We start from the raw sequence: 72,089 nt of genomic DNA, 5'->3' as shown, positions 1-72,089 counted from the left end.
TGAAAAATATCTGTAAGTCCCCTTATGAGACTCCCAATTCCTTTTAATATCTAGCCTTTTTTTAAAAAAAAAAAAAAAAAAAAAAGCATTGAAGGAACCCACCGCAACACTATACTTTATGTTTTACATAACATGTTTAAACAAAATCTTTGGAAAAGATTAAACAAAAATTATATTTGGGAGTCATGGCTGATCTGTTGAAAAGAAAAAAAAAAGGGAATAAAAAGAGTTCCCATATGGTGTTGGTGTTCAGAACAGACATGCCACCTCTCAGAGCACAGCTTCCCTAACCTTCTAACAGAATTGACAGTGACATTTTCACCTTCTCACACTTTCTCCTTTCTCATTAACTTTGGACCAGATGGCTGGTCCCTTCTCTCAGTGTGAGTGTGACTGACAGGAGCCTGTGATAAACCTCAGAAGAATGAAGTCATCTGCAGGTCAGCTCCTCTTCCTGGCCTCCCCATCCCACACATAGCGTTATTATCAGCTGAAAGGGAGACAAAGGAAATTAACTCACTCTCGCTATCAACTCTATTATTTCTTTGCTGACCTCCAGGACCCATAAAAGGAAATGCCCTTTCGCCCACCCACCGTCCCAAGCACATATCGGTGTCAGCTACAAAAAAGCACGCAGCTTGTTTTCAGTGACTGTACAGTCTGATGTAGTGCCACCTGTTGAACACTTAAGGGGAACTGCACCTTACTGTTCTATGTGTAAAATCCTGATACAGACTAATACATTTTTAATACATCTTAAATGGTTTTTACATGGGGCCTTAGATGTAAATCAATGTGGTATGGTCTTATTATTTTAGAAATGTTGAAATACAGAAATATAAAATATCCATTTTTTAGATGTATAATGCTGTAGGATATATAAACTTCGTTCTTTTTTGCTTTGTCTTCATTTTTTAACATTGGAATTAGGTGTGTTTTTTATGTTCGGGATGACATCTGTACACAGAATAAGAGGTACTGGAAATTTTGTAAATCCTGCACTGTGCTTGGTTGATTTCTGGTAACTGTTATGAATGTGTTTCCATTTGTGCCTCTGTGGCAAAGTGGTTAACAGTGTGCAGGTGATCAATAATCAGACAGACAATGATAATGATCATCACGGATCCTGCTGGTGCCTTGGGCGGTATTGCCAGTCTGACCCTCTCGATCGGCGACGTGTATAGCTCCTCTCTCCATCTTTCCTCAGCCTCCCGTCTGCTGTCCAGCTGCTCCAGCAGCGCTGACAATGATGCGTAATCCATTCCTGTTCTGATACCACGTGTGGCAAAGTGGTTAACAGTGTGCAGGTGCAGGTGATCAGACAGACAATGATAATCCAGGTGCAATGGTGTTTTATTTTTATAATCCAATTGCCGAAACAGCAGTAAACAATAACAATGTTAACAGGCAATACAGCAGCGTGTATTACTCTGTTTATAATCCACGGGTTGGTCTCGGAATAATACACAGTCCCATTCTTATTCACCCACAAGTAACACAAACACAAGTCCACAGTGTGCTCTAGTGCTCGTAGTGAAAATACAGTTCTGGTGATACAAAGTGCAGTGTTGTTGATCCGGGTTTAGTGCTGGCCTTTGGCGACAGCTCCGGATCGTGTTAGCCATTAGAGTGTTTTTGTCTTAAAAAGTAAGTAAAAAGCCTGGTTTGATCCTTTTTTAATATTGAAACGGCAGCTGTATTTAGATTCGATACTGTTAAGATAAATTAAATAAATCCCATTGTCAAGCATCATTTCTTTAGAGCACATTCTTTTAGAGCACATTCATAACATATAACTGCTGTGGCACTAGCTGTCACTGTTTGGCTTTTACAATAATAAAGTGGCAAGCTGGTTTCAAATGGCAAGATACTTCTGTCTCTGCAACTAATTTTGGGAATGTAAATGTACAGTAAATGGGGTTTGTCATCTGGTGTAAAACGGGGAACACGGAAGACTGGTAGAATGTAGTAAACAAACAGACACAGAAGAATCATATATTTTTTCATAATTCTATCCTCATAATGTGCTTAATCTATTACACATTTTATACAGACCAAATAAGGGAATTCTAAAGGGCATCATTGTTGCTCCAAGCCTTAGCATGAGTTATAATAAAACAAAAAAATCAATAAATCAATCAGTCAATAAATCGTGAGTCACAGCGTTTATGTTCTTTGGCAGTTGTTTCTCTTTGGTGCACACGCCCATGTTTTATAACCTTCATTCTCACAACACTGTCAGAATTGATGCAGGGACTGATGACTCAGCCGAATTGTAAGTTCATGCAAAATATTAGCTACATCTGAGCGCAGACTCAGAATAATTTAGGAGTGACCTTTACAAAATGTTCTCACAGTTTTATTTTTACATCTTTAGTGTTATACCATCAACACAAGATGTATCCCATTCTATAGAGGCCCACTCTCAAATTCTCATTACAGAAAATATGTGGGAAAACAATGTGGGTCTAAGTAATATATGTAATGAATTATGAATTCATAAACAGGCCAATTTTCAAGGGAAAGCAAAACTGACACTTTTTCAAATTAAAGAAAGCCAATCAATCAGCACCCTTATCTTTTGTACAGAGGCTGCAACTTTAGAAATTAGCTAACTTAGTCTGCACAATTAGGTTTATTGAAGTGTGACCAGAAGAATACTGTATGCATTCAGGCGTGAGCCAAGCAACAATGGAGGCAAGCATTTGACTAAATTACACATTCAGTCCCGTAATATTTATCAATATAACTATTGCTTTGTATTTATCTTATTACACAATTTACCAGTTTATTATATAACTATCATCCAGGGGGGAAATGCTCATATTATTAGCTTGAGTTAATGTGATTACAGGTTTATAAATTAGAAAATGTACTGATAATAGTTTGACTAGACATCTTCTAAGAAATAAACAGTGTTGTTAAAAAAAAAAAAAAAAGTAGTTTAAGTCAAGCCAAAGGCTTTCTTAAAGTCACAGGAAAGTTACAGGCAAATCATGGTGAAAAAATATATATATATAGGTGTTTAGTAAAATAACAGTAAAATATAAATTGTACACTGTTATAGGGAAGTTTTTATTGTAACCATTGGGTGTTATGGGGAGCAGGTGCAGGGGCTTCTCCCTAGTTAATTAAGCCAATCTTTCAGTTAATGCTATTTAAGCCCTGGGTCAAACACTCATTCTCTATTTTTCTTTTGCCACGCAGCTCTGCAGACTCATACTGAATTGTTAAATATAAAGAGTTAAAAGTAAGCTTAAAATGGATACTCACCCATCGCAGTTTTTTCTCTCTTCGGATTCCAGCGGCTACTGCATTTCTCCTACCATTGGTCATTCCTCACATAAAAATCCAGGAAAAAAATCTTTAAAGAAATCCGTCCGTTTCTACTCTATCTGACAACATTGCTGCCCTTCCCCCTCGTGCCTCGGATGAACCTGCTGCCTCAACATCCGCTGATCCTGCCATGCTTATCCCTGCTGCCTCAGCCATTCAGGCTCTCATCCCTTGCAATCCGCCCCGTTGCTCCAAACGTCGTACACCCCGGGAAGATTCACCAGCTCGGCTTTTCTATAAAGACTGGTCCATCGACAAGCTTTTGAAAGTTCTTTTTAAAAAAAGAATCCCAATTCCAACAGGGAGCGACTGAATTTCTTTATTTTCTTAATACTGTAAATCCATCTCAGCTGAGCCCCACTTTCCCCCACTGGCTTCAGTTCTGTGATCCAGACTTGTCAGCGGACATCCCTCCCCCTCAGTGCCAGCTTTCGATTCTGCTGCCTCACATTCATTCCTACAGCCAGCTGTACTTTCTGACCCTGCCTTGTCAGATTTTTTTTCTAACTTGCGTCTACAAATATTTAATGACAGTAAACATGCATTTAACCTCTCAATGCTTCTGTTTCCTCAGTCGCTGACCGTCTGGAAGCGTTTGAGAGCAGCCCACCCCTCCAATGCATCAGCCACTGCAGTGTCTGATACATCAGCAATGCCCGCCCCCGCTGTACAACTGCCAATATTCACACTTGTGACTGCCTCTACATCTGGCTCATCCTCTGCTTCAGCTGTCCATCGACACAGTCTTTCTCCACAAATTAGACTTAATATTATTGAAGGTAAAGACGTTAACCTAGTCTCAATTCTCATTTCTACCTCTGAATTTCTGGACCATAGAATAGTTGACTGCAGAGATGTATCTGTTCCCAGACTGCTTTAAAATGTTATACTTGCTGAATTAGTTCTTGCGTTTTCTGTTCTGCGTGATGTTCTTTGCAAATTTACCCCCACCACAGGCAGGAGATGGACTCTTATCTATTTAATATTGTTGAGCACCATATATTTTTTTTGTATCACAACGTTTTTGCCAAAGCAGCATCCCAGCTTGCTTTAGATAACACCCTCATAGACTGGTCCCAACCTGATCCTGACTTCAATGGTTTTTCAGTGGCTTCTGTGCAAACACTTGTGGTGTATGTGCTTCCACCATCTACTCCACTCCTCTCTGCCTCAAAGCCGCCTTCTCATTGGCTTCATCACCCTGCCCCTGCTCTCAGCTCTCCTCCCTTCAGGAACTGCTTCCCACTAGTTACACCTCCCCATTCTTCAGCCCTGCTTAATTCCTCAGCTCTCAAAGATTCACATGGCAGACGCATCAAATTCTCCAGGGGCACAGTTGTACAACAATTTCAACTCTTCATTTTGCTCATCCAAACTATGTCATTTTCTCCATATGTGCTGTCTCTGGGGCAAAGCCTATTCTCTTTCCATCTACCCACTTCACCGTAAATGACAACCAATTCTCTTCATCGCATCTACCCCCATCAACATCCCTGTTTTATCTGAGGCTCTCCAAAACCACTGTGACTGCATGTTTGTTTCCTGTCTTATTTCCGGGCTTTCCAATGGATTCTCCCCTGGATTAACCCTTTGCGGTCCATTGTCGGACTGGGTCCGACATTGCAATTATTCCTCACAGGTCCTTTGTCGGACTGGGTCTGACATCATTATAGCAACGCAAAATCATTCAATTGCCGAGTGGGAGCGACAAGAGCCGAGACAAGTCGAAAAAAACAAAAAAAAAAAACAAAGGCGTATCTCATGAATAGTCATACATGGTATCTGGTATCAGATAACGGGGCGGGTCGTAAGTAAACAAGTTGGCTGACTGAATCAGCGCACAGAAAACACGGACATTTGCAGAGCTTTTTTGAGATGTTATAGTAATAAAATAATGACTTGGATCGCATTATTGAGGAGTTTGGTGATAAAACGAGTGATCCGGAGATGATCGATCGGTATGTACGACTATTATTATTATTATTATTTATTTCTTACATAGGTGAACGCTATAGCAAACGAAAGGGTGGGGCAGGGCTGGAGATGCCTAGTGAGTGCTTTGCTGATATGCAGGGCCATTTAAACCCGTTTGACTGTGGAAAAAAATACTTTTAAACAGCGCGTCTAAAATTAACTGCGTGTGTGAAAATTAATTAGACCTGACGTGCGATTAATAAATGGACCGCAAAGGGTTAAAAATGATCCCATCTTCATCCCTATGTATGTAAAAAAAAAAAAAAAAAAGAAATTTCAATCCACACTAAAAGAAGTCGTCGACTCTCCCATCGCTTCTGAGACATCAAAATGATTCATAGAGGGCCCCTTTTCCACCAATCCCCCCCCACCCCCTTTCAAATCCAGATCAGCCCCAATTGTGGTTGCCACTAGAAAAATCTCAGGCACAAACTGCCTCACCAGTTTTCTCTTCACTACATTACCATCTCTGACGCCATCTATTCTATTAAATCATCCGGATGGGGATCCTGGTTTGCCAAAGCAGACATTTCCGATGCTTTCAAACTTATGCCTATACTCCCTTCCCTCTGTCACCTCTTTGGTGTCTGTTGGCGGGGGCAATTCTACTTCGCAACTCATCTAACTTTTGGATGCCGCAGCAGCCCCAAGATCTCCGATTCTCTCTCCGAAGCCCTCTGCTGGCTTCTTTTCAATTTCAGAGGAGAAAACCATTGGTCCAGTCCACTTCCTTGAATTTCTTGGAATAACCTTGGACACTCAACTCCCAACTCTCAACTCCCCCCCCCCCCAGCCCCCTCACTCATTCAATCCTTCCAAATCAACCACATTATTTCAAAACGGGACCTTCTTTCACTATTGGGTCATTTTAATTTCTCCATTCGCATCATTCCTCAAGGCAGTACTTTCAGATCCCGTCTCCTTGCTCTCTCCACAACAGTACAAAATCTCAATGCCCACATCAATATATCATCTAAAGCTCGGAAAGGTCCTGCATCCTGCAGCATTGAAACGGCCTTCCCCTCTTTTACAATGACTTCATTTCTGCCCCACATGACCTCTCTCTTCATACAGATGCTTCCTCCACCGATGCTCTTTCTTGCCTACAGATTCCTCAGTTCAGACGTCTGGTTTCCTCTGCTCATCCTTTCCCCCTGACTGTTCCGCCATTCAGCGATCTCATTCTGAACTAAAGTCTTTTCTTTGTAATCTCCTCACTTCTACCTGCTCCTCCAAAGCAACTGGCTGGTCCACCTTCAAGACAAAGGATGTTATTCTATCTTTTCTTGTTCACGCAAAAGACAAGTTCCGTCAACGTCAATTTGTGCATCTCTGTAAACGCAACTCTCTTATTTGTCCTTATTCTGCCCTATCCCGCTATCTTTCCTGCTGCAACTCCTCCAATCCTTCTGATCCTCTGTTCATCAATGCTAACTGTGATATCATAACAAAAAAATGTTTTTCTCTCTCTCATTACTAAAGCTGGTCTGCCCCCTCATTTCTATTCCCCTCATTCCTTTCGTATAGGTGCGGCAACCTCAGCAGCTAAAGTTAATGTTAACCAGCTCTTATCAAAAAATGGGGTGCTGGTCTTCCACCGCCATGGAATCTTACATTTGTTCTTCACTTCCTGATTTTTATTCAGTCTAACAGAATATTGCTAGTATGCCCAGAGTGGGGGCCCATCTCTCCGCCAGGACCACCAGAGGTTTCCTCCCAATCTATTGTCACTAATCACCCTATGTTTCTTTACTAACCCTTATTTTATTTCTATTTTGCATTGGTGGCACAGATGCGGGGAGCCGGTGGTCCTATTTTGGGGGCAAGTGACGATCACTTCCCAACCTTAGGCCTCCGAGAGGAAGGTTCTCTGAGAGCCAGAGGGGACCCCTGGCCAAATCTATCTTAACAATCTCTCTATCACTCCAGGTTCCCCCTGAGGGCAGCATACATCTCACCTCCAAGAGGGTGGCATCTCCCTCAGCCAGGGGGCAACCCTGCACTTGTCATGTTTTTAAAGTCACAAGCACATAATTCCTATTTCAAGTCCCAGGTTTTACTCCTTGCAGCCCTTGCTCCTGTCTGTGAACATTCAGTTTAAAAAAAGGTTTTACAGGGCCTGGTTTTAAACACCCAGCTGCTTATCCCGCGATTTCCACGTGGAGCGCATGCAAGTCCAAATTTGTCACTCCCGTGAGAATAGCGTGCAGGTGCATCTGCAAAGTTTAACCCTTTGCAGTCCATTTATTAAGTGTGTGTCAGGTGCGTCAGGTCCAATTTATTTTCACACGTGCAGTTAATTTTAGACGCACTGTTTAAAAGTATTTTTTTTCCACAGTCAAACGGGTTTAAAAGGCCCTGGATATCAACAAAGCACTCACTAGGCATCTCCAGCCCCGCCCCACCCTTTCGTTTGCTATAGCTTTCACATATGCTAAGAAATAAATAATAATAATAATAATAATAATAATAATAATAATAATAATAATAGTCGTACATACCGATTAATCATCTCGTGATCACTTGTTTTATCATCAAACGCCTCAATAATGTGATCCAAGTCATTATTTTAGTACTATAACATCTCAAAAAAGCTCTGCAAATGTCTGTGATATTCTCTGAGTGCTGATTCAGCAGCAGCCAGCTTGTATCTTTATGGCCGCTGTTATCTGATGCCAGGGGCAAGTATGACTATTCATGAGATACGCTCCCACACGGCCATTGAATGGTTTTCTCGGCTTTTTCCGGAGAAAAAACTACTAAAAACCTGTTTTTTGCATCTTTTTGATGATGTCGGACAGGGTCCGACATTGGACTGGATAGGAATAATTGCAATGTCGGACCAGGTCCGACACAGGACCGCAAAGGGTTAACATGTCTTTTTAACGTGCTTCAATAAAAAATAAGAACGCTGTATTGTAAAAGTGTATGCAGTTTTATTTTTTACTGGCAGATGGCAGCAGTCCCTAAGAAATGTGCTTGACAGACCAGGTCATCTGTATATACACAGCTGAGAGTGAAAAATGGATGCCTGTGTTGTAAGGAAGCCTTGTCAGGTTTGGTACTGGTCAAAATGACCTATTTATTTATTGTACCTACACTTCACAGATAATAATTCATATAGCGCTATACACCCGTGCCTGAAACTGGGGAAGATACTGTATATGACGTGATTGAAAATTTGCGACGCATATGTATGTATATGTATATGTGCTAGATAAAGACGTTAGCTTTGATGAGGGTTTGAAGTGCGTCTGCTTTGAAATCTATCACAAAAAAAAAAACTCTAAAAAGTGATATGCCTGCACAAGCATATAATTAGGGCTTCTGATTTTCGGTTTTAACCGAAAAAAAAAAAAAAGGTTGGATAGCCAATAAACACCGGAAAACACCGGAAAAACTGTGCAAATGGTTAATTTATTCACATTGACTTTACCCTTTTCCCATTAAAAAAAATAAAACCAACTACAAAAATACTAATAAATACATTTTCCAGTGCTGCTGGGCAATGTCCCGCCTTTCTGACTTGTATCTATCATTGATTCGTTCTGAATATTTTAAACCCACCCCAACTACTGAGTGACAGCACATTCCTACATTTCTATTGGAGATTCTGCTTGAGAAATTTAAAACGAGATTACAAGCAGGATGGAGACTTGCTAGCAAGATTTAAAGCTGTATTACAGTTAAGATATGGAGGATTTAAAACAGAATTGTGGTGAAATGTACAAAAATGCCTACACACAAAAAACCCAGAAGAATGTACCCGTGACCATAGGGATTTCATTGTGGAAGACAGCAATGGAAAGAAGGTACAACTTAAGTGTGCAAGTACTGTCGAGTCACTATACATATTTTGACAGAAGAAAAAAACGCTCAAGCATTTTGGAAAGTACCCGAAAACACTAATTTCATACAGTATATCAAAAACGAAAAGCCCCGAAAAAAAAACGATTTACATAAAACTCGAAAATAGCTAAAAATAAGCACCGAAAAATACAATTAATAAAACCCGAAAAGAAGCCCTAATTATAATGTTATTATAATGCTGCCATTGTAAAAAAATGATATTTATATTTATATAATGCTGACATTGGGAAAAAAATGATGTTATATTGTGGTCTATATTATAATGCAACAATTGTAAACACATTGTTGTTATTTTGTTATTTAGGTTCTATTGAAATACTGTATTTACATTTATCATAATCAAAGTGTGTATTAAAAAAAATATAGCAAAAATTGTTTTGAAAACTGTCCAAATTGCTTATTTGAGGGCTAAGAATGAAAAATCTGCAAAAAAAGAGCATTTTTAACATTGAAATTGCCAAAATAAAACGGGCAGCTGGGTGGTTAAAAAGAACAATTTAAGAAATTATTGAGGGCTATTTTAAACATTAAGAATGATTGGCCAAGTTTACAGGTGTGTGTTGTATCATTACTAAAAGGCTTTAATGTAATTATCAGGAAGATTCCTTATGGTTTTCATAATACAATTATCTCATGCCAGGAAGGGCTGGCTAACTGTCTGTTTTCTTGGCATGAAAAATTCAAAAGCTGTGAACATACAACTATGATAAAGTCCCATGATGTGTCCTTCACAGTACTTAAGCACACCATCTCAATTACCAGGCTGTCATACTTGAAAGCAGCGCCAAGCACCTTCACCAGACAGGCAAGGTGATATACAATATGAGGGGGAGGAGGGGGGGAGGGTATTAATGTTGTTCTTTTAAAATCCCCTCCAGATCAGGTGTATCTGGTATAAACACACATGTTCAAAAGCTGTACATTTCAGCATAAGCAGTCTTTTTTTCATTCCACATTCTCATTCTCATGAAAAAAACTCAAACTTACTTTTTTTGAGTGATGTAATATAATATCTTCATGATAACACTTAAAAAAGACTAATAAACAAAGCCCCTCCTTCATTTGTATATCCTCACGAGAAAGTGGAGCAAGTGTACATGTATAACCGTTTTATCTTAAAAGATTAAATAAAAAAAAATAATATATATATATATATATATACAGTATATATATATATATATATATATATATATATATATATATATATATATATTATATATAGTAGTTTTTTCTCAGGCATTACACTGAGACATAGTTTAATATAGCAACAACTCATTTAGAGCAATAATACATTGTTTCATTTCTCTCATGTATTCAGACACACACACAGCACTAGATAAGACAGGAGGTTCCCAAATTAAACACAGAAAGAATGACCGAACCCTTGAAACAATATATATCGAATTGAAGTATTTGACTGAAACACTAACCAACAGACAGCACTAGTTTGTGCAATATGAGAATTTAAACAAAATTGTGTTTTAAGTAAATGTGATTATTTTACATCCCTGGCATTTTTATTGTGTGTTTGTGTTGTACTTGGTCAAGACCTTATCCTCTGGCCTAAATAAAAGAACCTGATGCTAACAACCTAAAATCTTTAACTTAATCTGAAGGTAGTGCCTTCAGTGGCATAGACGGCTACCATAAATTATATTTTAAGCCTAGCCATCGCTACACATAGTTCAACTGATTCTTTTTACCCTTACAGTAATTATTCTTCTGGGTTTTGCTGTTGTTATTTTAAAGAAAGAGGACTTCTGAAACAAGACATGCTTTTTTTAAAAAAAGCATTCTTTTTTTCAATATCTGTTTGAAGTTACAGTACATGAAAAAAAAAAGTATCATTAATATCAAGTGGTTCTGTCCTTAGAAAAAAATAACAGTTGAGAGTTGTGTAAGCAACCAAATTTGGGCTATAGATGGAATGCCCCTGCAAGCTCAAGGATGAGGCAGTGCAGCTCCTCTGTTACACAACAGAAGAGGGATGCCAGCCAGGAAGCCTGGCAGTCTTCCTAATAACGCTCAGCGTGTGGGAATTCTGAAAAGTGGAGTGTTAACACCTGCCAACTTTTATTTAGGTGTAAATGTCTCTATTAACAACAAACACTGTTTGTGGCAGTAATCAGATAAAAGAATAAAAACTGTTGATTACTCAATATGCCTTTTTTAAATCTCTTGTTACTTGATAAAATCCTTCTCACATGTTGCTTTCAGCTATTATGCGATAATTCAGTTTCACATTTAACATCAGTCAAAAGGTATTTTGTTTGAGGTCTGTAGTTCCTGAATTCTGTAGTTCCTGAATTCTAAAAACTTTTTTTTTTTTTTTTAATTCTCATCTCCCACAGCACTGTTTAACCAATGAGAATATTTATAAAAGCTCCTCAAGAAATGGTGGGTAAAAAAAAATAAAAATACTTTCCTTAATTGTGCACTTTAACATTATTATGTTTCAAACAGAAAAGTTTAATTTGAAGTACACCCAATATACTTTACATTGTCAAGACAGTGTCAGTGCATTTAGTTTAAATGGAAGCAAGCAACTGATAAAGTTTAATGAAAATTGTAAAACGGTCACATGCCAATCACAAGATACAAATGAAGAGTAATGTGTAAAAAAAGACAACTGTATTAGTGTGCCACATGTGACATCTCTAAATTAATAGTAATCATTGTTAATGCTATTTATATGACCTATAAGAACTGGTGTCATACCACAGGCAAGCCTCTTTCTATCTGGAACAACCTGCAGACAGAGCTGGCGTAGCTGCATGGAACTGGATAGTGTTCCCTCTCTCTGTACTGCAACTTGCAAACACCACAGCAAAGTCAAGCTATAAATCAGCAAAGAGGGAAGAACACTCATGTCAAAAAATCCATGGCGACTAATTGAAGCAATTTGCTTTTCATTTACGTCCCCCAATGGCTGTTTAAGTCAAAAACTAACCATAGATTTAGATCCTTAGTACTGGGGAAATATTGAGGACAGATGCAATGTTATCTAAATGTTTAGCACTTGTGAATTAATGAACAATGAAGAAGGACAATGGCACTGGCATCAGGCAGGCTCTGTTCAGACAAATGCTTTTGGACATCACAGTTTTATAAGTGCACCCCAGCCTAATCCATTCAGTCTCTGGCCTCCCTTACACAGAGACTGCCAGTTCCGAATTGTGTGGTGGTTTTGTGATGTGCACATTTCACTTGTGACTGGAGCCTGTATGAAAGACAATGGAGTTAGGCTGCTGTGCAGAGGACACATTAATTGCTACTCATTCCCTGTAAAGCAATCTGTCCAACTACTGTGCATTTTCTCAATTTTAAGAAACAAAAAATGAAAAAAGATACTTCACTATGTTTGCCTTTGTTTCCATGCCAACGATGCAGTGTAGTGGCTCAACAGCACTACAGGTTGTTTTAACAGGCTTGTCTGATTGACAGCACATTAGCACCCAATCTCTTACCTTACAGAAAATGTTAAAAAAAAAGAAAAAATACCTCAAATTAACCAAATACTGTAAGATTTAACTCATCTACTGCTCCAGTCTGGAATTAAACCAACTACAGTTTGTCCCTACCCAATAGAAAATGTGTCTATGATTTTTTCTCTCAATCCTTAATGAGCCATGTGAATCTGGGACAAGCCAGCAACTGATTGGCTGGTTCTTTTAAAACAGGGAACCTGAAAGAGGGTAGAGGAGGAGTGTATGGTAAGTGAGTTACCATGGCTCCAAGGAAGCAGATAAGATATGATGATTGTGTATCCATAATGACCCTTTACAAGGAACAGTATTCTGCGAAGGAAATTGCAAGACAAGTAGCATTAACAATCAACAGATATAGAAAAAAACTGGTAGCTAGGAAATCAACTGAAAGAAAAGACAGACTGATTGTTCGAAAGTCAAAGGTTAATAGTTTCCTAACCAGCACTCGACTTTCTACTGATTTCAACTTCACATCAGATGTCACCATATCAAATGAAACAGTAGAGACGTCTTTGAGAAGCTGGTATGACGGGGAGAGTTGCAGCTCGAAAACCTTTGTTGAGCAAACCGTCAAAACCGCATAGAATGGCCACTAAAACCATAAAGACTGGTCAAAAGAACGATGGAGAAGAGTGCTATGGACAGATGCATCAATGTTTGAACTTTTCAGCTCCAAGAGGAAACAGAATGTGAGAAGAAAAACAGGTGAGAGATTGTCAAACTGTTGTGTAGTGCCTATAGTAAAACATGAAGTTGGTAATGTAAAGGTTTGGGGTTGGTTTGTAGTAAAACTAACAGGTACATTTATAAAATGAACAATATAATTCCATTCTTCAACGTCATGCAACAACCTCAGGAAGGCGACTTGTGGGTGAAGGGTTTGTTTTTTAATATGATAATGACCCTAAACACACAGCCAGACTAAACCTAAATTACTTAAATCAGAAAGAAGAACAGGTTTTGAAACTGATGCGCTGGCTTCCCTAGTTGCCTGACCTTAACCCCATTGAAATGTTATGGCTTGAACTTGATAAGAGTGAAAAAGAAGAGTGCAACCAGCATAAATATACTCAGGGAGATGACTAGAACTTTCCACTTATCCTCTACTGGCCGACTTGTTATGCCTTTTCTTCACTCGCCTTCCTCCCGTGCTCGCTTCTTCTCTTCCCTTGTCCCCCTGTAGTGGAAACAGCTACCGGTTATCCTCAGCGCTGTTCAGTCTTTTACTGATTTCTGCCATCTTCACAAAACCCACTTATTCAATCTTTATTTGTAAATTCATATTTATATATCTTTTTGTATTTTCCTTTATATTTATTTTGCATATATTTTATATATTTGTTTGTTTTGCATTTGATTGCCTGTAATTTCTGTACTTTTATATTTTCTTTAATATTCTGAAAGTTGCTTTGGATAAAAACGTCTACCTGTTGGGCTTTGTTTAAATTAGCTTAAGTTCTAGTTGTTCAGAGCGGTGCACTTGTGACTAAATATACAATTTATTTTTGTTATTTTCATTATTAAATATGTATCTGTGACAGGATAGCGGCGAGACAGAGACTCAGAAGCCAGGAAGCTTCAGTTTGAGCGCAAAAGCACACATTTAATAAACAAAATAACACCAAATACAATCAAAAAGGGTACAAGGGCCAAAATAAAGATTTAAACAAAACACAAAAATTATTCAGGCTGGGCAGCGCCTTCACTGTGCTGATCTTTCAAACAAAAACCACACAGAATAAAAACTCACCAAACTCCCTCCTCCCCAAATGGAGCCCTGAGCTCTTCTTTTATGTTATGTGGCTGCTCCCAATTAACACCAATCATTCTATTAAGGAGCAGCCACATTCTCACATGTTTTTGGCAGAGACAGGAATTAACCCCATCCCTGCCAGCCACCACCAAAACACAAACAAAACACCACAATACAATACAGTAATCCGTCGCGTATCTGCCCGTCACATATCGGCCCTGGTCATTTATCTGCCATGATCAAGCTCTTCAGCAACGTTAGTTTATTATTGAACAGAGAAGATTAGTTCAGAGATTGTAGATCCTACCAAAGTTTTCGTACACTGTGCTGTATGTGATCCGTGCACTGCCATTGCTGGTAGTGTCACGTGAGCTGTTCAGTGTGTTGATAAGTAAATAAATCCTGTTCGTCTGCGAGGAGTATCAGCTTCAACCTCTGTCTCGATCTCCTGCCTGTCACTCAGCAGCGAATGCACGCATCCGCATGGCAGATGGCTACCCTGTCACAAGTATTAATACCCTGCATCTTTCTAAACAAGGGATTTAGGGGGGATCACTAATAAAAGCTGAATTTCAAAACCATAATTGTGTGAATATAGTAATTGTTACAGCTGTGTATAATGGTATTTAAAACAGGATTTATTCATCTGACGTTTTACATATCTGCCCTTACTCTGGTCCCACCGCAGTCGGATTTGTGACGGACTACTGTACCTGTGTATCGACACATTCCCTCCAAGATGTTGCAGCTCCAACAACGCCAACAGAGGATGCTGATATCCCAGGTAAGTTTACATCTCAGTTTCAGATACGGGTGCAGTAAAAACAGATGTTGGTGATACTGATGGTTTAGCTGTGCCCAGAGCACTACCAACCTCTATGGGAATTCTTTTGGACACTCTTTCTCTGTTATGGTGATTGGCTCTTTAACTCAAATTTCAAATCATAATATTTGTTTTACTATCATCTTTATCCTGTGGAATAGAAAACAGCATTTATGTTATATGGGGATTGGAGGAAAGCCAGGCGAGGACAAAACTGTCTGGACAGGTCATTAAAACAGTGTGAAACGTCTTGAAAGCTGTACCACAAGATTACTCCGCCCCTATATATTATATTATAGTTCATACTTCTTTAAATGTGTAGGATAATTAGACTCATCTCATTGATTTACTGCCCTGTCCGGAGAGGTTTATCTTGGAGTGGAAGCATTTTAATGTATTAAAAAAATATAAAAACACACATCATCATTTTGAATATGTACTATAGTGATGGGGTAATCGCATGGTATAGGTTTGAATATGATTTGCATTGTTTAGTGCCAAATCTTATTTTTTGTTTTTTCCTTTTTGTGAGCTATTATTATAACCTCCTCTTCAGTAAAGTTGCTCTCGCTATGCTTTTGAACACTTTGAGCCATTGTCTCACCTTATACGCAAATACACGTGTTTAGTCTGAGTTGTGATTAATTTCCTGCTTAGGTTAGTTTAAATGTATTCATTTCCACATCCTTGCATTATTAGCAATTCCCCTGCAACTCTTTTGAATTTCACAGACTTGCTAATACATATGCAAGACATTTGCAATGCAAGCAGAGTTGCATAAAAGTTGCATAAATTCACAACATCTTTGAATATCTGGCCCATAATCTCTATGAGCCATCAAGGGCTTTATTTTCAAAATGTTTCTTCTATTTTTTAATGAACCCCTATTTTCGAAAGGAGAAAAAAATCATGTTACTGTTACAGAATGAGATAGAAAACAGCTTGATATGCTTAAGAGAACTTGAAATATATAACATGGATGTTTGCTTTTGGTTTTTGGTCAAATTAAAAGATGTTTTTGCCTCTTTCAAAAAACAGGAGTTATTAAAGACTGGAGCAAATGCTTTGAAAATACAGCCCCAGCTATTTAAATGTCTTTTGCATCCATGCCAACAATAGGCCTTGAATGATTCATGATTTAGCCTTCTATGACTGATGCAAATTGTGGCAGGGGTCATACAGAGACATTGTGGCTGAGTTTAATAGGTTGTTTTCTATTAAAACTGAGCACAGAAGGCTAAATTGTTAAAGTAGTAAGAAAAAATCCAACATGATTGTTTGTCACAGTAGCCTGAATATAATGCCGTACATATATGCTTCAAGTTCTCATTTTCTCCTTATTGTTGGTGTTGGTATGTTTGCCTTGCCATGTTTTAACATAATCTTTAGGTTTGAACAATACCAGCAGAGGGACGACTAATCTGATGAACAGGAGCGACAAGCACTAGTTTTCTGGTGTTTCGCTGTTTGTGTTGTAAAAAAAAGAATATTTGCATGCTAAAATATATAATTAAAGTACCCTTTTGTCTATCAATTCATGAAAAAGCATGTTTTGTGCATCTTTAATAAATTACTTTATTCACATTCATGAAATCTTACAATACTTTTTTATGTACTTTTGTCTTGTTCACCCTGATCTTTATACTTAATCTGGATGGTTTAAGTATTCTGAAAATCTGAGAAGGAAAGATTACTTGCACCACCTGACCACTAATACTAGTAAGATGCTGTTGGACAATTGAGGGTCTCACCCAAGTGACAAAACTGTTTCTCTTTATACCAGTGTTACTCAAATAGATGTCTTTAGAACATTTCAGGTATTACATAACTATATGGGGGCCCGACATTTAAAAAAACAAAAACAGCCTTATTATATAATTAGGGCTTCTTTTCGGGTTTTATTATTTGTATTTTTTATTGCTTATTTTTAGCTATTTTTGAGTTTTATGTAAATCATTTTTTTCGGGGCTTTCGTTTTTGATATACTGTATGAAATTAGTGTTTTTGGTTACTTTCCAAAATACTTGAGCGTTTTTTTTTTTTTTTCTGTAAAAATATGTATAGTGGTAACTCACCAGTACTTGTACACTTAAGTTGTACCTTCTTTCCATTGCTGTCTTCCACAACGAAATCCCTATGGTCATGGGCACATTCTTCTGGGGTTTTTGTGTGTAGGCATTTTTGTACATTTCGCCACAATAGAATGGCCAATTATTTTTTAAGCTCAGCTCACCGCTACCACCCCTGCGCTGACTCAGGAGGGCGAAGACGAACACACACTGTCCTCCGAAGCGTGTGCCGTCAGCCGACTGCTTTTTTTCACGCTGCGGACTCACCAGGCAGCCACCCAAGAGCTACAGCGTTGGAGGACAACGCAGCTCTCGGGCAACTTACAAGCAAGCCTGCAGGCGCCCGGCCAGACTACAGGGGTCGCTGGTGCGCGGTGAGCCGAGGACACCCTGGCCGACCTAACCCTCCCTCCCCCCGGGCGACGCTCAGCCAATTGTGCGCCGCCCCCTGGGGGCTCCCGTCCACGGTCGGCTGTGGAATAGCCTGGACTCGAACTCACGACGTCCAGACTATAGAGCGCATCCTGCACTCCACGTGGAGCGCCTTTACTGCATGCGCCACTCGGGAACCCCCATAGGTTTTATTTTTTAATGGGAATAGGGTAAAGTCAACGTGAATTGATTAACCATTTCCACAGTTTTTCCAGTGTTTTCCGGTGTTTAATGGCTATTTCATTTTTTTTTTGTATCGGGGGTGTTTTATCGGGTTTTATCAGTTAAAACCGAAAATCAGAAGCCCTATATATAATACACTCCCTAACTACAACAAACAAAGTAGGCAATGTGTACTGTAAGTAATATGGCATGAAAGACAGTTTCATATTCTTTATTATTCATAATAGTAATTTAAATAATTGTAGGGTAGATTTGGTGCTCAGTTGAGTACCAAGGTCACAGTAAATTTTCCAGTAAATTAGTCAATGTCTATTTTTTAATTAAATATTCTCCCTCTTTTTATTTATTTTTATTTTTACCCCTCAGTTTTTCTTTGTCCATGTGTCCGGTCACATACCTCAAGTAATGTTTTACTTATGCTTTGCATTATATTATTATGTTTTTGTCTTCAGAAGCCTCCCTGAGTAAAAGGGATCACAACAGTAGATGTTTTTTTAATTTAAGCTTTACTGTTTAGCATATTCAGCGCAAGGACTTGAAGCTGCAAATTAGTCAAGACGACCTCCGGGTTTCCCAAACGCAGTCTCTGATGAATGTTTAAAACATAATAACAAAATTGCCTTCACAGTGATTGGTTATATGAATTCTCCTAGCTCCTAATTCTAGCTGAAAAAGTTATGTTTTCTTTTCAACATTACTTCAGCTGTAAGAAATTGTCTTAAACCTCTTATTATTAAGCCTCTTACTAGCCCTAATTATCACTAACAGTATAACAACTCTTCAGTATTCCAAGACCATTTATCACTTTTTTTTATTATACTTGAAAGAAAAAAATAAGCTTTGGGTCAGATAGACTGTCATTAACATGAAATAATCATATTTGTATGATTCTCTTCAAGTGGAGTGAATGGTTGCCACCCTTCGATATAATAATATCACAAAATATTTATTTTTTTGATCAGTAAATTGCTATAAGCACAATCTGAACTGGTCCTTTTGAAGCTTCAGCCCAATTGCTGTAATCAGGAAATCTAAAGAGTATCCAGGATTCTAGAGGCTGGTTTTAAACTGCAGATAAATACAATAAAATAAAATAAAATAAAATAAAAAAGAATGGAGGGCTGTGAATTCATTATCCTATCAGGAAAACATTGTAGCTAGGTGAATTAATTTACAAAACATAAAATATATATGCAAACTTTGACCTTTTGTGGTTTTTTTTTTTTTTCGCATGCGCAAATCAGTCTATATTTATTGTGAAGTTACCACTGAAGACCACCCCTTTACTGGACCCTCCAGCTAATGCTATAATTTTTATTATTATTTTTATCTTAGTAAATGTCTCTCTTTGTATTTGTACATTATATTATATTCAAAGAACAAAACAAAACCAATAATGATAATTAAAAAACAAAACACAGCCTACATGTGTTACATAATCTATCAAATCTATCAAATGCACAACACATTGTTATATTACTGTTCAGGGATCAGTGACACAAACAGGAAATACATTTTTATTTACATTTTATTTGTTTATTTTTTTTTTTATGGATGTTTGCTTTTTACTGCATTCAGTAACTCCAGTCACAGTAATTCTTGATGTTTTCATGTCAAATGATGAAGCACTGAACTTCTGTTTTTGTGGTACGGCAATTTTGTTTGGCGTAATTATTTACATACCACAGTTTTCTCATCCGGTTCCTCAAAATAATTCCAAACGTGGCTTTGCCTTGTTCCTTTGTTTAGAGATACTATTTTATTAAAATATATCACAAATGTCAGAAAAAAACACTTTTCTTACCCCGTGTGGACTGAACCATACCACGCCCACTACCGCATGAACACTGACTGCACCAAAGAAGCGCCAGATCGACCGTGAATAAGCCTCACCCCAGTGCCAATATTTCTGTTTCACCAAGTAGAAAAACTATGTGGAGGCAATTGCCAAACCCCTTCCTTTTTATAATATCCACCCTCACTGTGGCACCATAGCAGTCGGATACGTGATGGACTGCTGTATATGATGATAAATGACTAAAATGAATACATTAAAAAATATGCGTTTGGTGAAATTTGTCACGTGACCGGTTAGTCTAGCATTATTCAACGTTTAAACACTTCTTTAGAATTTATACATTTAAATGTTTAAAATTCCCACCCCTACACTATTGCACTACTATTATGTCATTGTAGATATAACCTATTGTAATCCTAACTTGTTGCCCCCTATTTCATGTATTTTAGTAGTATTATTTGCACTTACTCTAAACTATACTGTATTTAAATATTAATCTTGCATTGTAACCCTGTACTGCCCTATAACACTAAGTCACCTTGGATAAAGTGTCCGCCAAATAAATAATAATAATAATAATATGAAAAATGTTGTCAATCCGAATACAATAATAAGATTCTACTGCTGCTGGGGGCTTAATGGACCCCCCAAGTCCTCTGCTTTTTTCTGCCTCCCCATTTTTTTTGTTGTAATAATATTCATCCATCTTTCCAAAACAGTGATTCAGATAATTAAATTAATCATTGTTGTACTAACAGGATGGCTTCTCAGCAGTGTAATATATTCCTAGTAAGCCACAGCAACTACCTTGGCCTTGAATTTACAGATGCAGGTGTATTGCTGTATAAATATTGCACCTGTGGTCTGACTGTCGACCTTAAGATCCGAACAGATGTTGACAGCTGAGACTGAGCATTTCAACAATCAACAAACATCCCAGTTGCCACATACACTGCCAATTTGTTTGACAGGTCTGAGATAAAGGTGAACGGAGAGAAAGGAGGAATGAATGACTTTAAGGGGAATGCTTTGTGCAGAGCAGGTGTGAGTGAAGACAAAACTCAGCATGCAGCCACTGCCCGACCTTGATCATCTTAGCATGCTTCCAAAGAAACGCTTTCCAGGAAACGCTGGTCCCCTTCCCTCCCACTGAGGAGGACGCCATGAGGGACGCAACTTTACAGAGCATTGAAAAGCACTGCCTTTCATTAGCGTGTGGTGGGAGGAGCACTCGAGACACATACCGAGCTGGAGCAGTGAGAGCTGAGCTTCCCAATAATCCTCAAAGCAACACTGGAATTCTATACTGCTGTTTTTTGCATACCGTGTTCATTTTGCTTTGTTGTAATAGCTGAGTGACATGTTTATAAACAAAGCAAAACAACAAATTACTTCTGTGTTGTAACACATAAGCAATAGAAATGGGTTCAAGAAACAGTTTACACAACCATTTGACTATTCTCTGTGGTACCTTTTTGGAATATAGGTCAAAATCTAGTGGGTCCTGTCCAACTAATAATGTCTTAAATGATACAAATCCAGGGTAAAATGTACCTTAATGTTGTTTTTTTCTGGTATTCAAATCTCTTTTGTTTTGATAATGCAGTGTCCCATAATGTTTAACAAATGTTTTACATATTTAAATGTAATACCTTATGAAGGTATAGTGAAATAATATTTACATTTTACAGAAATTGTAGTTGGTTTAAAAAAGTATTTGTTATTTTATTTAGATACATGATGTTAAATAAAATATCTATATTTCTAGGTGATGCAAAACTTTTAGCCATAGATGTGTGTCATTAGGTAATGCAGGTCCTATAAAATGGGCATTGTATCATACCAAAGTAGACCAAACACAGCTATAGACTATATAAGTGTAAATGACACAAAAATGTTAAGAAAATACATACACTGTATTGTGTTTTTATTATTTAAAGAGGTAACCAAATACACAGCGAGGCTTATTTAATCCTGCCCCTCTACATATCAGCATTTTGTACCAGTATATTTTGGGGTCCTGACCGAAGCCCTGTTCTAAAGAATGGTGTGCTACTCTCAGCAATCTGAAACATGTCGATTATGGAATCTGGAATGATACGTAAGCCTTGTCTCTCTAAAACCAATGCGATGCCGGATTAGACATGTTTTACTGTACAGTATTGGATGCTATTATGTGCGTATGCTCTCTGCTAATAAAGGAGCTGTCTGTTTTGGAAGATAAAAATTGTGAACTTGGATTTTTACCGCTGCTACAATATTTAACAGTTTGTAGGCTTTGTATGAAAAATATTTCATACATACATAATCAGTGGAGATATTAATTTTTTATGTTTATAGATAGCTTTATATATTTAATTTTATTTAAATATCTTTATTTTTTATAGCACCTTTCATAGTGGACCACCGTCACAAAGCACTTTACAGAGGTAGGCTGTGACTGTGCAGTATATGCAGAGTCACTTACAATAGGACATTGATTTAACATCTCATCCGCAGGACAGAGCACAAGGAGGTTTAATGACTTGCTCAGGGTCACACAATGAGTCAGTCAGTCAGTGGCAGAGGTGGGATTTGAACCAGTGACCTTCTGGTTACAAGCCCTGGACTTTAATCACTAGACGACACTGCCTCCAATTGAATTCCAACTGTGGGGTCTATTTTCATCTTCAGCCATTGCTTGAGTGAAGTGCAGCAAAAAAGAGAAGCATTTGTTTCATAACATAATATAGGAAAACAAACATTCAACATAAACTGTGTTTTTTTTCTGTTGCCTCTTAATGCATTTAATACCTGGGTCTGCAACACAAGCATCATGTAGCATATCCTTTTTTTAAAAAAAATCAGTACAACCTGCAGTAGGCCTATAAAGTTATTTCTTTGCAAACATACATATTTTATTAATTACAAATCACATTTCCGCAACTTCCAAAATAAATAAATAAATAAATAAATAGAAATATCATACCCCCATTTGTTATTCATATTTTTTATGTTCTTGAGACTGTTTTTACATTTTATAATAATAACAGGCAATCTAGCCAAAAGCCTACCCATAACAACAATAAAGGGCTTGCATACCTCTACGGTACAGTATATGCTTCTAAATACGTAAATATCTGTGTGAGATGGTGCAGTTAATAAATGATACAACAAATGTTTTCTTCCCTTCTGTTGTTTTTGTGCTCCTAACAAAGGCTAAACATTGCTGTGTTATATCTCTCCTCCCATTTTGCGGCACCTTCAATTTCAGGAATTGTTTGATTTGATGCTGCAACAGATAAACCGCAAACTGGAAAGCTGCATGATATTCCAGCTTCTTAGAACGCACATCCACCTTAGTTTTAATCTACCCTTAGGTCAGTTTCTTTTTGTATTGCTGTCTTACTTCTATAAAGACACTTTGAGTGAACTAGCCAGTGTTACAGATGAATATGGCATGCAATTAGAACAGACAAGCAGCTCCTGTATATATATATATTTCAACAATACAGGATCATTAAACCTGTAAATGACTAATCTAATCAACATTTCATACAAGGACAATTGTTACATGAGGAGCCATTTGATATAATACAAAGAGTAGGGAACAGTTCCTTTTGAAAACATTACTTAGCTTTATCACAGAATTATTGCAAACAACTTAAATTCAAAATGAACAGCACCCACTCCCTCTGGGGTGCTTACTATGGGTTAGGCTGTGTTTGTTGACATCGGCAATTTACCAAATGTCTGTCAACATTTTTAGCTCAAATAGTGCCTCTTCACAGAACAGTTTGCAAACAATAAAAGTCTCTTGTATTCAGTACTGTTACAGTTTATTGCAGTTTAGAGAAGCTGGAGCTCTGCCATCGAACCAGAATTTTTAACTGAAAAAGTTTTGCTACAGTTTCTGTTTTCTACAACAGAGAATGAAAGCTATGAAAGCTATGAATAAAACATTGTATTGAAACCCAGGCATAATTACAGAATGGCAGTACATTACGGTTCTCAAGACTTGACGTTATTTACTGTATGTGCAAACAAATTTCTCTGACACGTAGAATCTGTAATACCTACCGGTAATTATTTTTCCACATTAAGGTCAAGTAATAACATGTTGTACCACTAATTTACCTAATTTGTTGTTTTCCACAGGTTTCATACATTGGCTTATTTGTTTGGGTTATTTTTGTTCAGAAGCAGTCCTTCTTAGAATTCAGTAAAGCTACAGTAGGCAGTAGAACATTTTGGTGTTTTACCATTGATGCAAAAACAGCCTAATAGCAGGATTAATTATCTAGGTTTTATAATGTGTGCTATATCCTAGGAGATTAGTTACAGTACTACTTTCTCATATTTCAGTACAATATCAGGCTGGTAATGTAACATAAATTGTGTAGGAAATGTGTGTCAATGCTGTGCAAGTTTTGACTTTATATATTAGTCTCTTGTCTTAAATGAAGATACAGCAAGTCACTTGTACAGTTTGCAATCATAAGCATTATAGGACGGAGTAATCCCCGCCCTGTGCGTATTTCAGGTTTTGTGTTATTTTGTATGTGTTGTATTTTTATTCACAGGGTGGGAACCCAGGCTATAAGAATAGCTTGTTAGATCGTAGATTGGGTTGGCAGAGGCGAGACCTCTGGAGAAAACATATAAAAGGGTTGTCTTGCTTGATGAGGAGAGGCGTGGCCTCCAAGACCGTGCACAGCATCCCAGAGGCTAGAACAGGTAGCGGATGCAAACCTGAAAATGAAAGGACAGAAAAGTAGTTTCCCTGGCTATTGGAGAGCCGCTCGCGGTGGGAGTGGATAGCTTCCCTCAGGGAATCTGAAAACAGGTGGAAAGTAGGTGGTTAGTTAGTTATTGAGTACTAAACACATAGTAGGCTAAGACCAAAGCAGAAATAGGAAGAGAGAGAAATGAGCCTCTGATTTTGACGTAAGTAATAGCACATGAGCTGCGAAAGGATAAATGTGGCATCAATTCAGCAGATATGTTTATCTAAGCCTCCAGGCTTGGTGCTGTAGAAGAGAGAGCGAGGAGCTGTGAAGTGAAGGTTCTACCCTGGGGGATGTTGCGAATTGCATAATTGAAGTGGCCTAGCAAGGATAGCAGGTCTCATTTTTTGGTAGAGTTTGCGATTTGAAATTGATTGATGAGGTATCGAATATGGTCCAGTTTAGCGGGAGGGAGGCGGGCTTCAAAGTTAATTCTGTCCAGGGTGAAGCCTAAGAACTCCAGAGCATGTACTGGACCGTTGGTTTTCTCTTCCGAGAGGGGGACACCGAGTGCAGAGAATAGTGTTCTGAGCTTTGTGATTGCTTCTGCTGGGGGGTCAGAATGAGAGTGCTGACGGATTGAGGGTCCGAGGGTGCTGAGTGTAAGCTATTGCATATATGCGATGAAACTGGAATTCTTGACAGGCTGGTAGAAATCCGTGCTGCAGATCATTGATGAGGTAGGTTGTGAAAAGCTGGTCTGGGTGATGTTCGAGGGCTTCAATCACAGTAGTTGCATCTATGGAGATTCCTTCAAAACTTGGATGAGCAAACAGGAGTTGAAATTGTTACAGATTTGCTTGGAATCGGAAAATCTGATGTTACGACCATATTTATCTGTGTTCCTGGAAGATGCGTGCCCTGCATGGGGAGCTGCAAATGGAGCCGTTATCCTGTCTCTGAAGCGGGGCGTAGTGGTAGGGGCCGCTGTGTGGGAGGTTGATGGTAATGCAGTCTTAGGGCACAAGGAAGTAGAATGTGCTGAAGAAGCACTACTGTGCATGCGTTTGCCCTTACCCCCCAAAGACTCTATTGAACAGATGGGACCAGTTGATGATGATGTTGTCTGACGCTAATATGGAAGCTGCTTTTGCTGAAAAAGCTTTGTGGTATTCATAAAACATCATGCCTCCATATCTGACTGCTAGATCTGTAATGTAAAATAGATATAATCTAGTTCCAAGTGGTGATGAGGGTAGACAGTGCATAATATGTCCCGATACACAGAAAAACCCAGCACAAATTCCCCCAGTGTAAGATTTTTGAGCAGCTGGGGATCGCTGGACTTGAGTGTGACAGTGAGGTCCCTACTACTGTACGGTGATCTAGACATTCAGAATTAGCAATGAGAACTGAAACTAAATTTATGTCCTTGCTTTCAATGATCTGACGCCTGAGGAGCCAGAGTGTGATTTCTGACAACAGGAGCTTGCTGTGGAACATTGACGGCAGCTGTTGCCAGATTGTAGCTGGGGACGTCAGCTGTGGGGACCGGAAGTGCTGGACTGGAAGAGATGACAGCCGGGGCAGAGACGAATGCTGGGCCTGGAGGAATGGCGATTCTTGCAGAGTTGGCAGAAACCTGTTTGTCCATGTCATTGAGCCGTGTATTTATTGTAGTAATTGAAGCAGTGATGGGGTGAATGAGGGATTTCATGTCCTCGAAAATGCTGTTGTGAAGCTGAAGGATTGGATCTGTTTCGATTGTGTCTCTGCGTTGCTGAACTGCTGTGCTGGGAGAGGAGGCAGTGACCATAACTGGAGAGGGAGGGCAGTAACAGCTGCCTGTCCTGGGACTCTGGATGGGCTGAGCTGCAGGAACGATTGCTGAAGCGCGCCTGCGAGAAGGAGGGAATATGGGTGTAGCAGATATGGAGGCACAGTAAATGTACCATACGATCGCTCCCTGCCAGAATATTAATATTGTTGTCATGCAGGGTTTTTAGGAGTTTTGTAAGAGGCCAATCCTTATAAAACAGCTGCTTCGGAGGCTGTGCTGGGGCAGGTCTGGTTGCTGGGTAGAAATTGGCATGAGAAGTAGTAGGGTTTCCATCGTTTAATTTATAAGAGAGGTTTTGTGGAGAATCCAGCAGGGAGGTTTCCTGTTCTGAATTCGAGTTGTCAGGGAGTTGGTTCACACTGAAAATTAAGATTTTTAATTTTTTGCTCAAGAACGGGTTGTGGTGTATGCAAAAACAAAACACTTGACAAGGGAGACAGGGGTGATTAGGTTTTAAATAGGTAGTAGATGATGATTGACAGGAGCAGAAAATTCGAAGAGCCCTAGCTCACGCCCCCCGGTTAACATTTATTCAAATGTACTGTTTTGTGTTTATTTAAAAACACACCATTTTATTGTTATTATTGTTTTACAGCCTGGATGGGGTTAAAATGACCCATCCAGATAAGCTATAGGATCTTATCAAGGCTTTTATTTAGTTAGTGATTTTAAAAGATTTTAATAATAGTGAGAATGCGTGGTCAACAGTGATTGATTATTGACAAACTGGCTGTTGACCACGCATATGAGAAACCCTGTGCCGGGACGAGACGTGAGTGAAGGAGAAACTAAAAGCTTAAACATAACAATTGCTACGCGTGCTGGTTATACACCAACACGATACTTATTCCATGTCTGTTTGTTGTGTTTGTCTGTTTTGGTCATTGTGCCTTTTGTTTTGTATAAGTGTTTTGTTTCCTGTTTTGTTTAAACCTTTTTATTTTACAATAAATCTGCACACCAGCACATTCATTCATTACTCCAGTGCTGACTGTTTAGTCCCCAGAGAAATCCACGGTAAAATTTCCTAAAATCTGCAACGAGAAAATAATTTTTTCTGCAAAATTCTGCGGCTTTTTAGTGAAAAACAGTGTTAATGAGTATAAATAAATAAGAAAATGTAAGTCACAGTTAGTTAAATTATTATTTTTTTATTAAATCGCATTACTAAAATCTGAAAAAAACCCAGAACAAACATGTTTGCCATATTTTATGGAAATCAAAGAAGAAAAAAACACATACAATAAAGCAAAGAGAGTTCACTCTTATAGCACTGACTATTGGATGCCATTTTTTAAAAATATACAGTACATAAAACATAACAATTCTTAAAATATAAATTAAATACGGTTATGGTCAAAACATATAACTATATTTAATCACATTAGTAATAATAACATTTGCCTAGCATAATAAGATTGTAGTGGTGCACTGGGATTAAAATTAGCATTGGTACATTTTACAAATGCACTGTTTTACAAATGTGTACTAGGCTTGGAGCATTTTTGTACAAATGTAACAGGATATTTTTAGAAACATTTGTTGTGACAAGTGATAAGCGACACTGATTGGCTGATAAACTAGCTTTTTTGTTTCTTGACCAAGGCAACAATGTGAAAGTGCTACCATCACATACCACAAAACAAACGGGAAAGTAACAATTAATAATAATACATGTAGTTTTCCCGCACCCCCGTCCAAAAAAAAATTAACACTATTTTTTTAAAATACTGAAGTTTAAAATGAATTGTTAAAAAATAAACCTGTTTTATAATTTTTTTTATTCTGTTTTCCAATGTTATTCACAACAGTTCTTCAATTGTTAAAAAATAAACACTGCTAGTTTTGCTATAGCTTGTACTGTCATGAATTGTATGTCACCAGAAACCCAGAATAGAATTACAGTCTTATTATCCACAGTTGGGTGTACATTCATCCTATTGCTGCTGCTGCTCGCCTGGTGTTCTCTCTACCTCGCTTCGCCCACGCTACTCCACTACTCCGCTCGCTCCACTGGCTCCCGATCACCGCTCGCATCCAGTTCAAGACTCTTGTACTAGCCTACAGATGCCTTGATCAGACTGCACCCAGCTACCTCCAGACCCTCATCTCTCCCTACACCCCCACTCGACCTCTCCGCTCCGCCTGCACTAGAAGACTGGCTCTACCTCCGCTACGCTCCCCTGCCTCCCGAGCCCGCTCCTTCTCCACCCTTGCTCCGCAGTGGTGGAACGACCTTCCTACAGATGTCAGGACTGCCCAGTCCCTGACCACATTCCGGCGCCTCCTTAAGACTCACCTCTTCAAACAGCACCTGTAGAACTCCTCTGTTGTATCCTGGGACACTATCACCCTTCATTTAAATATGCTTTATTTTGCTCTTATCTGCCCCCTATTTTACTGCATTTAATCCTGTACCTCAGAATATTGTAATCTGCCAAGTGTTTAATCTGTAGTATTTTGTACTTAATCATATCCTGATGTAACTATCACTATTTAATCATATCCTGATGTAACTTTCACTATTATCTGCTGTATTATTGAATTGTGGTTTGTCACACTTGAGAATTATTGTATTTCTTGTTCTTATTGTATGACTTATATTGTAACACTTGAATGTATTTGTATTTGCTTGCGATTGTAAGTCGCCCTGGATAAGGGCGTCTGCTAAGAAATAAATAATAATAATAATATTATTATTATTATTATTATTATTATTATTATTATTACCACATTCTTCACACCTTGATAATTAGCATGTGATTCAGTACCAAACTAAAGTGTAAAGTAAGTCTCCACTATCACAAAAGAAGTCCTAATCCTGTAATAGTATTTCCTACCTTGATTCAGCATGTCACTTGATCTATCTTCCACACTGGATCACTGGATACCCCATTGTTTAATCAGATGCATTAGTTTGAATAGGAATTTAATATTATGTTGTAAACAATTGTCTTAATATCTATTACTTAATAATGTATGGGATCTACTGTTTATAAATTCAGTTCACCTGAATAATCCAGTATGCAAAGGGATTGAACATTGGTGGCATTGCTGTTCTATTAAAATCTTTTAAAATCACTTCACAACTAAATAAATGCCTTGATAAGATCCCTTAGCTAGTCATTGGTACAGACCAGGCAACACAATAACATAGGGCTTGCAATAACACAACAAGGTTCCTACCTAAAACAAACCACTTATAAATCACTTTCAGTTTCAGATTCCAATTCATACACCGGATTTTGTTTTTAACCCACATGAGTGGAAATGCATGTAAGTACAATTTCTGAGACTCTTCGTGGTTTTTGGGGCGAGATTATTTATTTATTGTTATTATCGTTTTACTCCTGTTTTTCTCCGATTATGATCCCACTGACAAGAGGTATCGGCCCCTGGAGAACAAAAGGCCACCCCTCCAGGTTTCCACTCAAGTTCAGGGCCACTGTAGTGTGGTAAGGTGAAGCAGCCCCTACAGATTTTATCTCCAAGCTGCGTAAAAGACATGGCCAATGCGAAGCTCCCCACGACATCCCCAGCCTTAATCGGCAACTTACCGCAACCAAGACGCTAACCTGCACTCCCCTGACTTCATGACTCACCCCTAGAGAGACAAATTAAAGGGATTTTGGCTACATGATGATTATTTCATCACCATAGTACTGTAATAAAAATAACAATAAAAAGAGGACCATAAAATTGCATGGTACAAATCCTTGCCTAGAGAACCACTTAAATCGTCATGAAGCTTGGTATAAATATTATTTAGCATACAGTACGTTATTGGGAGTATCAGAGTCTGGGGCTATATGAAGGTGTCAGTCTCTTCGTTCATCCATCCGTCTCTCTGTCACACTTGTTTGCATATGTATCAGGATCATTGTGATTAACTATTCATTGCTATTTCTTATTGTATACTATTCAGTACATTCTGTTGATATGTCAACAGTTTCATCATACTGAAAGCCGTGGGGTATGTTACTGACATACTTGTTTTAGCTTAATAGACTGAACTTTAAACTAGTTAAGAAACCTAATGAATAATGAAACTATAATTGAAGATACAATGGAGTTAAACAAACTTGACCGTAAACTGCACCATGACCCATGCATTTAATTCTAAATTGTTGAGATTAGGAGCTCAAAACATGTAATTAACAGCTCTGTGGCTCTTTTTCTACTGAGATGTTTTGAAAATCATGGGAATGGAGGCATTTAAATGTCAAGCAATCTTACTAAAAGTTTATTCCAGGGAAATAATAACTATTTGAAAGTATATGTTGTTATTCGTTTTTTGCCAATAGGACCAGAACACATGATCATTGGCTGCAAAGGGTCAACACAATGCTGTGCTGCTGGAACACTCACATTGTCCTTTTATAATAAAACTGATTAGTTGGCGCCACATAGTCTTATATAGCTGTGTGTTGACTTGATACTTTGCCAGTGGATAACTAAAACAGTTATGCTTATACAGTCCAATTCTCAAAATAATTTTGCTTGTCATTGCTCATACACTGATGTAACTGGGTGCCTTCGTGGTGTGAGTGCAAAAAAACCTAAATAAAAGCTTTAAGTTTAAAGTGACAAAGTATATATAGTTTACAGTGGTAAAAAAAAAACAAAGCTGCAATGAAAAATTGAACGAATGCATTTAAAATAATTTAAAAAACACAATCAATCAATATCAATGTGTTGTGCTTCTTTCAAAACTGTAGATCTGAGACCTTAATACCCTGACAGGAATGTATTTCTTTGCCATTTTAACATTATTATTATTATTATTTATTTCTTAGCAGACACCCTTATCCAGGGCGACTTACAATCGTAAGCAAATACATTTCAAGTGTTACAATACAAGTAATACAATAAGAGCAAGAAATACAATAACTTTTGTTCAAGCAAAGTACAAGTGTGACAAACCACAATTCAATAATACAGCAGATAATAGTGATAGTTACATCAGGATATGATTAAATAGTGATAGTTACATCAGGATATGATTAAATACAAAGTACTACAGGTTAAACACTTGGCAGATTACAGTATTCTGAAGTACAGGATTAAATGCAGCAAAATAGGGGGCAGATAAGAGCAAAATAAAGCACATTTACATGAAGGGTGATAGAGAAGTTCTACAGGTGCTGTTTGAAGAGGTGAGTATAAGGAGGCGCCGGAATGTGGTCAGGGACTGGGCAGTCCTGACATCTGTAGGAAGGTCATTCCACCACTGCGGAGCAAGGGTGGAGAAGGAGCGGGCTCTGGAGGCAGGGGAGCGTAGCGGAGGTAGAGCTAGTCTTCTAGTGCAGGCGGAGAGGTCGAGTGGGGGTGTAGGGAGAGATGAGGGTCTGGAGGTAGCTGGGTGCAGTCTGGTCAAGGCATCTGTAGGCTGGTACAAGAGTCTTGAACTGGATGCGAGCGGTGATCGGGAGCCAGTGGAGCGAGCGGAGTAGTGGAGTAGCGTGGGCGAAGCGAGGCAGAGAGAACACCAGGCGGGCAGCAGAGTTCTGGATGAGCTGGAGCGGACGGGTGCCGGACTCCGGGAGGCCAGCCAGGAGGGAGTTGCAGTAGTCTAGGCGGGAGAGTACCAGGGCCTGGACCAGGAGCATGTTAGTAAGCTAATTATTAAAAATGTTAAAAGTGCCCTCAAGAAAAGTGTGACCCTTAACAAATTCCCCGGTATTTAACATTTTTGTGCCGTCTTATATTCAACTAATATTTAAACTCATTCTCATTTAAAATTCCTAGTCTCACAATATGCATTAGAAATTAGTATAACCTCATTCTGTCACAGAGCACTACATTTGCTATATGTAAGTGTGACCATCGACCCAAAAAAAGAGGATCCTTACTATAACGTACCAAAGAACTTAAAATATATAATGTTACACTGATAGTCAGGATTCAGTCAATGACCAAGAAAAATAACCATGTCGCGATTTGAGCATTGACAAATTATCAAAGAACGAAATTAAAGGTTATTTTGGTGTTTGCGAAATGGAAAATATCAAACAAGCAAAGAACAAAACACAAAAGAAGAGACAGCTTCTTCGGTCTTTGAGTAAAGCAATATAAACAGTCGACACGAATTTCAATTGTCCGATAGTTCATTCCTAACTTTGGACAAAGTACCAAAGAAAACAAATGTTCTCTTCGTACAGCAGCAGCTGATTCTATACACAGCTTCATTTCTTGCAAGTGGAACACGTTTTGTCAAACAAAGTGCCTCTGTGTGAGTAAGGGCATTCAGTGCAATTCTAAATGCAACAGCAGCAAGCCTGGCAAAAACAAATAAAAATACAGAGATTTGTAGGTTTCTAAATCTAAATTGTGATTTTTTTTTTAAATGATCGAGCTCTCATTATGTCTTATATGTATCTAATTTGATTGAAGTGATTGTAGCTCTGTTATTATCTAAAAATCAAAACAGTGTTTTAAAATGAGGCTCAGTAGCCCAGTAGAGCTCTCAGTATGGTATCTTTTGAAAATGTTAATTTATCGATGTTGTCATCATCTAAAAAAACAAAAAACTGTCAAGGAGGTTTTTTTTTTTTGTCAAAAAGCCGTCTCCGTCTTTATTCCACAGGCGCGGCACTGTCTGGTTCTGATCGGGTCTGCAAAACCGGTTTTCTAAAAAGTGGTAATTTACCCTTTCCTATGATTTATGAGAATATTAAATGTTTAATTACCATACTTTTCTTTCTTTCGCTTAAAAAACAGTGATTAGACAAACGTGGATTGACGGTTAAATACTGTGTATGCAGTAGTCTTATAATATAAATAAAACAATACATTTTTAATTGTGTTAGTTTTGTCCTCTAAAACTGTATTTTCTATAACAAGGCAAGGACATTACAAATGTTATTTCAAACGTGCTTGTAACTTAATGTTTGAGGCCACTGTCCTCTTAAATTGCTTACCACGACCCCCTTGCAAATGAGGCCATGGTCTCAATGGGTTAACTTCCTGCATACATAATACATCCTTAAATAATGAATCTCTCGTAACTATAATTTACTGATTTTATGTTCATTCAGTAAAAAAACATATTTTATTAAAACGTTTGTATTACAAACCATTGCCCATTTTTAACACCCCGCAATTAATTGCTATTCGTAGAAAGAGCAGCATCTTTAACTGTTCGGGAACTCTACATTTGCAAGCACATTTTGCAATTTGATAATATCGCTTTACTCAAAGACCGAAGAAGCTGTCTTCTTTTGTGTTTCGTTCTTTGCTTGTTTGGTATTTTACATTTCGCAATTTGATTATATCGCTTTACTCAAAGATGTCGGTCAGAGGTCAACCAAGGCCAGTTGATGGAACATCGACCACCTAAAATTGGATCCTGATAAAAAAAATACTTTAAATAATGGGCATCTGTATTTTAGCATTTTTGAGGTCTGAAACTGAAGTCCTGATGTACAGCTCTACTGCAGATAATGTCCATCTTCCAAGCTTTTTGATCAGATTAACTTTTGTAGTGGTTGTAGCTGCTCCGATTCTGAAGGAGTGGGCAGAGTATTGAGAAGCTGGTAAGTGAGCTCTTGAAGTAGATTCAAGAAGTGTGCAGAAAACCATTGACAAGTGACTGGTGCTTGGTTATACAAGATGAATAGAGGCACTGAGGAAAGAGATGGATGTTGTATGCCAAGTAATTAGTGATCGCAGAATATGGACATAAGTCACAGTGGAAGATGATGGATTTTGTTGACCATCGGTGCCTCCAAATGGAAGCAGCTGAAACTATAGGATAGAGCTCATGTAGCAGAAGAATGTTGTTGATGACGGAGATCCCGGATTGGAGCTGGCCAGGCTGCTGAAAACCAGGAAAAGTTGAACACACCCCCAAAGCCTAATGATGATGCACTTGTGTACAGATGGAGTTCAACTGATGAGATGATTTTGTCGTTAAAAAAAATAAATGCTGTTCCAATTCTGTAAAAAAGAGACGCACATCTTCAAGTCTGCACGGTTAGAGCTGGATAGGTTAACATGATGGTGAAGTTCACTAACAGATTTAGCAATATCCAGCAATCGAGATATGAATGCTCGACCTGGGGGAATTATTCTGATGGTGTAATTTAAATAACCAAGTAGAGATAGCAAATCCCTTTTGGAGTAGTTTGAATGAATTTGAAATTTGGAAATGAGAATTCTGAGGCGATCCAGTTTCTCTTGGGGTAAGCGAGCTTCCATGGCAACAGTATCAAGAGTGATTCCCAAGAATTCCAGGCAGGTTGAGGGGCCAAAGGTTCTCTCACCTGATAGTGGAACCCCTAATGAAGAGAAGGTTGCTTTGAGTGTTGATATGGCTTTGGCTGGGGCTGCATCAGGGAAGTCTATAGGAGAAAATCATCTAAGAGATGAAGCACGAAGGTTAGTTTAAGCGTATTTAGAAGGATCCAGCACAACGCTTCAGACAGAGTGTCGAAAGTCTTTGGGCTGCTGTGGCAACCAAAGGTTAAATGGACTGAAAAGTATAACTTGTTTCCCACTAAACTCCAAACAAGTGCCATTGAGAATGATGAATTGGCATGATTTTGAAAGCATCTGAAATGTCGGCTTTTGAAAGCCATGTATCTGGACCAGCTTTTTGATGAACTGAATAGCGTGATCAATGGTGCAATAAGTAAAGGAAACATTTTCAGGTGGAATTAAATCGTTGATGCTTGAGACGTCCGGTTTATGAGGTGCTGATGAATCAATTATAACCTTTTTTTCTGAATATTTTCTGGTTGCCACTCCTATGGGGCTGATGCGATAGACAGGAAAAGGAGGGGCATCGAAGGGACAAATCATAAAACCTTTACCAATTTCTTTTTTCAATAGGACAGTGTAACAGGGCGAGCAGCCCTGTACAGTATTTGTTTGTTTTATTTTAGAACGGGGTCCCCTCCGCCCTTGTTATTTTGTGTTTGTTTGTTTGTGTGTGTTTATTGTGTTTTAGGACGGCGAAGCGCCGTCCATTTCATGTACTGTTTTGAGACCGGCGAAAAAGCCAGTCTTTTATATTGTGTAGTCGGTGGGGATCGGGTTAAAACCCCTTCCCTAAATACCCTTGTGGGAATGTGGCTGGAGCCTTAAGGAAATTATTGTATCAACTTAGGTAATTAAGGTTCCAGCCACAGACTATAAAAGACGCTCTCCAGGTTCATTAGGGGGGAGTGTTAGAGGAGAGACGTAAGTCTGACTAAAAATAGAAGGAACGATTGCTACTTACTGTGAACCCTGAAGGTACTCGTATCCGTGATTTTGTTTCTATTTGTTTGGCCAACGTGCCCTTTTGTTTGTAGAAGTGTTTTTTTTGTTCAAGCCTTTTATTTATTTTTGTTGTTTAATAAAAACGGCAGCCGCCGTATTCCTTTTGAAAACTGCAGTGCCTGTGTGTTTTTAGTTCCTGCACTCTGGCCTGACGTCACCGCCCAGTCAACCTGTCACAGACAGTTATAATTTCAGGTTCATCGAGAGCAGACTTCAGATTTGAAGTGTAACTGACCCCTGTTAGGAAACCATCTGATAGGCCAGAAAGAAGAAAGGATGAGAAGCAATGATCAGGGTGAAATTAGAGGGCATCGGCCAAGGCAGAATATTGATGGGGGTTGATGGCAGTGGTAGTCATTGATTGGTGTGGGAAGTAATTTTTGTTTGACAGGGACAAATGCTTCTGGAATGCACATCTCTGCAAAAACTACACATGTGGAGGAAGCCACAACGACTGTTTGAGCACACTCCAAAATTTAAATTATTGTATAATTACTTCCCGCCTAAGAAAGTAATTTTTTGTCCTTTGGCATCATGCAAGGTGGTTGGAGAGGAAAAATACAGAAGGAGATGAAGCAGGCTCTGTTTTCTGTGGCAGAGGGTCTAGATGACTGAATATACTTGGCATTGGTTGTCTAGAGGAGCAGGCTGCTAGTCGGCAGAATGGTTAACTGAACCACAGACAGCACAAGAGTTGCCCGAAGACCTGAAAAGACTCCATTAAACAGGTCATGGTCAATTTCAGTCCAGTTGATAATGATGTTGTCTTGACTGCTGCTGCTTTGGAAGAAAAAGCCTTGTGTTATTCAAAAAAGAATATGCCACCATATCGAACATGGAGGTCAACAATGTTGATTAGGTAGTGGTCCAATTCTTGATACCAATTAAGATAAACATCACAGAGAATATCACGGAAGGATGAGAAGGCTAATACAAATTCACTGATTGTTAGTTTTTTTAATAGGCGGGTATCTCTTGATTTCAAGGTAACAGATACTTCTCCACAATCTATTGTGTGATGGTCAATAGCATCAATGGAGGATATGAGGAGAAAAATTAAATTAACATCCTTACCTTCTATGATTAGTTTCTTCAGATTAGGTGGAAGGAAGTGTATCCTTGTGGTAGTAAAACCAGAAGAGGGATTACTTTTAACAGTAGCAAGAGTGAAGTCGGGAGTATCAATGAATGGCTCACCTTAATGATGGGAGGAAGGGACAAGGGTATGAGAGGGTGAACTGTGCCTTTTGTGGATCCTGGATTCCCTCCTGGGAGATCTAGACTGTCTGGAAGAGTGAGAAGAATAGGAACGATTGGCAGGTTTATGTTGATCCAGGTTGGTTATCTTGTTTTTCAGTTGAAAAATGCGGTTATCCATAACTGAATTAGAATGATGGAGTGGAAGGAGGAGCTCTGAAATGCGTTTCAGCAGTGCAGCGTGAGAAGCAGCCACTGGGGAGCGCTGGTGCTGCAGTGGCGGTTGGTTGGATCTGGGATCTGACTTGAGTGACAGAAAAAAACCCTGGCAATTCAGCTTGCTCAGGATCTGCTAGGAGAGCCCTGTCGCTGCAAAAGCACCTGCTTGAGCCTGTGTACTGTACTGAGTGTTTTTTGCCCTTTGACCTGGATCCAAGATGGCGGCTTGAAAAAACAGGAATTGTTCCAGTAGATTTGCACATTAGTTTGAAAAGCGAATCTCTGTCTTGATCGGTCGGGATTGATACTTTAAGGTGGTGTAGATGATTTGAAAGTTTTGAGATGGTCCAATCTTTGAAATGCATCTCCTTTTGAATGTTTTTTGATCCGATTCGAGAGCTTCGCCTTGCATGAGATGTTGTTAAAGGGGGACTGCGAGAGCCTAAACCTGCCGGTAAGCAAGCTCCTGCACTGCATTGAACAGAAGTGGAAGGTGAACCGGAGCAATGTGATCTGGTTGACGGGAGTTTGGAGGTTCCAGGGAGCTTTGAGCTGCGACAGTATCAGAAAAGGGGTTGATCGAAATAGACTGCTCGGGCTAATAAGCAGGAGCAAACGGAAAAGAGGATGGAGCTATATGAGGGAACTGGACAGGATTCGGAGATCGAGGTTGGTTATAGATATGAGAATCATCGCGTAGATTATCCATGTTAATGACTCAGTAGCTACTTGCGACTTACTCAGAAGAAATGCTTGCAGAACATTGGATGGTGAGCCTGAACTATATAGGTTGAGGAACCAATAGGATTAGCGTAGAGAGCCTCGCCTCACTCCTAGAACTATGGCAAGCCTCGATTTTGTGTATATATATATATATATATATATATATATATATATATATATATATATATATATATATATATACCTATGTCACAAAGACGGCCGGAGTGGGTGGCGTCAGACCAGAATCAGGAAGTGACACACAGAGATAGTGGTTGTGATGAGCTGAGTGCAATGGCTGCACTCAGCGTTTATTAACAAATAAAAGGTTTGCAACAACAAAACACAGGACACGGCACTACACGCCAAAATAAAAAGACAAACAAAACGGACTAGACAGTAAACAGACAGACAGACAAACGAAACACGGTGAGTGAGACAGTTCTTTCCTTATTATTATTATTATTATTATTATTATTATTATTATTATTATTATTATTATTATTATTCTTTTTACCTCCTTCTCCACACTCGTTCTCCACTCACCGAACACCTAACCCTGAGTGCAAGAAATGTGCGTCTATATATACTATTGTGCTGGGATTCAATTACTAATTAATTATTCACTTGAATCCCAGCACGTGAATTAATTCTGTGCAACCCCGTGCTCACATATTACATTTAACCAGCACGTGAAGTGATTTGTGCTCTCCTCGTGCCTAAATACAAATCTACACTTTTTAAATACACGTGAAACACAGACCCGTTTATATCCCGTGTACCAATCTATACACCAACATTTACACACGCACGCATACACACAAATGCACACAGGGACGGGGCACATTGCCACAACCTATGATAGAGGTTATGAAGGAAAAAAAATCTGATGAAGCTGATTATCGAGGCATCAATGTGAATACAAATAATACAACTGTTTTGTGTTGATATACTGTATAGTTGAGAGTAGCTTTGGTAGTGACAAAGCCTATTAGGGTTGGATCTGGGTGCTAAAATACAGTACTACCCTCCACAGGTGGTCCTTCTTTGAGGGTCCTTTGTTCGAATTTCATTGTTCTAATTGTTTTTGTCAATCTAATGTTTTCTGTTTGGTTCTATTATCAATACAATGGATGCAGTGAATTTACAATCAGAAGCAATGAAGGCCGGAGAACTATTTTTCATCCCCAATTTTTCTTCATTAACCACCGCAGGGGGATGCATATGTCTGTCCATATGTCACACTTATTTTAACTATACTGAGAGACCATAAGAAACGTGCAGCACTCAACAATGTAGCTAACATAAAGAGTGCTTACAATTACTACATTTATTTAACAATAATGAATGAAGACTGCTGCACTTTATGGTTGAGTGTGAGCACCCCAGAGAAACACAATTATTATTTTCTGATTAACGTCTTTTGCCACATATATTATTACCTATAAAGAGAGAACAGATTATCAAATTATGATCAAACACAATTGATCTGAATTTGTAGAAAAATCTTGGGGGAAAAGGAGAAATTTTTCATTTCCCCTGTACATACTTATATATGTTTTTACCTATATTTTGAGAACTGTTTTTCATGTTGAATTAAACTTGTAATAAACATTCTTTGGCACAAGGTATGTTCTTTATCATTAGTTCTGACTTTTTGGCTGAATCTTTAGAATTACTTCAGAACCACTTGCAACCACTTATTATTCCACATGCTTTAAATATGTTATGGTACTGAAACCATATTAACTCATAAAGTATATATCTTGGGAATAAACAGTTTACCTGAAACTAAAGTTTGGAATGACATTTCTTATTCTGTACTAACTGTGGGTATAAGGCATGGTGATCTACATTTCCCTAACACTCATAGCTCTAAATCAATATTTACAGCCATAATGGGGGGTTACTGGTAGATGGCTGTGGCAATGTGACCCCGCCCCTGTGTGCATTTGTGTGTTATATGTTGTATGTAGTGTGTAAATGTTGGTGTATTGTAGTTGGTACACAGGATATAATGTGGGTAATGAGCACGAGTGTTTAAAATGTATAATTGTATTTAGGCACGGGGATTGCACGTGCATTTAAGGTATTTAATATGTGAGCACGGGGTTGCACATAATTAGTTCACGTACTGGGATTCAAGTGAATAATTAATTAGTAATTGAATCCCGGCACAACAGTATATATAGATGCACGTTTTACTCAATCAGGGTTGTGTGTTCGGTGAGTGGAGAACAGGTGTGGAGAGGAGAGAAAGTAAAACTAAGGAAAAAGTAAATATAAGTTTGTTTGACTCACCGTGTTTGTTTGTCTGTTCATCCACTGTTTTGTTTAGTGTTAATCCGTTTTGTTTGTCTATTTATTTTGGCCTCAAGTGTCGTGTCCTGTGTTTTGTTCAACCTTTTATTTTTGTTTGTTTATTAAACACACTGAGCGCAGCCATTGCACTTCAGTTTCAACCCAGTACTGTCTGTCTGTGTGATTCTTTCTGGCCTAACGTCATCCCTGCAGCTAGCCTGTCACAATGGCTGACATGTTTTTTTGGAGCTAATACAATTCTTGAAAAATGTAAGCTTAGTTTGCTTTTGGGCAAACCTTGACAGTTTCTGTTTTGTGAATAACCACTAACATTAAGCTTCATGTTTTATGAGAACTACTGGCATCCCATAGGCCAGGGGTTCCCAAACTGTGGGCCTCGGGAGAAACGGCATTCTATGTATTCTTTATGGGCTCTATGTACTAATATTACTTATGTGTTCGTAAATACGGCGAATTCATAGCCTCCGTCCTTTGTAGAATTTTTGCGTGCAATGTACTAAACAGCTCTTTTTCATGAACTACCACCAAAATATCACCTCAAGTTTACTAACAGCATAAATTACTGCTCATTATACAGGAGAGATCAGAATTTGTATCTCATTATAAATAGATTCACAACACTGAAAGTCAAGATTTAGAACTTCCTTCTGGCAAAGATAAATGAATGACATAGGGAACAAGAAGAAGTAGGCAAATATAATAGGATTGAGCTACGGCTTCTACAGACTCCGGCCTTGATGAAATGATGGTACCGGCCAAAAAGAAAAGGAAAACAAATTTCCACAAAGACGAAATTGACCTGTTAGTGAAATGGAAAAAAATCAGGAAATATTATTTAACACTTTGCAGGGCCAAAAAACATTAAGAAATGAAACATGGAAAGAAACAACTAACTAAATAAATTCATTGGGACCAGTGCCGGTGCTAGGAAAAAAAGAAAAGAAAAAGAAAAGTGTAGCGTTGCTGCAGCACCGAAAGAAAACCTTTTGAAAATAAATACATTAGCAACAAAATCTGAATCGGTCAAAAAAACAAATTCTAACAAGACAGTACTCAATCAAGTAACAGTCTATCCAAACATTTAAATAAATCAATTATGTAGCAGGATTAATCAATTTGATTAATAACTCAATTTGGTTCATATTGGAACATATTGGAACATATTAATATCTTCAAATTAGTCACAAAATGTATTAATCATAGGCATCAATTGGATTTTTAAATTGATGTTATCAAGTACAAAAGGTAGTACGAAAACGTTTATATAAAAAAACACATGTGCATCTCAAAGCCTAGCCCGCAGTACACATGCATTCGTTACAGCTCATGAGTGAAAATATAATTCTATGAACACACTTAACAAATTAATATCCCAAAAGCAAGTTAATTTAAGAATATTGCAGAAAACTTTTTTGAGTCTATGTATATTTTAGTTGTGTAAAGGGAAAAAGTTCAGTACATACAGTAGGCTACGCAAGTAAATACTGTTCAGCGTATTTCAGTTGTCTGTGCACTACATAATTAATTACTGATAAGAAAAGATTTCATTTTGTGTTTACCGGATTCTGCTGAGTTAATGCCCATGTTTGAACTATCGCCCCACCCCCACTTTTAGCTGAATGTCAATTTTTCACCGTTTCTAATAACCATGCGCAAAAAAAATAAATACATAAAAAATAACCATGCGCAAATAATGCCTGAGATTTCAAATCCTGCTCTTCAAGTGAGTTGAAGAAGCTTTGCAATAATTAATTATGTAGTGCACAGATTCCAGGTCCAGATCTCTTAGACTGAGGAGACCCAGGTCAGCCGATCGGTTTTTGAAAACTCAGTGTCGACTACAGAACGCTGTAAGCCCCTCCCGGTCCTCCCGGATTTTTTGGAGGAGATGCAGTCTTCATGGGGCAGCCCAGCATCAGCGCCCACTTGCTCCAGAAGCATTGTATGCCCTCCAGGACATGGAGAAGCTGGGGCTCCAGCATTTCCCTCCCGTTGATTCTGCAGTGGCTGCCTTAGTGCAGACTCCGACTCTTTCAACACTGTCCCGTGACTTCTCATGCCCAAATAAATAGTGTAGGAGATGCACTTAAAAAGGGCATATAGCGCGGGGGCACTGGCAGCAAGACTAGCAAGCACCACTGGTCTGCTGACTGTGTACCAATCGCAGCTGCTGCAGGACCTGCCTGCCCAGCCTTCTCCTCATATTATTAACCCTTTCAGGTCCTATGTCGGACCAGGTCTGACATTACAATTATTCCTATCCAGTCCGATGTCGGACATCATAAAGACATCAAGCACAGGTCTCTAGTCGTTTTTTCTCCAGATAAAGCAAAGAAAACCTTTCAATGGCCGAGTGAGACAGGAGCCAAGAGAAGCCGTGCTTCCCTTCATTAATAAAGCACCTTAATATATAAAAGAAACCAAAACAAAATGTATATATTGCCAGTGTTGTTTAATATAGACTATTAATAATATCTATTTTTGTGGTTTCTTTTATATTTTAAGGTGCTTTATTTTAAAGTAACTAAAAGCCCGGAAACATTTAAACAGGAATTTTCACTTATGAACAGCTTGTTGAATTTACGCCAGTGAGAGGCATGTGTAAAATAACAGGCACAAACCGAAGTCGTAAATCAGGAAAAAAATGATAATACATTAAGGGTAAGCGCGAAATCGATATTATAATGAGATTCGTACATTTGCATACGAAAGTAGTTTGAAACAGTCGTAACTAAACTTTAATACATCGCAGGTAGGTCTACGAAGTCACAAAAACCTACGAAAAGGCAAGATATGAAAGAAAAACCAATGATACATAGAGCCCTATATGTATAACAACAAAAAGCAAAAATAAAATACTAACAAAGAAAAAAGAAGATTCAAATGAAAAAAGAACAATTTAATGAAGTTTATTTACAGTTACAGGTTTACCTTTTTTTATTTGTCATTTTTCTTAAGTACTGCTGTACTTCCTCCACACTTATGCAGAGGCCATTACATTCCATCACTCTTCTCAAGAGAAAAATAAAGAGATGACTGACAAACCCCACATTTCTCACCCTTTTTTGAGTGAAATGATGTAACATTTTAATATAAAAAATGCTCAAACTGTGAATTAAATGTTTAAGTGTTAATTTGCTCACCAGCATGCATGCTTGTTCACTTTGAATCTACATAAGTTAGCATGGCATTACTGAGCTACACTCTGGAAGGAAATCAGTGTTAAAGACCACTGTGTCAAAGATCCAGCTGTCTATAAAGAAACCTTTTGTAGCAGGTTTGATGACTAAGAAAAATAAAATCTTGATATTGAAATAGCTGCGTATGTTTTCTTAGTAGATTAATGAATAAAACATTCTGGTGTAGCTGAAAAAAGTCCCTGCTTGTCAGGCGCTTGTTAGCTATGCAAACAGACACAAAAATAAGAGCAGCACCTGCACAAACTAATATGTCAGATCTATTCATTGCTTATCACTCATTTACTTTTCCAATGTAATAACATATATGTAAATATATTTTCTTGGTAGATAAATGAAGCCAGTGTTTTCAAGCATTGCAAGCAATCAAGTGGTTTCTCTAAACAAATGTTTATCTGCATGTTACTCTTGTCGTTTCCTGTTCAAGGTTCAGTGCTTTTGACTGACTCCATAGTTTCAGCTCCATCAATCCTATCTGACCTCTCTTTTTGCTTTGATTTATTCTTGAATCTCATCACAAAACATTATATATAAAAAACATAATAATTTTTTTTTCTGCAACAGAATATTAGTGCATATATACAGTATGTTAGGGCTGCTGCAATTAACAGATTAATCGGACCGATTAATTAACTAAAGAGTTGATCGCAGATTCTTTTTTTTTTTTTACAATTTAATCGTGCAGAATTTTATTTTTGTATATAAAATAAAACCAACCAATAGAATATCTGCATTTTCTCCACAGCAGTCCAATCATAAGTGAGCGGAGGCGGGACATAAACAGTTGAAGGTATTCTCTGCCTCGGCTGACGGTCTTGAGTAAGTTTAACCAATGGGAGAGTCAAAGATCTGCCCTGGTTTTGCAGCTGTCCAATCATGAGTGAGCAGAGGCGGGACATAAATATGCAAGGTCCTAAGGGGTGTAATAGCTGAATTTTGTGCGATGCTGCTTATTATAAAGCATTATAGAGAATTATATTGAGAAAGTTTAAGTAATATTTGAATTTACTTTTGTACAAATAAAAACTAAATGTCATCAGACAATGAGATATATACCACAAATACCCAAACCGACACAGGAAGGGAAGGAATATACTCGCCACTTCCAAAATTTAAATTATTAAAAGGTGTCCATGGCTTACCGGTAGCTGTCAGTTAAGAAAAAAAATACAGTACAGAAAAGGCGATATGGAACAGCACTGGCTACAGCGATCTAAGGATATCTAATGAAGTCAGCACAAAAATATGAGCGTTCCCAGAGTCACTAGCGAGCCACTGTAACACTCAAAACTTTTGGACAAACCCGGATTGATGTTCAAATGGATAAACAGAAGCGTAGGGGAACTGGCACAATGACGGCACCAATTCCTCAAATAGAGGTAATTATATGGAATTACTTTCTCTGATACTTTCTATGACAACATGTTAAGCAATCATTTGTCAATAGCCACAGTATTCACGGGTACCTCTAAAAAGATTCATAACAACTTAATCTCTTCGGTGTCTCAGGTTTTGATAGATGCAATAAAAAGGTGAAGTAGAGGAGAAGTACGGTAAAAAAAAAAAAAAAAAAGTTTGGCAAATCCAATGTATTACACATGAATTGAAAGACTGTGAAATTGAGTTTTCTCAATTGCACCTTATTCACTTTTATTCTGTGATGAAATTATAAATAGTGTAGTTAAACAGGACTTACATTTAATTGTTCCAACAATTTACATCAGTTTACGGTGTACTGGTTTTAAATTACAGTTATAAGGAAGCAGCAGTCCAGAAAGTTAAAACTTAAAGTCCAACAACAAATTAGTGATTAAATTAGTTCTATTTACAGAAAACCAAAATGCCTAAAACATTTAAAATACATATATTTCATAATGTGTCCGTAGGTACAGTATTCAGTACTTTAGAAATGTCATAAAGCTACTTATTACTGTGTCTAATTTAAATATATTAGACATGCCCCGGTAACACAATGCGTTTGGGGATTCCTGAAGAGTTGACAAGGGGCAGTCAGCCTGATGAATACCTAAGGCAAGGATCTAGAAACAAACTGTTTATTCTTTCAAGTAGTTATTTTACAATTTCTGCAGGTCTGCAGTTCTAACAGGGGCCAGTTCAAACTGGTTTGATCATGGTGTGCTCCTGATGGAAACAAACAGGACTGATATCAAAGCTATTCCAACTCTCAGACTCTCATGTGGCATAATACACCTTTCCCAGGAAGTGTGGTTATTGCATAACCACTACCGTGAGACAAGCTGATCCTAACCTACGCTTCCTAACACCAGGCAATATGGTTGTGGCCTTATACAATGATTAATGATGCCCATTCCAAAACCCAGGACACAATACATAATGTCATGTACACGAATCTCCTCTATGGGTTTGTCACAAAGACGGCCGGAGTGGGTGGCGTCAGACCAGAAGCAGGAAATAAACAGACAGAGACTTGTGGTTTGGTGGAGCAGAGCGAATGCTTTCGATCAGCATTTAATAAACAGCACAGAAAATAAAAGGTTTGAAACAACAAAAACACAGGACACGGCACTATACGCCAAAATAAAACAGATAAACAAAACGTACTACACTTAAACAGACAGACGAACAAACACGGTGAGTGAAAACACTTATTATTTACTTTACTTGGTTTTACTTTCTCCTTCTCTCTCTCCCGTTCTCCACTCACCGAACACCCAACCCCGAGTGAAAGAAAATGTGTCTATATATACTGTTGTGCTGGGATTCAATTACTAATTAATTATTCACTTGAATCCCAGCACGTGAATTAATTCTGTGCAACCCCATGCTCACATATTACATTTAACCAGCACGTGAAGTGATTTGTGCCCTCCTCGTGCCTAAATACAAATCTACATTTTTAAATCACACGTGAAACACAGACCCATTTATATTCCGTGTACCAATCTATACACCAACATTAACACACGCACGCAACATACACCACATAATATGCACACAAGGGCGGGGCACATTGCCACAGGGTTCCTTTCAATTGATCTATACGTTGGTGAACCTAAATATCACTGTCCTTTAAATCTCTAAATAGGACTATGTCTGGCATTTTACATACTTTTACAGAAAAGAATAATCTGAACATACTGTGAATGACAAAATGACCCCCCACCCCCCCATTATTAATTTTTTTTTTTTTTACTAATAAGTCACAAGGATATTTAACATAATTATAGGAGGGTGTCTGTTCATTGTTTGTTGGGTGTCTGTAGCGTATCTGTTCTCCAGAATGGCCCATGCAGCGATACACTTTTGAGACTATTGTTCATTAAATCTGCAGTTGGATGCACCTGCAAAGCAACCACCCTCTGCTGTTAGCTTTTCTGTCAAGCCCATTGTGATTGAAACCAAACAGTAACAGGAAGATGCTGCTTTTAATTATTGCACAGTACTTGTCAGGAATTGCATTTTTTTCTACTGCTGCGAACCAATTTGCCTTTCTTTTTTTTATCAATTTAATCTAGAAAGCAAACCACAAATTCAACAACTTTACAAACTAACTTTTAAACTAGACTCCAGTTGCACTTAAGTGTAGAAAGCCTTGTTATGGGAGGTACACTAAGTGTGCTGGCAATGAACAAAGCAATTTATTTCATTCTAAATTCTGAAATTGTACCATAGATCAATTTGCCCAACTGATTATGAAAGTCCAAAAAAAATGTGTGCTCAATGCATTATAATGGTCTAGTTGTCCATGTATGGTTGAGATAGCCAGAGTGATCTCTTCATCTTGTAGTAAAAGGATTTTTGTTCTTAAGGCTTATAACTAACCATTTTGTACAGATGAACTTTTTGTTTGCAATGCCTGTAAATGTATCTTGTACACTGTTAACTTATTGCCCTCATAAGTACATTTCAAGTCTGTATAAATCAAAATAAGTAGTTAAAAGGGGAAATGTATGGTTTTATAGCCTGATCAACATAACATGGACCAAGAAATGTGCATAAACTTGACAGTGACTTTGCAAAGGTGATGGATGATTGTTCCATGACCAACATGCTTAGTATCAATATTTTCTACTTAATGGGTAACTATTAAAGTTACATTTTCATTTTTTTTTTTTTCCTGACCTCTCATGTATTAACAAAATAGTAAAATAAAACTGAGTACATTTTGAGCATTTTATTATTGTCTATACCTGTATATCCAGCGTGTTTCCTTTCCATCTGCTAGGTACAATACAGTAGCGTAGAGACGACTTTGACCACACTGAAAAACATGCATTAAATGCATGTGTGCAGCAGTGTGGAGTAGTGGTTAGAGCTCTGGACTCTTGACCGGAGGGTTGTGGGTTCAATCCCCAGTGGGGAACACTGCTGTTGTACCCTTGAGCAAGGTACTTTACCTAGATTGCTCCAGTAAAAACCCAACTGTAAAAATGGGTAATTGTATGTAAAATAATGTGATATCTGTATAATGTGAAATAATGTATAATGTGATATCTTGTAACAATTGTAAGTCGCCCTGGATAAGGGCGTCTGCTAAGAAATAAATAATAATAATAATTAAATGTGTAGTGCATATAGCCTAGTTTAAACATACATTTATAGATCTTCATCAAACCCTGCTTCACAAGTTTAGCTTTAAAGGGGCTGGATAGTGAAGCACAATGTAAAACAACAGCTCTTGCCAGTTATAATATAATAATACTATCTTTATTTCTATATAGCAAGATTTATGAAGCGGCAGAACAGCTGCGCTGGCTCTAAAAGGGTCCACAAATAAGTCAGATTTCAAATTGGTCTTATTTGGGCGCACAGAAGAAGTCAGAAAGCAGCTGATAGGAAAGAGCATTATGGAAGCAGTCATAATGTATTTCTTATGATGGAGAGTACAGGCTCCTAACTTTCCTGAACAACCCAGGAACAGAGGGGGAGTACTGAGAAGAAGGGAGAGTATTTAGGGTCTACATTACCCTTTTTGATCTCCCTGAAATTATAGCTCAATACCAGCGATAATTTCATTATGTACAATTGTTTGTATTTGTCGTATAATAAACTTGGATCACTAAGTTATCCTTTTCATTTTGTATATTTGGTTTTATCTGTCATATAATAATAATATAATATAAAGTCAAGACACTTAGTCAACACGGGTCATTTCTGCCTCTCCAGATGAGCTACCTGGGCTTTAGTGGGTTAAAACCTGTACATTTTCTTTTAAACACAGGTTAGCCCATTTTAAACTGTCATTTCTGCCTCTCCAAATGACCTACCTACCTATTCAATTAAGGTAGCCCATTTGGAGGAGAGGCGCTATTTTTCAGATTAGTATGCTAATCTGTGCTAGAGGTAGCCTATTTTGAGCACCGGTGCAGCGCATTTAGATTTAAATGTGCCAATTTACGCCGTGCCTCATTCATTTTAGGCCAGTTAATACATTCATAATGGGGTAAAATTTGTGCCGCGGCAGAGCGCTGCTTCACACTCCACCGATTTAGCACTGTTTTTCTTTCGGGGCTTTCGTTTTTGATATACTGTGTGAAATTTGTGATTTCGGTTACTTTTCAAAATGCTTGAGCATTTTTTTTCTTCTGTCAAAATATGTATAATAGTAACTCGACAGTACTTACACACTTAAGTTGTACCTTCTTTCCTTTGCTGTCTTCCACAACAAAATCCCTATTATTATTATTATTATTATTTATTTATTAACAGACACCCTTATCCAGGGTGACTTACAATTGTTACAAGATATCACATTATTTTACATACAATTACATTATTTTTACATACAATTACCCATTTATGCAGTTGGGTTTTTACTGGAGCAATCTAGATAAAGTACCTTGCTCAAGGGTACAGCAGCAGTGTCCCCCACCTGGGATTGAACCCACGACCCTCCGGTCAAGAATCCAGAGACGTAAACACTACTCCACACTTCTGCCATGGTCACGGGCACATTCTTCTGGGTTTTTTGTGTGTAGGCATTTTTGTACATTTCGCCACAATTACTGTATATTTTAAATCCTCTGTTTCTTAACTGTAATACAGCTTTAAATCCCGCTAACAAGCCTCCATCCTGATTGTAATCTTGTTTTAAATCTCACAAGCGCAGTCTCCAATAGAAATGTAGGAATGTGCTGTCACTCAGTAGTTGGGGCGGGTTTAAAGTATTCAGAATGAATCAATGATAGATGCAAGTCAGGATTCCCAGTGCTGCGGGACATTGCCCTGCAGCACTGGGAAATGTATTTATTATTATTTTTGTAGTAGGTTTTATTTTTTAATGGGAAAAGGGTAAAGTCACCATGAATTGATTAACCATTTCCACAATTTTTCCGGTGTTTATTGGCTATCCACGGATTTCATTTTTTTTGTATCGGGGGTGTTTTATCGGGTTTTATCAATTAAAACCGAAAATCAGAAGCCCTAAGTATAATTCACCTTCTAAAAAACAGTAATGTGAATGCTTCCTGTATATTTAAAAATGTGTTATTTGCATTATAAGCTATAGCATGTGTCATGAGTGACTAATTGGTGTTGCGCACATTATGTTGCGCACTGGTGAATAGAAGGAGAAATCAGTCCCATTCCCAGCCAGGTGTTTTCACTTTGCACCAATTAACTATCATTGACAGTCCATTATAAAAAAGGGAACCAAAAGTACAGGAGAGTGTGTGGTTCCAGGGGAAAACGAACAGAGGACACAGGAAGTCAGACATTTTGACAGACGGATCTGGCTTGTAAACAACAATGATTGTTTGGAATTCTAAAGGCCTGGTCACACTGGCTACAGCATTAAGGGGGCGACCCTAGGCAATACCCAGGCAACATTCCGGCGACATAGAATGTTTTTCAGGCAACACAAGGACAACATTTTCAATACCAGCCAATCAAATTTGATAGTAGTGTCACATGACGATAAGGCTAGACCATAACGTCAGATAGACAGCGTATATGATACTGTGACACTGGTGACGTCAGGCCAGAAACAGGAACTGAAACAGACTCAGAGGTGCTCGGGTGCCAAGCGCACTGCGGCGCTAGTTTTTATTATTATTATAGACCTCAGGTCAGGCTGGGCAGTTGCCTTCACTGATCCTTATATTTTTCTTTTACTTTCGATTTGTCTTCTCTCGCTCTCTCGATCTCTCGTTCTCTCCTCCGAACACCCACCCAGAGCCCAGAAAACTGCAGGCTTTTATACTGGTGACCATCTCCCGATTAGCAACAAATTAACCAATTAATTAACTTGGGTCACCTTCTGCACAGGGTTTTGTGGGATGGGGCTGCCCCATCCCTGCTGCCAAACAGTAAAACAAAACGCACAGCTTTTTTTCATCATTTATATGCAGAAATAAATCACAATAATAATAATAATAATAATAATAATAATAATAATAATAATAATAATAATAATAATACTACAAAACATATATACAAGCAGGGCTTTGCCCTGCCCCCTCTAATAGTGTGCAGGGCTCTCTCCTGCTGCCCTGCTACACATACATTCTGATTCCAGCATTTCGTCCAATTAATTATATGTAGTCTATAGATATGCAATACAGTGTGTATGTGGATAAGCGAATGTTAATGTCCACGATTACAATAACTATGACTAAAATTCTACAATAATAAAATACACGTGTAGCATATATTTAAAAATATGTTTTATTTTAAATAAATTTTCCATGTATGCAGTATTCCTGTCATTCCTACATTAACCCCCTTTCATTTTAACAGTAAACAAAGTGACATTTGTTTTAAAAAAAATCTCAGATCTGCCTTCTTGCTCTCTAAAGCCTAGAATTAAAAGTACAGTATTGAAAACATTCTTTATGTTTGGCATATTAAATATGTAGACCTAACTAAATAATTCCACTAATGGAGAAGGAACTACAGGTTTGTTATAATGTAATTAGTACATAGTCTTCCTTCGTAGCATGTTTACATCTCGTGACAAAAACGTGATTATGATTGGTTTGCATTGCGTTGTTGCCTGTGTGTTGCTAGCTTATCGACTGCAGGCTTGTCTCTTGTGTGACCACCGCAAACTGCAAGACAACACGCAGGCAACAAATGTGTTCCTCTTGTTGCCCTCGACAAAAGTTGCCCGTGTGACCAGGCCTTTAAGGCAATACAGAAGGATAAAGACACGGCAGCCTGATGGAAGGAAGGACCGGTCAGGAACTGATAGCAAAGCTATGTATTTATCCTTGAATTATACTGTTGAAGCAGCGCTTTCTAATTAAAAGAAGGTTGTTAATATTATTACACAGAGGACCATGTGGCATTTGACAAATGATTCAGAAGTAAAGACACTTGGCAGAAATATTTAGATTATCATTATTAATTGTGGTTTATGACAAGGTGTTGTACTGCTTCCCTTCAAGGCACCTCCCTCCATGACTGACTCCCCGGAGGAGCAAACAGGCTCCAACCAAGGGATGGACTGCCAGCTCCCTGTACACACCCGAGGCGCAAGGTCCTACCCTACTTAAGTACCAGAGGCCGGGTCAGAAGAGCAAATTAGAGTAGGGAGGGCTGAGATCATGGTGTACATAGTGAAAGACCAGGGACACAGAGGGAGTATGGAGATCAAGTGCTGTTTGTTCTTCCGTTGCAGGATCCTGAGTCGTGGTGCTGGAGAGGGGGTACCGAGCTTGAAGGGAGCTAAATACAAGCCTCACACCGGGACAAACCAATGGATTAGGAAGTTCTTGGATCGGTGTGGCAATTTTCCCGTGCCCCTGTGTGCATTTCTGTGTTGTATGTTGCGTGTGGTGTGTTAATGTTGGTGTATAGGCATTGGTACACGGGATATAAACAGGTCTGTGTTTCACATGTGTTTAAAAATGTATAATTGTATTTAGGCACGGGATTGCACTTCACATGCATTTAAAGTATTTAATATGTGAGCACGAGGTTGCACATAATTAATTCACGAGCTGGGATTCAAGTGAATAATTAATTAGTAATTGAATCCTGGCACAACAGTATATATAGATGCAAGTTTTACTCACTCTGGGTTGTGTGTTCGGTGAGTGGAGAGCGGGAGAGAGAGAAGGAGAAATAAAAAGATAACAATTGCTATTGCGTACTGGTAGGACCAGCACGATACTTGTTTGTTTATTTAAACTCACCGTGTTTGTGTGTCTGTCCGTCCACCGTTTGTTAATGTTAGTCCGTTTTGTTTATGTATTTATTTTGGCGTAAAGTGCTGTGTCCTGTCTTCTGTTTGTTTAAACCTTTTATTTATAATAAACCGCGCAACAGTTTATTAACAGGGCAGCAGTGTGGAGTAGTGGTTAGGGCTTTGGACTCTTGACCGGAGGGTCGTGGGTTCAATCCCTGGTAGGGGACACTGCTGCTGTACCCTTGAGCAAGGTACTTTACCTAGATTGCTCCAGTTAAAACCCAACTGTATAAATGGGTAATTGTATGTAAAATAATGTGATATCTTGTAAAAATTGTAAGTCGCCCTGGATAAGGGCGTCTGCTAAGAAATAAATAATAATAATAATAATAACAGCGCTTTCATTCATTATTTTCACTCGCAGTGCTGTGTGTTCATTTCTGGTCTGAGGTCATCACTAAAGCCAGCCTGTCACAATCGGTCACCTTCAAACTTACCTTTCCTTGTTGGCGTTTCTACTGGGACAGTGTTAGGTGACTTGGAATAAGTACAGGACCTACAAACTGACTTTTTTCAAGGCCTTTTGAGGCCCAGGTGAATATACTGTAACTATCGTTTCACCAAACTGTGACTTATACTGTTCAGGACTGTGTTGTGGTAATATATTGTATGGAGTTTAATAATTGTAATACTAATATCCCTCTGAAGTCACCAGTAGCATGTTAATAATGTTTTATGGAAGGTTTTAGTGGTTTTACTTAGTGCACAGTTTTAGGTGTTTTTAGAATAGGTTTTGTATGAAAATAATGTGCAAGGTGGTTGAAAGGGGGAGGAGTTTGTACATTGTCTTATAAAATTAGTTGTATTTGATTGTCTAATTTTCTGTAATAAAGAAATCATTATTTTACTCACCTGTTTGTGTGGTTCCTGTACACTCATTGGGAAGGTCCGGGTGGTCCGTTCGAAATCCAAAACAACTTGTGGGTTATAAAGATAATTATAAAAACTTATACTTACGTGGAATTAACAGTATAGAGGGCCCTGACACATGTATGTTGGTTGGCCTTGGTGGACATGTACTTGTGTTTAGACACAACAACAAGCTTTGATTAAGCAGGAGGAGAATGCAATGGATCTCCTCATAGTGGCTGATGAGTTAATAATACTTACATCAGCATGAGGCCTGTACTTCCTTCTCGACTACAGAGCGTGTTCGTCTTCTAACCATATGGTTTACGGTTCCTGTGCGGCCCTTACCTTGCCATTCAATTCAATGGGCTGAGATGCCAATTCATTACACTGCGGACAACACAGTTTGAAATAATGAAGTACTTGCTCGAGTATCTGATCGCTTTGACCTTGGCAAGACTGCTTTAACAGAAAATGGGGAGTCTTTGTTCTTGTTCATTCATGTCATTGATTTAATGACTTTAAGTATGCAAGAATCAATCTCAACATGAGTAGAGGTAGCAACCAAACAAATGTTTGGAGTGTAAATTCAACTGTATCTAGGGATGAAATTCCACTGCACCCACAGAGACCAGCCAATGGTGGTGTGCATCCAGCAGGTATGTAGCACACATTTTCCATAATCTCTGTCACAGCTTGAAGTTATAGGTGTGTGCGATCGTGCAAGCGCAAGAAAATAATATAAACTTTTATTTACACACCAACATTTTGGTTATCTACCCATTCACATCGGCAGTGACTTTCTCATTGGTTGGTATTTGTAATTGTGGAAGCACATGATGGAGATCGTTTCATTGTGTTCCTTGAAAAGGTTGGCTGTTTTGGTTCAGAGGCAAGAGCACTAAAATTAAATCTCTTTGTTTTCCTGGGGGTGGTGATCCTTAATTTTTTTCCCCTCACTGATGACGTTGGTCGCAGCTGCTTTCATGTGAGATCTCACCATTGTTGTCTGTATTCCTAATATTGTAATGAGTGTAATCATGCTGCTTGTGGAGGGCACTGACATTAGAGGGAAAGGCAACGATTTTCTCAGCATAATGAGACAGAATGCTTTGTCCTTCATTAGTTTCTCTCAGGAGACCCTCACATCTTCTTATTGTTATACCAGTGAGCGAACTCCCTAATGTTGTGCTCTGTGGCTGCTTGTATGACATGCATTTTTAAGCATTTTGCTACTATATTTCCAGGTTTACAATTTTTAACTCCAGTTTGTTCTTGACCTACTAACAGACCCTACAAAAATAAATCTGAATCTCTTGTATTGCAGCTTGACAGTTTTATAATAAATGTAATTGTATCACTCTGTAAGTCTTTTTTGGGTATTTTTTTTTTTAGGCAATCCCACCATGATTCACAATCTTGAAAACACACTGTCTTGCTAATGCAATGCAATCAGCACAAGCATTCCACATGCACACAGGAATTTCTCCATCACATTACTATTACAATACACTGTATGAAAACTGTAAATTCAAACTTACAATATGGTAAAGTGTGATCATTTAGGTAAAGCCCAAAAGTTAGCTGTGGAAAGATGATTTTGAGTTCTGCCCTCTGAGACAGAAAACAGACAGAGAAAACAGTGGATATTCATTTCTTGGTAATGACCCTGCTGCCAAGGCAAAGAAATACCAGGTGTGTTTGTTATGACCACCACTGGCAACAAGTAGCAACACACAAAAGCTGTCTGGTGTCATAAATCTCATCTACCATCTGCATATTTACAACTAAACAGTCAACCAATCATGCAGGATTTAAAAAACTGTGGTCGTAAAGCATATTAATGTTTTTTTCTTTGCTTAAGTCTTCTTCGATGAATGTTCATACTGATGACCCGTTATGTAAAACCCCCACCAAAAAACCTTATATGTGAGCCCTTGCCAAAAAGCTTTCAAATGGTTATAGCTAAGTTCTGGCAAGTTAAAAAAAAAAAAAAAAAAAACCTTTGACCCCTGTCTGGGATGGACAGGTGATACATATTGTACAGAAGGATGGCTGCTTTCAACTACAGTGCTGTTTCCCCTGCTGTCAGTTCTGCAGGCTACACAATTTTATACTCATTATCACTGTGAGTAAATAAACGGCAGACTGAGGCCTATCATCCAGTGATATATCTCTGTGTTATCTTGGACAAATGGATGAGTTGTCATCTGCCAGCTTCCTTCACATACACTGTCAGCTCCTCTGCATATGGGCTGCGTGTCAGTCGTCTGAGTTAGATGGATACAGTAGTGTAAACATCAGCTGAGCAGCCAAGTCAAGCAAACATGTAACTGTAGCCACACTGAGGCACTTGTATTAAAGAGAGAAAGATGCTTTTCATTGCCTGTAAGTACTGCTGTCTATATAATGCAATTTAAATTATTTTACAGGCATCCTTGGCTAACTCAATTAGACAACGGCCCTTTTTCAGCCATTATGGCATGTAGGAAGTGCCAGTTTGAGCAGAGGCAGTGGGTGGAAAACATGATACAATTAAAGAGACTATTCTGTTTCTTCAATAATTTTACAAGGTGTATTTTTAATTCCGAGCACAACTAAAGACATTGAAAATGACATTTGTCTAAAAGTTTGTCTAGACAAACAGCAGTTTTACTCAGATTTTATGATTCAGTGTGATGAAAGAATATTTTAGATAATCAACATGTACATAATATTTAACTTCTGTTTACCTGGTTAATACTGTACGAGTTATCTGTCAATAACTGGTGAGCAATTTTTTCAATGTGCTCATCCAGGACGGAAAACACACGCTCGTTATTATCAATCATCCCACTCCTCGGGTGGGCATTAAATTATCATATCACACACTAGCCCATGCATTATTCTCTATTTCTTTATTGCTTCTTCAGCTCATGTAATTATAGAGCTAATATTCTTTTTCAAAGACTGGGTCTGTTTCAGGTGGTTTGGAACAAGATTCTAGTAAACATTTTCAATCCGCGAAAGGGGTGGAGACGGATTTCGCTTGTTTGGGAAAAAGTAGGAAGGCAGAAAACAGCAGCTGTCGACGAATTGTGTGTGTTTTTCTACACAGTTGTTTTCGCTGTGTGTTTTGTTTGTGTGTATTTCCTAGGCAGTTGTTTTCTGATGTGTGTTTTATTTCTGTGTTTTTCCTACACAGTTGTTTTCTGGAGTTTTGTTTGTTAATGAGTTTGTATTCTTGTAAAGTTCTTTACAAGATTGTTTATGTTTTGTGCAATTGAACGGGTTGTTTTGTAGATGTTTATTACTGTACAGGTTATATCTACGTGTACAAGACGCTAATGAGAACAAAACCAACACATGAATACATATTGATCTGCAATCAGAATCAAGTGGCGATATTGTAAAGCTAGCATAACCTACAATATGACCTTTGTTCATATGTTGTTGATGTTATTAGTAATCGCAGTAGTAATCGCAGCATTTACCCAACAAGGCACCTTACATACAACACTTGAGAATGAATATGTAGTACACCAGGCTGTAACAAAGCAAGCAACCAGGTTTGGGGTCCATTCCGATTTTCCATTTCCAATTTGGTTTTATAAGCAAATCCAATTCTAATACAGCCTATTCCACAGTTACAATTCCAATATAGCACAGGGTTAATTTACTTATAACTGGAATTGACCCCAACCCTGCAAGCAGCTGTGTTTTAACTGTAAATGGCTGCATTTCCAGAAAATCACTGAAACTATTTAATTATACAAACATATAGCATATGGTGTGGTACACATCCTATATGCAAAGTGCTGTTATTGTACCTTATTCAGCTGATGCTAATGTAGAATACACCTCTTCTTTCCCAAGTGCAAAAGAAAACTCGGGTATGGTTCAGCAGAGAGGATGAAGACATCATCATGGCAGAGGTAGTGGAGAGATGGGACAAGCTCTTCGGTGTGCAGAGCCTTTCTCTCGCCCGAGGTGCCAAGGCCCGTATATGGCAAGACATAGCAACACGGGTCTCGGCATCCTCGAGTGGTGTAAGAGATGGTGAGGACGTCTGCAAAAAATGGACTTACATGAAACAGAGCTTAAGAACCAAAGTGGCTCCCAGCGGACGTCCGCCGCACAGGCTGGTGGGGGAGTTAACACCACACCGGAACTCCCCCCCCGGAACAATGTTTGCTGTCCCTGATGGGCCACGAATGTGTGGGGGGTGTCAATGCTCCTGATTTTGGCTTTGGTAAGTATACAGAGGTGATTAGCAAATGTACTCATCACAACACACATGCATACATACAACCTATGTTCTGGGGAGTAACTATTCACTCCGCGTGGGGTGCAGGATGCGCTCTATAGACTGGATGTCGCCGGTTCGAGTCCAGGCTATTCCACAGCCGACCATGGAGCAGAGCTCCCAGGGGGCGGCACACAATTAGCCAAGAATCCCTTGGGGGGGGGGGGGGGGGGGAGGATTTAGGTTGGCCAGGGTGTCCTCGGCTCACCGCGCACCAGCGACCCCTGTAGTCTGGCCGTGTGCCTGCGGGCTTGCCTGTAAGCTGCCCGAGAGCTGCGTTGTCCTCCGACGCTGTAGCTCTTGGGTGGCTCCATGGTGAGTCCGCAGTGTGAAGAAAAGCGGTCGGCTGACGGCACACGCTTCGGAGGACAGTGTGTGTTCGTCTTCGCCCTCCTGAGTCAGCGCAGGGGTGGTAGCGGTGAGCTGAGCCTAAAAATAATTGGCCATTCCAAATTGGGAGAAAATAATAAAAATAATTGGCAACGACTAAATAAAAAAAAAAACAAAAACAAAAAAAAAACATTAAACTGTCTGGTCCAGGGGTGCCCAATCCTGGTCCTGGAGGGCCGATAGCCTCCTGGTTTTTGTTCAAACTGTACACTAAATTGATTAATTGGACCGATTAAGCTTCTAATAAGGGCTTGATTGGTCCAATTAAGTAATTTAGGGCACAGTTGCAACAAAAGAGTGCGCAACACCAGCGCATCTGTCACAGCTGTTATGACATTGCTGATGGTGCTCTGGCACACTCCCGCTGTATCCCCTATTGTGGTTTGAAAGGAGCCGGTGGCACCGAATGCCAAAGCGGCACAGACCTTTGGTTGCGTGCATACCGAGACATTAGATGAGGTCGAAGCACATCACACAAGTATTCTGTAGTGTTACAATCGAACCAAAAACGATCAACCAGGAGGTGATCAGGAAGTTGTGTTCAGAAAGGTCCTGGTGGGCTCTGAAGGTGTAGGGAGTGGGATGCCGGCGCTGATGGCGTCATCGTCTTCTTCTTCTTCTTCTTCTTCTTCTTCTTCTTCTTCTTCTTCTTCTTCTTCTTCTTTCTAAAAGCATCACAATTGCCTCAATGTCAATGTCAGCCATTGTTAGGGAAGAAGGTTGGTGTGTAGCCTTTGTATAATTCTGTTGATAATCACAATTGAATTGGTGTAGGTGTGTAAACATTACATTAATGAATTAACGGTATGCCTGTGTAAATGTGTTAATGAAATACATCTTTCAATCTGCAGCAGAGACAGAGTGAGTTGAGCCACGGCTTGAATGCCTCTTTGTGATTAAAAGATTCATACATTCTTTATTAGTATTCCAGTTTGTTTACATATGCTTTACTCGAGTTTGATGAGGTTCATTGTAATGGAGCACTGTGCCTTTAAGAAATGAAAAATTGGAATAAAAATAGGTGACGTCACAGTTTACGAGCAAGTGAACAGTACTAGTCTACATGCCCGTGGACTTAGAAATAAAAGAAAATGTATCTGAAATGCTTTACCATCACTGAAAGAGACATTGCTCCATGCAAAGCTATCCATGAGTAGAAAAGAGTTTATTGTTTGTACGTATTAAAGAAATAACACGTATTGCTTTATAAAACATTTAACTCGAACTGGTACAAAAAAAAGTAGTAAAGAACAAAACGGTCTAGTGCGTGTTTTGTTTAAGGGTGCAACAAACACAACATATATTATGATAATAATAGGCATAATACATATAATAATATTTGATACTGTAAATTATTAATTTTAAACTATTCAGTGTTGTGTGCAAGTGTTCGATATATGAGGTCAGTGGAGCGTCTTGAGGCATGTACTGTTTTTTTTTTTTTTTTTTTTTTTGCATGTCAGGGCCGAAGTCCCTCCTGGCTTTTGTTGCAACTGTGCCCTAAATTACTTAATTGGACCAATCAAGCCCTTATTAGAAGCTTAATTGGTCAAATTAATCAATTTAGTATACAGTTTGAACAAAAACCAGGAGGGCATCGGCCTTCCAGGACCAGGACTGGGCACCCCTAATCATAGTGTTTTTTTTACTATTTGCTTAATACGCGATAGTTTTGACAGCTTCGAAGTTGACTATAAAGTCTGGTCCTGTGAAAGTCTTTCGATGTGATTTATAGCTGGAATTGAATAGATCTGGTCAGGCGATAGCAAAAAATTCCCCCTTTTCAACCCACTTGTAGTCAACAAACGATAGCTGCTTTTTGAAGGACGAAAAGGGTTTGTTTTGGTTCCGTGAGATTTCGCTTGGAATTTTTCTTGTGTTTTATTACCGCAAATGCTTTTGCGTCCTTGTTCACTAAGTGCTAACTTTGATTTGGTCCGGCCCTTAACCTGGCACAAGGCCCAGCATTCGTTTTGTAAAGGAGTCTGTTGTCCCAAGTAACCCAGATCTCCAAAGCACATTGGCTGGGCTGTCAGTAACCCCGAGAGACGGAGGTGTTACCAAGGGGGAGCAAGGGGTGGCTTTTAACTGAAAAGCAGAGAAGGAATGCTAAGAACCTTTGTATATAGATGAGAATTAGGTAGATGGGTTCATTCATTGATTGATTGATTTAAGCATGTCTGAGGGCCATTGTCTTTTCTAATCTGATACAGTTTCTTCAATGATAAGTAAAGTAATTAAACACAAATGATTGCAAGACTACATGCACAAATTGATCTAATTCTATTCTTTGTAGACATGTGGGCTGTATTCATAAATATTTTATGTATAAACCTTTACCATATTTATAAAGCATGTTTATATTTGTGTGTGGCTAAACCTGTTTTAAAATGTAGATTCAGCTAAACAAATGCAGTAAGATCATTTATATAAAGACTTCAACTTCAGTACTTTCATTGTTCTTTTTGCATTAATAGTAATTGAAATATGTTCTAAATAATAATTACATACAATTACTTTTGTTATTGCTTATTCAGTATTAAAGTAAAGAAATAAACAGAAATAACAATTAGAAAGTAATTTTCTTACTGTATTACTAATCACATTTTAATTTGGTCAATATTTTACCCTATTCACACCACCTAAATAATGCGCGTTTTGAAAACATAATTGTAAATTAAGTTAATGGCAATCCTGTTCAACGCAAGCCAATTTAGACCCAGAAGCACTTTGCTCCAAGGCAGAACAGTTCTATTAGTGAAATCTGATGCTGGATTTGAAATAGGGATATTTGTTATTATTACATATTTCTACCAACATTTTTTTTTTTTTTTTTTTTTTTTTTTTTACATTTGTTCATAATTGACCTGTCCCTATTAAAAACAGAATTTATGTTCTAGATCAGGGGTGCCCAATCCTGGTCCTGGAGGGCCGATGCCCTCCTGGTTTTTGTTCAAACTGTACACTAAATTGATTAATTGGACCGATTAAGCTGCTAATAAGGGCTTGATTGGTCCAATTAAGTAATTTAGGGCACAGTTGCAACAAAAGCCAGGAGGGACATCGGCCCTCCAGGACCAGGATTGGGCACCCCTGTTCTAGACACAACAGAGTCCAAGACAATATTTACTGAATCAGTTATCCAGCTGGCAGAATAAGTCACCCTGACATATTTACCATCAAACCCATTTTTTTACTGTCCATATATACAATTCCATTTGTCATTTTTACACGGATTGCTCAGTCAGGACAAATATATATACTTACGTGTAAAAGTGCCAACAAAATGTCAGATGGAGAAGATCAATAAGGAGAAAGCTGACAAAAAGAAAACGCCCCCAACCCCCCCTTGACAGGCATTATTATTATTATTATTATTATTATTTATTTCTTAGCAGACGCCCTTATCCAGGGCGACTTACAATTGTTACATGATATCACATTATACATTATTTCACATTATACAGATATCACATTATTTTTACATACAATTACCCTTTTATACAGATGGGTTTTTACTGACGCAATCTAGGTAAAGTACCTTGCTCAAGGGTACAACAGCAGTGTCCCCCACTGGGGATTGAACACACAACCCTCCGGTCAAGAGTCCAGAGCCCTAACCACTACTCCACACTGCTGCCCTGTACATAAGAATAGGCATCTATTCTTATGTACAGTCAATTAAGTTACATTTCTGTGTGTAAAAGTACTGTATCTGTTTAGCATTCTACAGGATATTTACTTATAGGTGGAATATGTAGGTTTTACAAAAGTGAATAATTATCTTGCCCACATACCATTCATGTAATTCTTATGTCTTTGTCACATCCTTGATAATTATATATATATATATATATATATATATATATATATATATATATATATATATATATATATATATATCATATCTGGCCATAGTCTACTAATGTTTGCACTTCCAGTCTTTTCCTACATTTCAAAAATGTTTACAGCATCACCTTTCTTTCCTGTTTTGAAATGTAGCCACTCATCTCATATTTGGATCTGATGCTGCTGGAATTGCAGCGATGCAACGGTTATACAATATTATCACAATACTGCTTTTTGTTTAATTTGTATCCTATGATTTTATGGTAATGGTATAAACAGAGGGCAAGCAGCAGTCGTGTTAGCCAGTGCCCAATGATATCAGTGTTATGGAAATACAGTAAAGAACAGTTCTTTCCGGCACTGCTGGCTTTGTAATGTAACTTTGGTTACACAGTGTAGCTAAATAAAAGAAGCAGGGTTGTATTCAGTCTCGTTTTGTTCAGTGCACTGCTGTAGTCTGGCATACAGTAGGCATGGATTACTCAGGGCTCTATTAATGTTTATCCAGAAAACAGTGTCAATTACTAGCCTTTGGAATTCCTTTCCACTTTTGGTCAGACAAGCAGAGTCTGTCCCTATTTTTAAATCTCTTTTCAAAACAAATCTCTTTGAAATGGCGTATCTTGTACATTGTCTTAAGGTTGTGAACTGATTTTAAATAGCTGGCCAACAACTAAAATATTTCTTAATATTTTTAAATTATTGTTTCTTCATTTTATCTTGCTCCGCTTATCTTGTTCAGTGATTTAGGAGCACCTGGTCTCGAAAGGAACTATATAAGTGCAAAGTTGTTGTTGTTGTTGTTGTTGTTGTTGTTGTTGTTGTTGTTTTGAGGTAGATTTTAAACTGCTGTTTTTTTGGTTTGTCGGTTCACCAGAACCAAAAGTCTGAAACACTGCAAGACTCGATGTTCGCTTACCGCATCAAACTTTGCAGCTCTAAAAATTATATTTTAAGAGGGACAGATTATAACCATGCTTGATTATAGAGGTAGAAAATTGCAGTTGCTGCATGTTTTGTCAAAATTTTGCAATTTGTCTTGATTATCGCATTATCTTAAACACACACACACATACTGTATATGTTATGAAGTAAAATGTAATTGATCAAACACATTGCTATGCCTTCCTTAGCTACCTCATCATATTCTTCTAAACATGTATGTTCTAAGTTCTTAGTGCTAAGCGTTGCACATTTTTATTATTAACAAGCACTTCATTGAAATAAAATATATATATACATATATATATATATATAATAGAAATAATCTGTTGCTGTGAATAGCTGTAACATCTCATGCCCTTAACTGACAGAGGGCTCTATGTATCATTGATTTTTGTTTCGTATCTTGACTTGATTTCTGTGACTCTGTAGACATACCCGCGATGTATTAAAGTCATTTTCATTCCTTAACTTAGTTTCATCCCTGCTGCAGTAGCTTAGTTACAACTGTTAGTTTCAAACTACTTTCGTATGCAAATCTACAAATCTTATTATAATATCGAAGTTACAAAATATTTAATATAAACAGCATACAAACGAAAACATTGATTTAAAAACCTATGATAATGTAAAAACAGATGTATGTTTGACTATGTGGAAATCCAATATCCTAACCCTAAGTAACACATTGCATAGCAATTCAGTGCTGTTGGAAAGGCATTCATTCAAAAAGGAGGTATCAAAAACTACCTAACCATCAAGGAACAAAATTGGCACCACAATACATGGTGAGCATGGAGGAGACTAATTTACTAAACATACCCTGCAGTCACATAATTACATGTAATTTTACCAGCGTAATTAACTAATTTAATTACTACTTCTTAAGAGCATCAATTATTGATATTGCAGAGCGTTCAGGCAGCATGCTCAACATGTGGTGCATTTTGAGAATTTAAACCCCACATTAGTTTTTCCAGGATTTTTGCTATTTCATGCTATAACTAGGGAAAGGAAAACTTTATGTAGTCATTGGGTGATACTTTGTGGTGCAGGTGCACAGAAATGAATGCATACATACTTATTTTTTGAAGAATGGAAGTTGCTTTTTAGCCTACAAGGTCTAATGCTGCTTATGTACATGGATCATTTTGCCCAGTCATACCTTTGCCAATAATTAAATAACTGTAGCCTCTGTAAAGGATTACATAATGATGATTCAGTCATTTAGGTTCAATCTTTTAAATTATGGGTTTAAACCGCCATTCTGCTTACTCAAATATGTCATTGTTATGCTGCTATGCTCTGGTATAGCAAAATCGGGATATTATTTTTAGCATTCATATTTGGCTCTGGAAGTGCTGTAGTGGCAAGCATGTTCCAACAACTAAACTTATACAGAAGATTAAACTATGGAAGAATATAGTAAACAGACAGCCACAATTGTTTTCGTCTAAAATTGAACATGATTGAAGGGCTCCACAGTCTTAAGCATATAACATATGGTGTCAGTGTCCTTGAAAACACTGTAAAATACACAGTAAAATCTAAAATATATTTTAGTAGTGTAGGCATGGGTTTAATACTGGACATGATGTCACAAACAAGCTATTGTTCTTTTACTAAAGGGTTATACGCTTTATAAATCGAGTACTTATAGTTTAAAGAGATTCACAACCTTCTTGGACTATAGATGGGTTTGTACTATATTAAGGTGTGTATTTGAAAGACATCCTGAAACGTACTGTATCACATGGCTGTACTGATATTTAGTGAAACACACTATACCAAAATACCACATTGATACTGTATTAGGTTAACATCTTATTATTCCTAAGGCTAAATGTGTACACCTTTTAAGTAATAATGTACGCTTACATGTATTTTACCGGCATATTGAGGATAGGGTGGTGGATTGTGTGACAAGACCAGAGGTAGTACATGCACAAGTATATTTAAATCTTGTTGGTGTTTTTAATCTTGTTGGTGTGGGCATTTAAATGAGTCTGAACTTAACTGCTGCAAGATTCGGGACAGACTCTAGACTGTACTTCTATCATTCACTGATCTCTGATGCTTTCACCTATGAACTAGTAGACAGTATTACCTTGCTATTACTGGCTCTTTCGACTGGCAATCAAATCTCTCGTTTTTAAATTAAACGAGCCAATGAAAGTACAGGAAAATAATGTATGGCTCAATTGGAGAGGACTGTCACTGCATTGCTGATGTGTTTGTAACTTTGAGGTTCTTTGTAATACTATTTCAATTATTAGCCATATTAATTAGCAACCATGGCTTTATTTGTTGCTATCTTTTCTATTGCAGATATGGTAAGGCCATGCTTACCTATGAATACACAAGCTGGAACAATTGACCATATTTACATGTGCCAATATCAGCCAGGTTACACAAAAGCATTGCACACAAAGAGGCTTCCTCCCAATGAGGGGTTTTCTATCCACTTAGTAATTAGGTTAGCCAAACTCAGTACAGTGGTACAATATATAGTTATAAAATGGCTTGGAAATGTCCTGCATTCTGATAAGCCTCTAACATTCTAAAGCCATATTATATGGTTAAGACAGTAGAACCTTTAGACCTTATTTCATTACATGGATTAAGATCAAAAGTGCGGCTGAGTCAACAGCTTTTTAAAGTCAAAATCGCCACCACTACATAGATATTAATCTTTTTTTCATAATGATTCATTAGTCTTACATGTAAGAAAGTAAACTGAATGTCAATCCATCTCTTTGGATGTCTTTTCTTTAAAATCACGGCATTCCGAACTGGCCGGCCACAGTGAGAATGCTGTTAAAGCCTTGGGCTTTAGTACAGAATGCAGCTGATCATTAGTTTCTAAAACCGGGGATGAGTGTAGTTGCTTTGGACCTTAACTACAAAGGGATTGCGTATGAGATTCAGAGGTTCAGATTTTAAAGCTGTCCACTCAAGATGTATTCAGGTAAACAACAATACAGTCATTGCAGACATCAATGTATATTAAAATGCAGGAAGCAGGCTGTCAACAACAAGCAAGTGCTGAACCTGAAAGTCTGGAGCACTGGTGTTGACAATAAATGAAGGCTTTGCTTTTAAAATGTAAATGTGCATAGCATGTTTATTGTAGGGGAAGAGAAATTTTAAATGTACATAGGTGGTACATACAGCCATTATCTGTATCTGTATCTATATTCATATCCATGCTATTCGTTATTCGTTTATGCATTCAGATGTGTATTCATCAAACTGGAAGTGGGCGTGGACAAAACTCGTTTGACACTTGTTTAACACTCGTTTTTTACACTTATTTACACTGTAAAAATGTCCTGAGTGACAAAACAATGTACAATGTGCAGTTTTCAATGCAACACACATGTAAACTTCACTTATACTGTGTATAATATATACTGTGCAGTCCAGTCCTGTGCTGTATTTTGTAAAAGCTCTACTATAAGTAGGGCTCTTCGTTTTCAGTTTTTATTTTAGATGACATAATGTCCCTTTAAGTTTGTTTTGAGCCGACATTGGCGGCGTTTACATGCGTAAATCATGACAGTTTTCCTCACAACGTGTTTGCCGTACTTTTCAGGAAATGCGTTGCTATGCAGTTCTGCTTTAGGGAAAAAAAGTCATCTGTACCAATGCAGATTACTCAATTCATAGTCATTTAGGGGAGGGGATATTTAAATGTCTGTGTCTGCTTACTAAGTAGGAAAAGAACGACTGAATAGTGTGAGGAGAGCTTTATGCGTTGCCATGAAGATAAAAACACTTAACAAGAGAAATGAATTCTCATGTTGTCTGTTGTCTCGCACATTCTGAATTACTACTTGCTACTTATTTGTCTGGTTACCTTTCCAACACACACACACACACACACACACAATTATATAAAATATAATTTCTACCAAGTACAAGTTTTATTACTTAGAATTTATATGCGTGTGTGTGGAACATCTAAAAGTTACATTTCATTAACACTAGAACCGACTAGGCAAAGTAGTAGATAAAACATTCTTCATTAATGGTGAGGCAATACCAACAGTGTCTGAGAAGCCAGTGAAGAGTCTTGGGAGATGGTACGACGGGGATCTAAAGGACACAGTTCGTGTGGGAGAAGTTAGACAACAAGCAGTGGAAGGGTTGAAGAGCATAGACAGCTGCGCTCTACCAGGTAAACTAAAACTCTGGTGCTTTCAGTTTGGTCTACTGCCGAGGTTGCTGTGGCCACTGACTGTGTACGAGGTTTCTTTGACAACAGTAGAGAAGCTGGAAGCTTTAATCAGTTCATACATCAGGAAATGGTTGGGAGTTCCACGCTGCCTCAGCAGAGTGGGACTTTATGGTAAAGGAATACTGCAGCTACCAGTCTCTGCTCTAACCGAGGAGTTTAAGTGCGCCAAGGTCAGACTGGAAATGACATTAGTAGAGTCACGCGATAAATGCGTAAGGGAGGCAGCACCTGTGTTGAAAACTGGAAGAAAGTGGGCGGCAAAGAAAGCTGTGGAAGATGCAAAGGCTGCCCTTCGAATTGGTGATATCATGGGGCAAGTTCAGCATGGAAGAGGGGGTCTTGGTTTCAGTTCAACTCCTCCTACATGGCACAAGGCGGCCCCAGCTCAAAGAAGGAAGCTGGTAGTCAACGAGGTGCAAAAGCAGGAGGAGAGGATGAGGTGTATAAAGGCCATTTCCCAGGCCAAACAGGGAGAATGGATGAGATGGGAGAGTGTGGAACAACGCAAGATTGGCTGGCAAGACCTATGGTCAAAGGAACAGAGCAGGATCAGTTTCCTCATCAGGTCAACATATGATGTTCTCCCATCACCACAGAACCTAAACCTCTGGGTAGGAGAGGATCCCTCATGTCCTTTGTGTTCATCACCTGCAACATTAAGGCACATTTTGACAGGATGTAAGGTGGCTCTTAGCCAAGGACGGTTTACTTGGCGCCATGACCAGGTGCTGCGATGTTTGGCCTTAGCATTGGAAGACAAGCGTAACATGACCAATAAGTTGCCACCTGTTCCATCAAAACATTACACACAAAAGACAACATTCCTCCGCCCAGGAGAGCAACCACCAAGAAAAGGTGTTAAAACCAATCCTCGCCCAGGACAACTGGAAGCTGCTAGAGACTGGAATATGCTGGCAGATGTTGGTCAACGGCTTATTTTTCCACCTGAGATTGCCACCACTAACCTTCGACCAGATATTGTCTTGTGGTCTGGATCAGCACGCCTTGTTCACCTGGTAGAGTTAACAGTGCCATGGGAGGACGCTGTAGATGAGGCGTATGAGAGGAAGAAACTGCGGTATGCTCAACTAGCCACTGAAGCGGAACAGCGAGGATGGAGAGTTCGGGTTTACCCAGTGGAAGTGGGTTGTCGAGGATTTGTGGCACACTCTACAACCCGGTTTCTCAGAGACGTCGGATTCAGTGGCCAAGAGTTGCGTCGCACAGTGAAGAACTTATCTGAAGCAGCAGAGAGGAGCAGCAACTGGCTGTGGTTGAGACGGAAAGATTCTGGCTGGGGACAGGTAAGTAAGCTGGGCTGAGTTGAGTGGGGGACGGAGGGGGGTGATGCTGGGACGCCAGAATCACCGTCGAGCCCTCTTGAGGTGTCGTGGGCTAGTCGACGAAACACTGAGGATGGAAGGTGCCCACTTGAAAACCCCAGAGATGTACCCTACTTAGCTCAATCCAGACGGTTGTCATGCTGATGCGCTGGGGAGGCCGCACTTTGGTTGATCCCCGGAGCCAGCATCGCAGCCGTTGTGTGTGCTGATGCGCCAGGGAGGCAAAATAAGCTGATCCCTGGAGCCAGCATTACACTTCAGCCATTAACACCAGACAGAAGGATATCTACATCATCATATGGAAGGAAACGTAAATGGATGGAGACGCATATGGATCACATTAGTTTACTGTAAAGCTACGTCTTAGTTGGTGCTTATCTTGGCGAGAGCCGAGTTCAAATCAGCATGAAGTTTTAACATCTACTCTCGTGTAATGGAAATCATATATATATATATATATATATATATATATATATATATATATATATATATATATATATATTGTAACAGAGCAAGGGCTCTGAATGTAAATAGGTTGGGTGATGTTTGTGATTTGGTGGTGGTTGGCAGGGACAGGGTTAATTCCGCTCCCTGCCAAAAACATGTGAGAATGTGGCTGTTCACAAACAAGGTAATTAGTGTTAAATGGGAACAGCCACAGTCTATAAAAAGAGAGCTTCCCGCTCCATTAAGGGAGAGATCACCAGGGAGCTGGTATAAGAAGAGTTTGGCTGTTTGAAAGTAAAGGTAAACTGTTTGTTGACAGGTAAACGGCTTAGCCGTCCTGTGTGTGAGTCAGGGACCTGTGTAAGCGAAGTTTAGAGATAGTGGTTAATCTTCACTCACCGCAGACAACCGAGCAGTCTGATTGCCTATTCTTTTGCCAGGATTTTTTCTAGCAAGGTTAGCATTGCATCCCAAAAGTGGCTTTTAGTGCTAGTATCACTGCTATTGTCAAGGTAACTGTCACCACTGTTGCTGCTGCTGGTACCATCCACAGTAGCACCCCCTTCCCCTGCTGTTGATGCACTGCCTGTAGCAGCAGCTGCTGTACCACCACCATACATCTGCACCATTACATTCTGTACCTCCTTGACTAGGTCATCCCTCAGACCATCGTACCTTTGATTTTCAAGCAGTGACTCTGGAAGTGTTTTGAATCTGGGGTCCAAAAGAGTAGCCAAGAAGTAGAGATTAGTAGAGTGATCGACTACCTCAAAACGCGAATTCAGCAATGTTTCCAGTGCACATGCCTCCCTGCTTCAGGCAGAGCCTGCATTGTCTCTTTTCTTTTGAGGTTTAGCAGAGCTGTGCATAGGACCTGAAGGTATGGAATTACTGAAGAGAGAGATGTACAGTCATCGCAGAGGGAACGTGTGGCTTCCCCAAAAGGACTCAGTATGTCAACAATGGCAGCTGCCAAGTTCCACTGGTGGTGGGTTTGCGAGGACACCAAGTCTGTGTCCATACCCACCATAAGTAAAGCCCTCTTTTGCTCCATCACTGTCTTGAGCATTTGAAAGGTGGAATTCCACCTTGTGGAGATGTCATGCACCAAACAGTGCACAGGAAGACCTAGCTCCTCCTGAACCTCATACAGCATGGCACTTTTTAAGTGACTATGTAACCACAAGGTGCAATGAGTGTGCCATGCACCTGATATGGAAGTAACCACCATTAGTTATTGCTCTCACCATATTTGCAGCATTGTCTGTGACAAAGCATTCCACGGATAGCTTGCCACCAGTCTCTATCTGCCACTGGTTCAGCATACTCTGGAGTTTCTGTAGAATGTTAAAGGCAGTGTGGTCGATTTTGAGGACTTCCATGTTAAGGAGAGCTGATGCCCGGCAATAGGAATGCCCAGCAGCCTCCCCTCCCCACCTCATAGTCCAGATACATAGCGAAAAGTGTTGAATTTAAATCTGTATCAGGGTTTTAACAAACAAATCTTAAGAGCTGGATTATGCTAAAACTATTTTTTATTTTTTTTTGTCAAACGATTACAATGCAGTCAAGACTATTTATTATACCCCACTAAAAGAACCACAGTGTTAGAACATCGTAAGAAATTATTACTTTAATTTATTTGTCTTCTCACAATCAGACAGCTAGTGAAACGTAGCAATCAAAATGTAGTGATCAAAACGATTTAATAATATAAAAAAAACTGCAATGAATTTAGAGGCAAGTGAAGGCAGAAAAACGCTGCCTTTTTTAATAAATATAAATAATTGTGACTTGGGGGTGGAAAAAAACAGCACTGTGAGCTACACTATGCTAAAGCAATACCACATGGAGTGACTGCACGCTCTAAACACAGGCAGTCATGTAGCTGCCTTAACTGTATTGAACAAGCACAAAAAATAAATGTGTTTTTTTTTTAAATCAAATAAACACTTTTCTAAAATCCCAACCCTCAGTGAGACATTGATGTTCCTCTTTCACACAGCCTGCAGTGTAGCTCCTAACTGGAGCCTAGTGCTGCAACCGTGCATGATACATGGAGACAATGTCGTCTTGCTAAGCTGTTTACAAAAACATTAAATTATATTTTCACAACGTTTAAAAAAACTTCAAAATTCCTACCCCCTCCAAAAAAAATATTTTATTTAAATTGTGACAACACAAACTCTTTCTTGACATAGTGAAACAAATGTAATCATAATTCCACTTTTCCCTATACAGCCCTCTTGAGTCGAACGAACTGAAGCACTGACTCCGCACAGTGACACAGATCAACTCTCCACCACTTTTTATGGCAGGGCTTTGCCCCGCCCCCTTTTCATGTGCATGGCCTCTCTCCTGCTGCCCTGCTACACTGCCATATATTATTAAATAAATAAGCAAAGGCAGTTGCATATCTACATAATAAATGAACAATTAATTCAGCAGTAATAAGATCTTCTAGCCAAGGTCTAGGCACCCTCTACAGCCATAGGGACTATTTTGTATTGGCAGGAGGGTATATCAATAAAACAGATTTTAAAGTTTAAAATCTAGCTTTGTTTTATTTTTGTAAAATAATAATTGTAAGCCATTTCATAAGCACAATACCACACGTGAAGGGGTGGGTTGTACTGATACAACCCACTTCTCAGATGGTTGAGGGCCCTCGGCTGTGTCTTGTGACTCACACCTTTATAGCTAGTGCTTATTTGAAATATCTTGTTCAGTTATTGTGTACTTAATAGGCACCATATTTTCAGAAGAAATATGTACATATACACACAACTAAATATACATTATATACTTGTAATGTGCTTTTGAGCACTTGGAATATACATTGAATCACCAAGCTTGGTAAGCATTTCAAAACTTGGTTGACTGTATGAGATCAAGGACGAGATCGAGATCAGATAAAAACACTCAACTGGTTGAGGGGCAGGAAAAAAATTTAAATAAGTAAATCAGAACATTACTTGTAGTCAAGTGCCAGTGCTCTGTGGTGATGCTTTTTAGAGTGACCAATTATTTTACCCCCTGAATTATGTTCCCTTACCACAGCATTCCCCACAACAGCTCAGTAGGACTGAAGATTAGTGGGCATCCTCTGATCCCACGACCAAGCCAATTGCCTCTTTACACCCACGATCTCGAGCTACTGACCTCATGAGGACAAAGGCCAGCCCTGCTGGAGCTCACTAGGCACTAGTCAGTGGGGTCCACTGTAGCGTGATGGGGAGAAACAGACCCTGTCGGTTTTACCTCCCTAACCCACAAGAGCCAGACACTGCAACGCTCCCTCTGGAATCCCCAGGTAAGATGGGTGGCTTCACACAGCCAGGGCGCTCTCCTGACTATATAACTGAACCTGCACCCCACACG

The 72,089-nt window shown here is 38.7% G+C and overlaps 1 long non-coding RNA gene across 1 annotated transcript; it reads left to right on the top strand.

Annotated features, from left to right (window-relative positions):
• The first annotated feature begins 12,912 nt into the window (after positions 1 to 12,912).
• LOC131715534 (uncharacterized) lies at positions 12,913 to 53,126 on the top strand. Its single transcript, XR_009315345.1, has 3 exons — positions 12,913 to 13,373; positions 15,110 to 15,205; positions 51,794 to 53,126. It is a non-coding gene; the product is annotated as an uncharacterized LOC131715534 (long non-coding RNA).
• Positions 53,127 to 72,089: the final 18,963 nt, after the last annotated feature.

This window comes from Acipenser ruthenus, chromosome 3, assembly GCF_902713425.1.
Source record: "Acipenser ruthenus chromosome 3, fAciRut3.2 maternal haplotype, whole genome shotgun sequence".
NCBI lineage: Eukaryota > Metazoa > Chordata > Actinopteri > Acipenseriformes > Acipenseridae > Acipenser > Acipenser ruthenus.
The sequence above is the reverse complement of the archived record's forward strand: the minus strand, read 5'-3'. Positions and strand labels throughout refer to the sequence as shown.